The sequence below is a fragment of the Armigeres subalbatus genome, chromosome 3, assembly GCF_024139115.2.
Source record: "Armigeres subalbatus isolate Guangzhou_Male chromosome 3, GZ_Asu_2, whole genome shotgun sequence".
Taxonomy (NCBI): domain Eukaryota; kingdom Metazoa; phylum Arthropoda; class Insecta; order Diptera; family Culicidae; genus Armigeres; species Armigeres subalbatus.
In genome coordinates, this window is record NC_085141.1 from 346,193,494 (window position 1) to 346,254,624 (window position 61,131).

At 39.6% G+C, this 61,131-nt stretch overlaps 3 protein-coding genes across 4 annotated transcripts; all 3 read left to right on the forward strand.

The window, feature by feature from the left end:
- Positions 1-4,605: 4,605 nt before the first annotated feature.
- On the forward strand, positions 4,606-17,383 carry LOC134222643 (putative eggshell protein). Of its 2 annotated transcripts, none has more exons than XM_062701800.1 (2): positions 4,606-4,881; positions 16,517-17,383. In XM_062701800.1, exon 2 carries the CDS (start codon positions 16,518-16,520, stop codon positions 17,217-17,219), a length of 702 nt encoding a protein of 233 aa, XP_062557784.1. In that variant the 5' UTR covers positions 4,606-4,881; position 16,517; the 3' UTR covers positions 17,220-17,383. The 2 variants fall into 2 exon arrangements, with proteins under 2 accessions (XP_062557784.1, XP_062557785.1); XM_062701801.1 differs by lacking the exon at positions 4,606-4,881 and adding an exon at positions 5,399-5,495.
- A 12,414-nt stretch (positions 17,384-29,797) lies between these two features.
- Positions 29,798-30,772, forward strand: LOC134222791 (uncharacterized protein K02A2.6-like). Its single transcript, XM_062701945.1, has one exon. It carries the CDS (start codon positions 29,798-29,800, stop codon positions 30,770-30,772), a length of 975 nt encoding a protein of 324 aa, XP_062557929.1.
- A 2,956-nt stretch (positions 30,773-33,728) lies between these two features.
- Positions 33,729-56,572, forward strand: LOC134222648 (3-hydroxykynurenine transaminase). The gene is made up of 4 exons (XM_062701807.1): positions 33,729-34,035; positions 55,006-55,680; positions 55,746-56,090; positions 56,155-56,572. The coding sequence occupies exons 2-4, from the start codon at positions 55,013-55,015 to the stop codon at positions 56,342-56,344; spliced, it is 1,203 nt and encodes a 400-aa protein (XP_062557791.1). The 5' UTR covers positions 33,729-34,035; positions 55,006-55,012; the 3' UTR covers positions 56,345-56,572.
- Positions 56,573-61,131: the final 4,559 nt, after the last annotated feature.

The following is a 61,131-nucleotide window of genomic DNA, read 5'->3' on the forward strand; positions in this document are numbered from 1 at the left end:
TTGAAAAATGTGTCATCATGGCTTGTTATGATCTGCAAACCCTGTCGGTTAGTCATCCAGAAAAATCTTTCAGGCATACCTTCGAAAGTTCCTCCAGGCGTTCCATCGTGAATTGCTAATGCATCGGAATTTCCTCCAGTGATTCATTACTAAATTCCTCAAGAAATTTCTTCAAAAATCCTCCGCGAAAAAATCCAGAAATTTCTTTAGGATTTCATTCAAAAATGTCTATCCAGCTTTCCACGCTCACCATAATGGCGGATGCTATAATTTTTTTGACATTAACTGCTTCCCGACACTGAACTGGAATTTTGGTCTAAGTAAACATTGATGTTTGCCGTTACCATTAGAAGCCAATGCGTTGTTTGTTTACCGTCAACAAGGAAAATTTGGCGATGAATGTTATTCGACAAATACTATTTATATTACTAACTTTTGTTTCGTTCTAGTTATTGAGATACCCTACTAATGAGGCCAACACATTTATAGAATGGACATCCAAATAGTTCCCGCTAGCTCGTATTTTTGGACATGATATTTACCTCCAGGACAGTACCACATAACATATAGGCATCTTCGCCATGGAATGTGGTCCTTCCATGATTTTGAAACGCTAGCGAACCTAGCGGTGGAAGTCAAACTTTACTGAACAACGTGCATAAGACAGAGCAGCATCGCATGCTTCGATGTCTCTTTCTTTCACCTTGGATGTACGGGAGTGCCGTTCGTCGATTGTTGATACGCAAAGAGCCTACTTTGAAAATTGCAGTTTATTCTATCATGCCTATCTGTTTTGTGACAGTACTCTATTAATAGAGATTACAAATAGTTAATAATAAAAAACAACAACACATTAATAAAAAACAACATGCCGGTCATGCAGGAATTGGAGAGATTCTTTGATGTCAATGTTACTTCAAAATTACGCTGAACAGAATTAAAATGGACCTCAAAAAGACCCAGATTTTGGAGTATTGAACCACTGCACATCATAATTTTATTTGGCCTACATCGGATGTCTTTCGCTCTTCGTGGCTTAGGATACAGCTGGGACCGAGGTTGGGACTTAGTAGCTCTCATAACTTCATCAACACAGCTAAATATTTTATAAATTTATATTCTATGTGTGCATTCAAATTGTTCAGCGTTGAAAAGAACGACACCAGTTCTCCCTTTTATTTTCTTTATTTGAAAACTGAGTCCTTCCGATACATAATAGGTTTTGCCTCTCACGAGTGGTGTATATGATTAAGGTATCAAAGATATGCTCAAAACCAGATTTATTCTTTAGCAATGAAATGTTTCAACAATCCAGGCCAGGTATTTCTACTCAGACAGCGAAACAGTTTTGTAAAATTAGGTAAAATATTTTATTGTTTTAAAAATGGTTAGAGCTTTATCTACGGAACTCCGGTTATTGCCCAAGTCACGAAGAGTAAATGATTTTCGACGTGGGTCAAATAAATTTATGATGAGCGTGAGAGGCTCCGAAAAATGGGTCTTTTGGAGACTCACTGTAAATTGCTCGTGTCTTGCTTCATATTAAAAGGTACAATCTTCATCAAAATTCTACGGAAGTGGTTGTATTTATCTTTTTGGAATTTGAATAGCGTCCACTTTATACTGGAAATGTACTGATTTATCAATTGCCGTTCCTGAGGGTATGCTATTTCGTTCAAGCAATAAATGTGTAGGCCTCATAATATAGCGTTAATAGGTTATCTATATATCTAGAATAAAAGAAAAAATAACGTTAGTAGTATTAGAAATAAAAAGAGTATTTTTCGAAAGATATTGATCACCAAATTTTTCCTTGTTGACGGTAAACAAACAACGCATTGGTTGTTAGTGGTAACGGCAAACATCAATGTTTGCTTAGATTAAAATTTCAGTTCAGTGTCGGGAAGCAGTTAATGTCAAAAATTTTATAGCATCCGCCATTATGGCGAACGTGGAAAGCTGGATAGAACATTGTCTAAAAATTCTTTTAGAAACTCCTCCTGGATTTCCTTCATGAATTTCTTTAGGAAATTTTCATAAATTCAAAAATTCTTCCAGGTGTTCCATTTCCTCGGCTCCCGTAATTCCGCCGGAATTCCTTTCAGGTAAATTCTTGATTTTTTCTGTACATTTATTTAAGAGTTCCTTCGGACCCCAGATCGGCGTTAACTGAACATCTTCGGGTCCGAGGAAAGCAGCCAAAGCCTATTAGGGAAGTGTTGGCGGGCCTTGATCTCGAATACATGTCCCTTGTCCACCAATTCTTGAAAGTTGCTGATGTTAGATTATAATCGTCGTCCATCCATCTCTTTTGCTGTCGCAATCCCTTATAGATGTCTTCCTCCTGTTGTCTACCGTTAAACCCCATTCGTATGTCTTCCTCTCGCTGTTTTCAACTGTGTGAACATCAGCATTGTAGTTAATTAAGCACCCTAAATTCCCTTCCTTTCCTATTGTATAATTGTATTCCCTAACCTCGACCAAACCGCGAGCCTTTCGGATCCCCAAAACTAAGTGTATAAGAATCATGAAAAACTGTATTTAAAAACATGATTCCGGCTCCGTAGTGCTCTACGGCAAATGAGCCTTCCAAATAAATGACAGTAAAAAAAAAGTTCCTTCGGAGTTTCCTCCAGGAAGCCGTCCGATAAATTCTCAGGAAATTACTTAGAAGATAGATCCAGAAATTCTTTTGGAAATGCATCAGGATATTCCTTCAAAAATTCCTTTAGGAAAACCTTTAAAAAATCCTTAAGGAATACTTGCGTCTTGACAACTTCTTCGAAATTCTCTTTACGAATTATTTAAAGAATTTTTTTGTCGGAATTCCTTCGGGAAATTGTTCGGCAATACCTACGAAAAAGTCAGCAGGGATACCCTTAGCAGAAATCCTTCATAATTTTGCTCTAGAAATTCCTGCGCAAAGTGGCTCAGTAATTCTTTCGATTTTTTTCAAGAATTGCCTTCAGCATTTATTTCAGCAATTTCTCAAAGCATTTCTTCCAATAATTTCTTAAAAAATCCTTTCGGAATTTTTTTAGAGCATCATCCAGGATTTTTAAAGATTTTTTTAGGAACTCCTTCGGACATTCCTCCGGAAATTTAATTAGTCTCAAACCTTCAGAAATCCCTTTAATTAATTTTCGGAAATCACTTTAGAAATTCATTACAAAATTCTTTTAAGAATCATTCGGAAGCTACTATAAGAGTTCGTATGGGAATTTCATCTCGAAACTCGATAGATAGCGTGTTCGATTCTCGGTCCGGTCTAGGATGTTTTCGGGTGGGAAACATTTTCGACTCCCTGGACATAGTCCATCCATTGTACTTGCCCCACAAGATTTTATACTCATGCAATGACGGACATAGAAAAGCTTCCAATTGAAAGCTGAAAAGCGAGACCTAGTTCCAGTTGGAATGTAGAGTCATTGAAGAAGAAGAAGACTTAATCCTAGTTTTCCGTGTACCAATTCTTCTTCTTGCAACAACACAACGAATTTGATCACGCTTCCTGTAACTCCTTCAATATCTGACTGAATACCGAACTCTGGTAAATTAGCTCAGATTCTATCGTTTCCTTTTCTCTTAATTGAGACAAAATACTACTAATAATGTATCGTTTCCTCCAATCTTATTAGTGAAGAACTCATTTGATTCTAGGTCTCAAGCAAATCTTATGGCGGAACACTAGTGTCAATAATGCTCAAGAAATTAGTTGAGTAGGGCATTCGCATCGCCTTCATCTTTATCAAAAAATTCCACATGACAAGCAACTAGCATTCCCCGAATTCTTCATATCTGGTCCGAATATTTTGGTCTGAGTTCAACTCTTCAAAAAGTTTTTAGTTTACCTTTTCGAAGGTGGCCGGCTACAAATACAGAAATTCGACGATGGTGTGTGGGTGGGTAGCCGCAGATGAATCGGAATGCAAAGAATGCAGTAATTTATATTATTCGTCGCCTGGAGTCCATAATAAATCATACCAGCCTGGACGAAACAGATTTTATTATTTCCGTTATTTCCAGTAACGGATACTACGACACGACCTCAATACAAATTTTGTCGCCTGCATTTTTTTCTTGTCACTCACTTACAACCTTTAATTAAGTGGAATCTCAATAAGGGGAAAAGGTACTCTAGAAACCTTTGAAAGCTAACGAGTGTTAATTACGCATACCAAAATAACCCTCGAGAGATGAGATTGAGAATAGATTAACCTAAACCACAAATTAAAATAAAATTAGAGTTTAATAGTCGAACGTATCAAAAACAACCTCCCTTCACCAAAGACGTCTCATTCATTATGGAAATCAATCCGTTCGATTGCCCCGACGATAGGTCAGTAAAAATCAGACACTGAAAACCCAAATTCGCCGCGGCACAGATGTAGGCAGCACTTTCCAGAAAGGCGGCGTCAGGGCGTTAACCAAGCAATCATCCGTATCAAATACCAGCTGCTGAGTTGTCCGAACTGACGACGACGATGACGACAACGAAGGAAATGCATGGAGGGGCAAAGGGCGGTGTCCGCACCACTTGCGAGTGACAAAATAAGTTTTATCTCGTACAATTGTGAGCCAAAGTCATTGTTTCAATGTATAAATACAAAGCCGCACGGCTCCGGTTGGATCATAAACAGTTTGGGTTTTGTGACCGTACCAAGTGTTGGCGCGCCTCCAGTGGCCCCGTGCGGAGAAAAGTTTTGCCTGGATCTTGTATCCCTCGCCCCTCGCTCGAGTGCTCTTACATCAAAAACGGATAAGAGGATCCAGGAAAAAGCTAAATTCCGGCGCAATTGAGAGCAGAACTTGCCGAAGGAAGGGCACTGGATAGATAATTAGTGTTGCCCATCCCGGAAGCACAAAAGAAGAAGCGACAGTGTAAGTGTTTCTAATTGTTTGTCCTCCGGGGTGGAATGTAAAGTGCGTCTGAACGAACTCGGAAGCTAAGAGAAACTTTTATGAGGGGGTGTTGTAGCAGGATCGAACTGATGTGATGCAAAGCGGTTACAATAGTTGGATGGGCTTCGTTGGGTCTGCCGGCGGGAAAGTTTGTCTACTGCAGCGGGTGGAATAAGTGAATGTGTAATGAATAATTGAAATACCTCGTGGTGTTACTAAACTGTTCTTGTGCTAACAATGTATCACATTTGATGGATTGTGAAGCCCACGTTATGCTAGCTGGCAGCTTCTTGTCATAATCGAAGTGAGAAATTTGCAAACTCTACTTTTAGTGTTTTAGATGCACTTCTACGGCTGTTAAATGAGAGCTTGCAGTTGCGATGCCAACCATATGTAATAATGTATGATATTATGATTGTGTTTATTGTGTGGCATAAACAATAATACTCTGTGCCTAGAAAAGTCAAAAAAAATTCAAAATCAAATGAAAATTATAGATCATTAGTTAAACGTTGAGTGAAGAACTAGTCTGCGAAACAAAAAATCACCGAAAAGGAAAAGTTCAGCGGCTTTCAACATTTTTACCCTTTCAGGTATTGGCATTGCATGTGTAGTATCCCATAGGTTTTTTTTTGTTGAGAATTTAGAATATGCTTCTATTTCAACCTATTTGATACGTGAAAATCCTCCAGTTTGCAGGTGACGAATGGCTATTGGATATTCATTTGGCTTCTATCCATAAAGATATCTGAAATGCTCGTTGTTCAGAAGAATTTCTCAACATTTGTTCTTTTAATAAATCGTGGGTTTTCTTTCGAGTATAACCATTTCTATATTTTGACTAAGAATTTGAAACATAGATGTCGTTCTTCAAAAAAAAAAAATATTGCATTAGGACAAAATAGCAGAAGATTCAATAATTTGGATAACCCTTTGGATAAACCTTTTTGATTTCCGATGGGTTGTTGTGGGATTCCAACTATTAGAATTCTGAGAGAATTTCAAAGTCCCAAAGTTTTAGAAAACACTTTGAAAAAATATTGATTGATATTTTTATGACACTTAAAGACATTTCACCAAAAAACTAAATACGTTCTGATTGATATTTTGAATGAATTAGATAGACATCTTCTAAATTTCCACTTTTACGATATCTTGGGATCTATTATCTAGATATTCTAGATATCTAAATCATCAAGTATCTGTCGGCAATACTAAAATTAGTATAGTTTTTTTTAACTTTATTAATGTGTTTTTATAACGTTACATTAAGCTCAACACGGGAATTGAAGAAATTAGTATAGTGTAGGTAATCCTTTGTTCTATAGGATTCCATGAAGTCTATTCATCGTACGAGTTTTCAGTGTAAGCATGGATGATCCCATTCGATAAATAGGACATTAGGTTGGACCACATTTACATGAAAAAATCGAATTTTTTTTTTCGAGGTGCATACTGCCCAAGATCGCATGTTTGTTCCATATGAATAGGAAAACCAGCAAAGATTGGACTGATATGCGATCGTACGCAGTATATCCCCTGAAAATAAAGTTTTATTTTCAGTCTCGAAGTCTTGATTTTTTTCATATTTATGGAGAATCCTTGTTCAATATTACGTGCTTCCTGGTATTGTCACCTAACTCAGGCCACAGATTCCCGATCGTATTGAATTTGAGTGATCGAACAGATGTTCTTTTGCTTTTCTTCCAATGGTGTATAGCCGTTACGGCATCTACCCTTGTCAGTATTGTGATATTTTTCTTGAATTTAGTGTTTCTTAGCCTAGCGGTAAGATGTGCGGCTACTAACAAGACCAAGCTGCGAGGCGGCAATATCCCAGTGAGGGATGTAATGCCAATGAAGAAGAAGAAGCATCACCGTTAACTCTCATGCTGAAAATTTTAGATCTCAAAAATATAATACTGTCAAATAACGGTTTCTCAAGCTAAATGCCTACATTCCTAAATCTTTACTTCTACCGGGTCAGTCAACAACGACGCCGGCCACGTACTTACTGTCATCGGAAAAGGGATGGAGTTTTAATGTAACATTCGTAGTTTTAGAGACCGACCAACCATCTGCATTTCTACGAATGCTACGAGAAGAAGTATTGTTAGTAGAGAAGGCAAATATTATAGCTCTAAAAAGGATTCACCATGATAACAGACCGATGTATTCAAATGTTATTAGATTGATCGAGGTTCCGCAAAATTGCACCATATATTTTATTGCATGAACAGTGACACCCTTTTTGTAAAAAGGAAGTTCATTCATAACTATTTCCACTTACATTTCCCATTAACTAGGGTTTACTGGTTTAAGCGTTCGTAAAATCATTCACATATCTCAATCACCATGGAATGAGTTTTTTATACTCAATCGCATCGTTTCACTCTTTTGCCAAAAGGAATCAAATCGCTTCAAAAAGCGTTTCAAATCTATTTGGAGGCAATTTATTGTTCGTTCATACACGCAAGTATATACATTGTTCTAAACAACGAACGCCAATTCACAGTTTTTATAAAAAGATAACAAAAGAACCTAAGAATATTTAAATGGATGCATCAACTCAGCCATGAATTTTTCAGTGCTGAGTTGGGTGTTGGATTTGAATTGTTCATGAGTTTTGAGATATTTTGTGTTTTCCCACACTGACTGGGTTAAACCATCTTTGGTACTCTTCCAACTATGTCCTTAAGATTGGATTAGTGGATTTCAAAACGGCATTCGACAAACATCAATAACAAGAGAAGTATTTTCATAGAAGTTTATATCAGAAGATTACTCCTCATGTACATAACAAAGTGGAAATTCCCGAAAATATAAAGATAGCCAAGGGTCCTTTTTATTTTTGGATGAAATTTAAAGCGAAGCTGGTTATTTACCCCAAGTGTTATATAGCCTCTTCGTTTGGGCACAGTTCAGGAATTAATGTGATTGTTCAATCTTCCATAAGTATGATGGGCAGTTGTAAACCGTCTGTTATTCACTTCAGCAAAACAAAACAACCGTACACCCAATCAGAGGAGGCTATTTTTTTCCCAATAGAACCTACATATATTGATATTGAAGGGACCATCGAGATATGTAGAGATCGAGGAATGGAAGGAAAATGGGTACTAGGGTAACAAATGTCATTTCTTGTTGTTGATGTGTTTGATATTGTCCAAAGATGGTCCAGTTGCCTAAAAAGTTGAACACATCGACATAAGGATAGTGAATCCAGAACAAAACATGATCAGGACACATCAAGATAGAGAGATATCGAGATAGGGAGGATATCGAGATGTAGAAAGCAAAAATGTATGTAGATTGAAAGAACCAAGCAAACCATTGAGATAGGGAAAGATATCGAGATATAGAACATCGAGATGTAGAGAGTCGACTGTACTTCATTTCATCGAAATTTACCGAAATCTCAGCTGCAGAATTGTTCGGTAAATACCTATTTCACGGATTTTCTGTGATGTTTTCCTTTGTTCAACTGTCTAAAACCAGTAAAATTATTTACTGAACAGTTCTGCTGTTGAGATTTCGTTGAAATTTCACAGAAATCTTATTTCACAGATTTATTTGAAGTATGTATATATAATACCATGTGTGAGAGGGTGCTTTATAACCCCGTCGTACATACGTAATGCATAGTATTTATGCATTCCTCGATACATCCCTGATCTACGCGTATCAAAGCAGGCGTTGCTTTGAACGATAAAGAGTCATCCTCTTTAGTGCTTGAACTGACGGGTGAGCAGGTTGTGTGCTGGGCAACAGTTCGTACTCAATACGGATTTCACAAATAGCGATCCTGCCATGAGCCACCTTTTCTAGGTGGCATTTTTTTCCTCCTTCCGTTTCAATTAATATTGCTGTTACTGTCGTCCAGCCCACACTTAAGTGCTGTGGCAGTTAAATTAGTTACTGGACAAAGAAAAACTACAGGTAGGTTTGCGTTTTCGAAAACTGATTTGCAATGATACGGAGCCACTGGTGCTGGTTTCTTACAGTTGGAGAAAACCCGAGCGACCCAGGGCTACTGTTTTTGATTTGCACGGGGGAGTTTTCCGGGAGCAAGTTTGCTCACTGGTTCGATCCGGCAAAATGGTACGGAGCCACTTGTGCTGCTTTCCTACGGTTGTTATTGGTAGTGTATAGGGTAAAGTGCCCAATAGTGGACCCTCAAGTAATGTTTGCATTATTACAGAACAATGTTAACATTTTGCTTTAAATTTCTTCGGAAGAACTTTATAGTCCTATGATTTGATTACATGCATTGGAAATGCTATGGAAAGTAAAATTAGATGATATTTTACAATTCCATAAAAAATAAACACGTACCTCGTTGTGTGATAATAATCTTATTCCCTTGGTTGATCCATATTTTTTGTTTCAAAATTTAGATTTTTATTGTTGAAAACCCGGATAATTCCACTAGCGATGGTGATGCTTTTCTCAAAACAATAGATGCACATCGCCTCTGTGAAAAGGATTCCAGCTATAATTGCTTGCCTACCTCAAGGCGTTTACAGACGCTTGCTGTATAGATAAATGATCGAAACGCCTGCTTTATAGATAAATGATCAAAACGTTTGATGATTGAAGTTACATCAAAGGGAAAAATTAAAAGAAAAACTCGCAAAAAAGATTTCTAATACAAGCTTAAAACACCTGCTCCATGCTCATCTCCCATCTACAGCAAAGTGTCGCACACTACCGCCTTGGAATGCAATCTTCCTTAATCTTCTCGTTCCTCCTAATCAGGCTTGTAAAATGTCATCTGCATGTCATTTGACTAATTTGTTCATAACTTTCTTTAGAAGCCAAATTTATTCCATAATTTTAGATGTACTCATAACGCTTGAGTAGGGCTATATTTTTGTCCAAGGGTACATTGCTCTAAATATAACATCTGAGGCTGGAGAGTGAAAACTCTCCAAAATGTCACGTGTCATTTGACATAATGTCATTTGAATGACATTTTGCCTCCCACGCCCCAGATTACATATTTACAGCAATGTCTCGTTAGACAAAGTTGTAGGCACATTTAAGCGCTATAAGTTCGTCATACATCATGAATTGATAGCTACCTTCTGGAAAAAGTTCTGGGAAAATTATACAAACAAATGCAAATGACATTTTACAACACTGCTCCTAATACTGAGCCATTCGTCCTGAGCTCCTCGTCCCCAAAACAACTCCTGTTCCAATATATTACCCGTACAAATTACCTTCTATTTGACGTTTGTAGAACAAACGTTTCTACACATGCGCCTGTACATTGGCCCGAAGCTCCTCCTGTACTTCTGCTGACTACCCCTTGAATGTTCTGGGTGCAAAGCTCCTCTTGAACTACTGCCAACCAGCTAGCAACCTACCGAACTTTCTAACTTTCCCATAGATTCCGAACTTTTGCCGCCAATAGATGATCTCATCGCGCCACGTGACATCGACACTATGTTGTAGATGCTGAACTGTTTTCGGGTCCATAACCTGTTGAAGATAAGATGGAGCTGCCATGAAGTGAGTGGGTTTCCTTATCTTCAACAGGTTATGGGCCCAGTACGCTTCCACTGCGCATTTTCCGTTTACAGCGAGGTGCTGCCCACTACCTGATATTCCAACATAAAATACGTTGCTTCGAAAGCGCATTGAATGCTAATCATCAACTGTCTAAATCCACTACATACTTATTCATAACAATGTAAACAATCATGCTGACTACGACTGACTCAGCCAGTGGCGCCGGGAGTGGATATTACAAGTAGGGCATGTAGTACGCATGAATGTTTCTGGGTAAAACATTCAAGGCATTGTCCTACCCAAAATTATTGTAAGAACATATCTAGATAATTAGTACAGTTGCAATACTGTTTGATAAGTCTGCAAAAATATCATCAAAAGTTTGACGTATGTAGTTTTGTATAAAGTCATTGTCTGGCTAGATCTGTGAGATACCAAAAGGGATATCGAAGTTAATCGGTGTTCAAATGTAATCATAGAGGTTTCTTGGATCCTAAAAACATCCTGGTGACTGCTCTCAAAGACTCCAGGAAGTAATTTGCTATCCCAAAAGTGCTCAAAGATGTAATAAGGTTTTCTAGAGGTAAAAAAGAAGTTGTAGGAATTTGAAATTGCATTTATTATAAAATTTACAAAGTTTAGTCATCATAATTATATCGAGTAGAATTGAATTATTAGAATCCCATAGGAAAAAGTTTAGAAGGATGAATAATTCGAATGAACAAAATTTAAAGACATTTAACATGATGACTAACACATATCTTCAGTAATAATATTTGAAATTCTAGCTTCTAGCAAAATCTAGCCAATAATATTATATTCTCAATAATATTATATTCTCAATAATAGTATATTCTCAAAGATGTTGTATTCTTTATTAATTTTATGGTCAGCTTTTTAGCTAATTTACAGTGAGTATGCAGCAGCTGCCGGTCGAGCAATTTGTTGGTTTTTTCTCAAGTCGCGAAACAGTAAAGTTGAATAATTAGTGTTTGATGATTCGTGCACTTTTAGTACACGATGATTCGTGCACTTTTAGTACACGTCGTTTCTGTTGAAATAAGCGTGGCTCTTTACAAACCACTGGGGTACGTGATTGAATGTGCAATCGCTTATCAGGCGAAACACATTACGTGCGCGCGTTACTTATTTAGCTCCGTCCAATGGAATATTTATTAGCTTTCCACGCCTTTCTCTCTCCATCTCCATCCCAGCTAAACTACTACTCTTTTTCAACGACAACCAATTAGATATTGATCGGTCTTTGGAGATATTGATCGGTCATTGATTATGATCAGTGTATTTTTAACGAAACATGCAAGTAGAAAATGAACATTCATTCTAGATGAAAATGCAATATATAAAAAATCAAAAAAAAATGTAAAAATTCTGGCCGGAAAGTCTTTTGAAGTACACATTTTTGGTATTTAGGATTTAATACAGTATTGGCCCGCTTTTGTCACTCCCCGATTTTATCACGTTTTAGACCCGATTTTGTCACTCCATTTTTTTTTGAAAATGTTAGTGGTTCTTTTAATTTTTGTAAATAATATAGTAAACAATAATGATTTTCATGAAATAACTTTCACCGCCTGTGGTTTATTATGAATCATTTCTGAGTAACTGTCAAGAATTTGTTAGCCTTTTCAACAAAAAAATATGAGTTTCGTTCACGTATTGTGTCTTTCCAAGGTATAAACTGATTCATATTTGTGAAACAAGTTAAAAAATTGAAAATAAATGAACCATTGGTTTGAGAAACTGCATATGTAACATTTTTGGCCAAAATGAGATTTTTATATATTCTGAATCCTCGTTCAAAAATACGTATTGTGACAAAAAATACGAAAAAAAAAATTTTTGTTCAGGAATGTATGAAATTTTTTTCGTTTGTTTGAGAAATTACATATGTCCACGTACTTTGAGGAGCAAATGTGGAGTACTACTTAGATTTTTTGCACTAAAAATGCCCCAGGGTGTTGAGTTTTGCCAAAAACTATTGATCTGTATTGAAGAAATCGAAAGATTCGGTGCAAATTTGTTAAAAAACTGTTTATTGTTGTTTTCTCAAAATAGTGTAAAATTGACTTATGCAGTTTCTCAAACAAATGATTCAAATAAATCCCAATTTTGTCACATTTTTGTTCTATTTTATCACCCCAAAATTACCCGGGGTGTGATAAAATCGGGATATTACTGTATATGCAAAATGTGAACGGATTTCTTGACATCTGCATTCTTATCCAAATTGGCGTATCCCCTATTTGTCCTACCCACGTTTTGGAACGTGGATGCGCCTCTGGACTCAGCCAATGCGTCTTTTCGGACTCGGCAAGTAGCTTCCTTGTGCTCTTCAAATGAAAACGATCTTGTGAACTAGTGGCTTAAAGAGCTCATCGACTTTTGTACTTCGGCACCTTTATTGAGAGTGATTGCAGGGTGCTTATGGTTGATATATTTGAGAGCTTTCGTGCAAGTACTAACTTGTAAGGTGAAAGCTCATTTTTATTGTGTGACAAGCAAATGAAGTGGAAAAAAGCCCAATATGCTGAGCACCACTGCCCTATAGGGCGTTTTGCCTCGCCGAAATGTTAAATGTTTCATCAAAATGTGGAAAATTTGGATTTTCCTAACTTCCTATCTATTATTTTGCCACTTTTTTCACCAAACTTACATAGTTTTTGGTCTAGTTTCGTTACGGTTACGTTACATCAAACACGGTAAATACGAGGAAATATTTAAAAGGCGTTTTGCCTTGAGGAGGGGCGTTTTGGGGCCTCTTCCCCTAGAGTATATTTGCTGCTAGCGAGATTCGATTGTTGTTTTTTATCTGGAACCTCATGGCGGCAAAATCAAAATCAAAAAGCTTCGACTTCGTGTGTAATTTCTCGTTTCTTATGCTAGAATAACAAGCCTCAGTGCTGGAATGGATGACAAATTGCGTTTTCTTCCAATCATCTGAAAAACAGCCGTACATAGTCCATCCAAAATGTGTTTTGACGGCGATTGATTAATTCAGATTTGTCTCTTGACTAGTCCTCTAGTCCTATCGTCGGTGGCGAAGTTTCTCGTAATTCTACTCTGAGACTTAGGCGTTTTCGGGGACACAGCGAATGCAATTTAAATGGGAAATATTGTGAATTTGAACAGATTTTTTTTAAATATCTTCAGGAAATGAATCTCCTATTAGCTTTGCAAGGCAAAGGATGGCAATCTGTATTGTGTAGAAAACATATTCGACTCCTAGGCATATGGTACCTTTGAGAGGGCTTCAAGTTTCAGCTCTAACGCTCCCTTATGATTAAACGTCGACATTTACTATTTTGATATCCATCCTAAATTTTGACATGTAGTTTTAATTTTGTATGAAAACGTTTTTGTGGAATTTTGATCGTTGGCAAGATAGAAAAACTAGCTGGGGAACAGTTCGTCCTTGGTGCGTTATGATTTGAAAAAAGCAAGAAAAGTTATTAAGGAAATACTAGGGGGAACCCATAAAAAATCCACGTTCGTTCAATAATAGGCGATGAAATTAGCTGTTCAACATTTGGCGAATTACCTTAAATCAAGCAGATTTAAATTTACACGTAAAAGAATAGCTTCCACATCAATAATGGGCATTTTTTTTAATTTGTTTATACCTTTGCTACAAAAAATCAAATCACTTCGCAAAAACCATTTTTCAGCTTAGGAAATATTTAAATAGTTTATGGGGTACCTCACGGAACGGTCTTTCACATTTAGTAATTTACACAGTAATTTCCATACCAACTTCAAATATCGCGTGCGCAATCAATCAAATAAACTAGAAATTTGAGAAGACTAAAAAAAATTAAATGCAACTGCAACATAGGGGAGCGAAAAAATCAAAATTTGAATCACTCTGGTATCCATTGCGTTTGCCACACAAAATACGTATTCATGTAATTGGCATACAGAAGATTTCATTTGTTAGTTTCTGTGAACTACAAAGAGAAGACATTCTGAACATGCTCGGCAATTTATTCTTGATTTCTCTATGAAGTTGCTCTGAATATCGTTGATATCAATCTATTCCACTGATTATTTTTTCAGGAAAATCACTCTCACTTTTTTGTTCCTGTGTTCTGATAATAGGGCAAATCACTACTTGAGCCTATGGACCCGATTCTCGGCTCACTGCACAGAAAACTAACGATCTGTACTGTTTGGAGGCCGTTTATGATTGATATTTTTTAGAAGTCTCTCATTTATTTCGCACAATGTGTACTCTATATTTTTCAACCGTTTGTTTTACTTCTAATTGATCCAATTGTAGAAAATAAAAATGTAGATTCCAAAACTTCGCTCTCCGTTGCCACACCACTGAGCCGGAGTGATTCTTTCCACTTTTACAAAACGGTATCATCAAAAAACACCTACCTGAAAATCGTCACAGGGCTCGATACAACCATTTCTTTAAGTTGTTAATCACCACACCATAATTCTAAACACACGCACTTCAATTCTTCTTATTAGTTCGTTTCACTAGAACTTATTTAAACATATTAGAATACATTTTAAAATGTATTCTCAAACCGAACAAAAAATCACCTCGGCCCAAGAACTTCTAGCCGCACCGTGCTGCCAAAAGGCAAGGAGTATGAAAATGATCCTTCATCGTTAATAGGAAAACTGTCTAATACGTTGACGGTATCATGTTGTTTATAATTCTCTCGATTTCAAAAGGTGAAAAAAATATTGTTTTAAGTGTTTGGAAGAAATTTGGATGAGCAAATATATCTTCTCAACCAATTAAAAATGATTCTGAATAATACCATCTGGCATCTTGTTGTCGTGGAACGTGCATATTTTTGTTTACTAAGTCTTCTCATTTTCTACCGCCCCGAGAGAGAATGAGAGTAAAATGTTGAGAGATCGAGTAAAATTTGGTTAGGCCGGGAACTGGTTTTACGTGTGCCGGAATGGCAAATCGCTATGACTGAAATGAGTGCTGCACCTTGTTATTTTAAATCAAATAAAAGCTTTTTTGAACGATATTTAGCACGAATAGCTATTTTTTAAGCAGAAGTGAACCCCATTGCAGTATTATACAGCCCACAAAATTCAGGAAAAGTTCCTCCCTTTTAGTTGCCTTGGAAGTGTACTAGCGTATGGATATTTTGATCGCATTGAGATGGGTGGATTTTTTTTATAGATAGGTACTCTCAGTCGAGGGGTACTTTTTAATAGTAGATACAATTTGGAAATGAATCAGTTGGCCCACTGAGGGTCGTGGGTCCTCCAATACATTTTTCAAATCATAATCTTCCACATAATGTACATATTCACATATGAGTTTTCAGAACACTGTAAATTTGAATTGTATATTTGTTTTATAAATGGTGTGTCAAATTAGGTAATAAGTTCAAATATGCGACGGCTTTTGCACGGTTACAGTATGGAGGACCAGGGCGTTCAGATCCTACTGAAGGCCTTGGCTATGTCTAGAGAGAACAAGTCAACATGCTTGCCAATTATTCTTTCAAGCTTTCTGTATACTGAGCTTTTACGACTAATGTTCACAAATTTTCAGCGATTTCATTCAAATTTATTTGATAAATTCTTCCGAATTTCCCTAAAAAATTGTCTAATCATCTAACTGTTTTCAAAATGTTCCTCAAAAATCATTTTATATTTTCGCCGGAAAATAATTTAAATATTCTATTGAGTTCTTTGGTCCGGAGAAAACTTCTAAATTTTCCCTGGGAAGATTTATTTGGAAAAAAAATTATAATTTACTCGGAAATTCAACTGATTTTTCCCGGGAAATTCTTCTAAACTACCTCGGAAGATTTTTCTGAAATTACAAGACAAATTCCTTTAAATTTAAATCATTCTAAGCTTTCACGGTAATCTTTTAAATTTTCATTTCCATCTGGCAAAACCAGCTTTATCCTAATACTAATACTTATCCCGAAACTGACTTTACTGATAGAACCTTGATTGAAGAGAACTGAAGTGTTAGAAAAATAAATCTGAAACGACCCGCATGAAATACGAAACTTTTCAAGAATTTTTGATTACTCCCCTCACCAAACCGATAAATAATAAGAATAACAAATTTCCCTATTCACAGCATGAAACACTTTTGGATGCTGGGCCTGCTGGCCCTGATGCTTCTGGTGTCCTTCAGTTCGGCCGACAAAAAGGAAGAATCCTTCGAGGAAGGCGGAGGCAGCGAGCACGGCGAAGATCATCACGGCAAGAAGGGCGATAAAGAGGACAAGGGCTACAAATCAAAACACGGCGTAGAGAAGAAGGAAAAGGGTGACCACGCCAAGGAGGAGCACGCATCACACTACGGCGAAGAGGGCGGTCACAAAAAGGAAAGCCACGAGGAAGGTGACGAGTACAAGAAACATCACGAGGAGAAAAAGGGTTCCAAACATGGCAAGCACGGTCACAAAAAGGGACACAAGAAGGGCTCGAAGACCACCGGGTACCACAAGAAATCGCACAAGGATGACTACCATAAGGAGCACAAGTTCTACGACGATCACCACAAGGAAGGCAAGCACAAGAAGTACGGCGACTTCAACGAGCATCACTCGAAGCACGCCGACGAGCACAAGAAGGGAGACCACCACGAGTCCGCCCACAAGGAGGATCACTACGCCAAGAAGGGCCACTCGGACAAGGGCCACCACGATGAGGACCACAAGGGCTGGAAGAAGAAGCACGGCCATGAGTCACACTTCGCCCATAAGGACGATTATGGTAAGAAGGGTGGCAAGAGCGGTGGCAGTGAGCATGGATTCAAGAAGGGCGGCGGCCACTAGCGGAGGCCGGGCGACGATGGTGATCGTGTTCGATGGCTGTTTTGTGAAATGCATTGAAATGAATGTTTGTGCTTTTTAGAGGTTAGTTCATAAGTAGTTTACCTGCCCGTCAATTATTTTTCTATACGATTTTTATAAAATATAATCGTGATATTTACATAAAACTTCACATAAAAGTTAATATTGAGTTGTTGAAAGAAATAATCCATTGTCATCACTCGCCGATTTTTTTTCGCAAATTGGAAGAAAATTTTGTTTTGTTTGGAGTGAGCTTCCATCCGGTGGGTGCTTGCATATGATTTTTCCGATTAAATAGTACATTCGCACTATCTTGGTTATGATTGAATGAATCACATACAGTGGTTGGTTTCCTACCCGCCGCTGCCGTATCCATGCGCTGTCGTATATGTGAAAATAGCCAGCATGAGTTAACCACCTGAAGTTTGTATGGCGAAAGACATCTAACGCGGGTTTTCTCAACAGTAGGAACTTTTCACGAAAAACTATTTGATACCAGTCATGTAGGAAGGTGTCCGCTACTACTTACTTACTTACTTATGAATCATGTACACCTCCGGTGGTGCAAAGAGCCGTTTTGAAAGATCTCCATCCTGAACGTTGCCCAGCTATCGCTTTAACCTGTTGTCAGGTTAGATTTCGGTCAACTTCTTTTATTTCTTTATTGAGGCTTCGCCGCCATGAGCTCTGGGTCTGCCTCTGCTGCAATGTCCCGCTGGGTTAGAGACTAATGCTTGTTTACCGTGTTCCATGGTTATAGGCTGCCATAACAGCCCGCGGTTTGGTTCACGGTCAATCGCATCTACCAGAATCTCGTCGATTACGATGAGGAACAGTAACGGTGATAGAATACATCCTTTCCTTACACCAGCTACGACCCGGATAGGGTCGGACAGGACCCCATTGTGCAGCACTCTACCCGAAAAGGCCTCGTACTGTGCTTCGATGAGGCCGAAGATTTTCTCAGGAACCCCCTTGCGTCTCAGGGCGCCCCACATATTTTCGTGATTGAGACGGTCGAAAGCTTTTTTCGTAGAAAATGAATATCAAGTACAGGGACTCTTGGAATTCGTTGAGCTGCTCCAGAATGATGCGGAGCGTGACAATATGGTGCACATAGGATCTTCCGGCACAGAATCCGGCCTGCTGCCGCCGGAGAGTCGCATCGATCTTCTCCTGAATCCGGGCTAGGATAATTTTGTATAGAACTTTGAGTACGGTACACAGCAACATAATGCCTCGCCAGTTATCGCACACAGTCAGGCCACCCTTTTTGGGCACCTTCACTAAGATACCTTGCATCCAGTCGACGGGAAACTTGCGGTGTCCCAGATATTGCGAAATAAACGATGCAGTAGTTGAGCGGATGTCATGGGGTCAGCTTTGAACATCTCGGCTGATATGCGATCGACCCCTGGGGCTTTAATCGATTTCATGCTTTGGATGGCTGTTTGAATCTCTAGCAGTGATGGAGCTTCGGTATTGACACGTGTTATACGTCGGATCCTAGGCAGATCATGCCGAGGTGGTGATGGCCTGGTTGGCACTTGAAAAAGTTGTTCGAAGTGCTCGAACCAGCGTTTCAGCTGGTCAGTTGGGTCGGTCAATAACTGATCATTCGCGTCTTTCACAGGCATCGTTTCATTCATCTTCGCCCCGCTTAAGCGTCGTGAGATATCGTAGAGGAGGCGAATGTCCCCGGTTGCGGTGGCTCTCTCTCCTTCGTCGGCCAGAGAGTCTGCCCACGCTCACTTGTCCCGTCGACATGAGCGTTTTACTTCCTTCTCAAGAGCCGAGTATCGTTGACGGGCTAATACTTTGGCTCCTCTGGTTTTTGATCGCTCTATCGCGGCTTTGGCTTCACTTCGCTCCTCTATCTTCCTCCAGGTCTCATCGGTGATCCTTTGTTTTCTCTGAGTGCGCAGTTCGCCCAGATTGTTCTCGCTGGTGGCGATGAAGGCATTCTTGATGGCGGTCCATTGGTCTTCCACGCTGCCACCTTCCGGAATATCTGCATCACGCGTCTCCAGTTCTTCAACGAAGGACCGTTTCAACCGTTGAATCGTCGTCCAACTTTCTCCTCCTGCCGACGAATCCACGCAATGCGCAGGCGTATTTCGCCGATGAGGAGGTGATGATCAGACGCGATATCAGCAGTACGTTTATTCCCTAGAAGGCTCCGTTTCCATTTTCAGCTGATGCAGATGAGGTCGATTTGATTTACTGTAAAGCCGTCACGGAAGACCAACGTGACCTTGTGAATCGGTCAATGAGGGAAGAGCGATCCCCCGATCACCATGTCGTTATTACCACAAAATTCTGCGAACAGCTCTCCGTTTTCGCTCATTTCTCCGAGACCATGGCGTCCCATAATGCGCTCATGGTTCGAGTTGTCGGATCCGATCTTCGCATTGAAGTCGCCCAAACAGATCTTGATATCACCCTTCGGAATTCTATCTACGACGGCATTGAGTTGACTGTAGAAGTTCTCTTTGTCTTGCAGATCGGCAGCATCGGTTGGCGCATAACATTGGACTATAGTAAGGTTTCGGACCCGTGTTCTAAATCTGGCAACGATTATCCTTTCACTTATAGGTTCCCACTTCATAAGCGCAGAGTGTGCCTGAGCGCTTAGTAGGAAGCCAACTCCGCGATGCCGGGGAGCGTGTTCACCTCGTAAACCAGAGTATAGCAGAACTTGTCCCGACGGCGTTCTGTGTTCTCCAAAGTTTGGCCAACGGACTTCACTCAGTCCCAGGATCTCAAGCTGCATGCGGCGTGCCTCATTGGCAAGTTGTGCCAATTTACCCTGCTGGGTTAAAACGTTCCATGTTCCTATTCGTGTCCGTTGTTTCGCGCTAAGGATCGTCGCCGTAAAATCAGTCCGTATTCTTTCATTATCGGATTCTCGAACAAATTAATGTTACGGGAACAGTAGGTTGTTGGCCCAAGGTTCCCTATCCACCGGGATGGGGCTGCCATATTAGGTATAGCTACCGGGGAATATTATACTCAGTCGCTGGATGCCAGAACAGACGCTGTTGAAGCATCACCTCCTTGATGAACAGACGCTCGATCAGTCGGGTCAAATTTGTTTAAAGTCCCACTTAACACCAGGTCTAGGCTAGTGCGCTTTGAGCGGCACACGGTCGCTTTGATAGGGCCTGCTTGGGGGCACATGCAGCTTTTTATAGAAGTTCAGCAGAGCCCACTGTCGTACCCCACATCCATCCTTGGCATACCCCACATGACGCACCCTCTCACTCTAGCTGATGTCAGAAGGACAACAGTGCCCAGGCTACACTACCAGCTAAGTACGCAACCCTTAGCTGGCGGTCAATTGTCATCGGAAGACCCGTGGAAGCGTGAGTATTGGAACTTGTGAGGACCAGAGCTATGTTAAGCTCCCCTTCCCGGATGTCAACTCACTATTTCGCAGCCCAATCGTGGATGTAATCCCTTCTTTAAAAGTAAGTACTTGCCCGAGGATGGAAATGGTGGAATGATTCCTTCTTTTACAGAAAAGGCTTTTGACCGTATTCTAACAAAGGCGGATGCGATTCCTTCTTAAAATATAAGCGTCTCCCCACATTATGGCAATGGTTGATGTAATTCCTTATTTAAACGTGGACGCTTTCTCGGTGTAAGGCAATGGCAATGGTGAATGTAATTGCTTCTTTGAAAGTAGGCGTTTGCCTGGATTAACCTTTCCGCCCCCAACGTCTGTTTTTAAGGGCTTTCAAAAATCTAAACTGCTGTAAAAAAAGCATTTCTTGTCCGACTCTTTCGCAACAAGTTGTATTCCAACCGGATGGATTCCAATTTTCCGAGAGGTTTCCAGAGTACGGTTCCAGAATTATTCCAGATTTCGTTGGGGTCAGTTGTCCCCGGAATAAGTGGCCACTGGCCATTTACGATTTTAAGTCAAAACAGGTCGTGCGACACCTCAAACTTCATGATTTCACAAAGCAATGATGGGAATGATATTTTTGGGGTTCCTAGCCCACTCGGGCTCAATCCGGCCACATCGGTCACAATCCGGGAACCAACGGAATGGACATTTTCTAAATTTATTCAAAATAGGTAGTGCGACACCTCAAACTTCATGATTTTACAAAGTAATGATGGGAATTATATGTTTGGGGTTCCTGGCCCACTCGGATTCAATCCGGCTACATGGGTCACAATCCAGGGACCCAGGAATTCCACCGAAAATTCATACAGAAATTATACCGTAAATGAAATCAACAATGGAATTTTCGGAGGAATTCCTAGATTATTTCCTAAGGAATCCTGAAATAATTCCGGTGGAAACTTCAAGATTTCTACTGATAGATCCTCCAGGAGTTTTTCCGAAAATTCCTCCTGGAGTTCTTCCGGGAGTTCCACCGGCAGTTCCTCAAAGAGTTCCTGCAGGATTTTCTCCGAGAATTATTCCGGTTGTTCTATCGACAGATCCTACGGGGGTTCCTCTGAAAATTCTTCCGGGAATTTCTCCAGAATTTCCTCCGGGAATTCATTCAAGCTTTATTTCTGGAATTCATTTAGGCTTCTTCAGGAATTTATATAGAAATTCCACCAGAAGCTCCACCGAAAATTTCTCTGGGAGCTTCTCAAGGAATTCTCCAGGAGGTCCTCTGATGGTGATGATGATCCAGATACATACCCCTAGAAAGGTTTCAGCTAGACGAGATTTGTCTAAAAGATGAATTTCCCAAGAATTTTTCCAAGAATTCTTCTGGTAGTTTCACCGGCAGTTCCTTCGGGGGTTCATTTGAAAATTCTCCCGGAATTTTTTTTTTCAGAAATTACTCCGGAAGTTATTTCAAAAATTCCTCCGAGAGTTCCTCCGGGAATTCCACAGGCAATTCATCCGGGTGTTTATCCGGGAATTCCTCCGGGAGTTCCACCAGCAGCTCTGCCAGGAAATCATGCAGGCTTTTTTCAGGAAATCATTTAGGCCTTCTTCAGAAATTTAGCTGGAAATTCCTTTCAAAGTTCTTCTAATAGTTTCTGAAATTCCTCCGGAAGTTCTTACGGGAGCTCTTCCAGCAGTTCCTACGGGAATTCCTCCGGGAGATCCGCTAGCAGTTTCTATGAGCATTCCTCAGGAAGTTTCTACGGCAGTTCCTCTGAGTGTTCCTCTAAGAAGGAACTCCTGGAGTAATTTCCGGAGGATATCCCGGAGGAATTTCTGGAGGAATTTCCTGAGAAATTATCAGAGGAATTCTTGGAGGAACTTCCGGTGGAACTTCTGGAGGAATTTCCTCAAGAACTACAGGAAGAATTTCTAGAGTAACTCTCGTAAGAACTCCTGGATGAACTTCCAAATGAACTGTAATAATTGGGTAAGTATGGCCTGAGCTATGCTGAGACTCCCTGAACCAATGGCCTTAGGGTCGGCACGCTCACCTCAAGCTACTCGCGGGCAGGGAACTCTCGCAATCAAAATGTAGGGAAAACCACAGAGCTTCATAATGCGACACTTTATTTCCTCCACTCTTTCACTTTCTTAAGTCTAGCTAACCTGTCTTCCTCGGGGCCCCTCTTCCTGGCAGCACTCCACCACTTCACTTCTTCCTTCTTCAACTCCTGTCCTTCCTCGTCCTCTGCCTAGCTCTCCTTCCGTCCTTCCTTGTCTTTAATCTTCGATGCAAGGGCATTCACGCCGGCGACGGCGGCTTTCTTCCTCTTCGGTACTTCCTTCGCCCTTCAACGGCCTACGTAGCGTCGGTGGCTGACACCTTCCTCCTTCTGTTGCCGACGACTCGGCTCGCTGCGGCTTACCGGTGGTAACGCCGGGGTGGCTTGGGGATCTCCCTCGCTCCTTGCCGCGGTCCAAAACGACCAATAAGATGGCCGAACGGCTATCGGCGGAACAATGTCGAATCAGGCCGACAATGGAACCTGGGTACGATGGCGGTTCTCGATGGGGTTTAACCAAGGATTAAACCATAAAACGGCGGGGTTCTGACGTCCTCTACGCCTGGTCTTCTTCCACAAACTCTCTCACTTCTTCTAATTTGGTGCTTTCGCTAGCTTCAAAACTTTATTCCGTTCACTTCGAATTGCGTTGGATAAGTGACGGTTTCAGGCTTGTTTCCTGCATTCTAGGGTCATGACCTCCTTTTTCAGGTCAGTCACCTCGCATCATTCCATCAACCCAATTACGCCACCCCTTCATGGCTGCTCGACGATGGTGCTTCTGGCCCTCTGGTGTTGGGTTGGAGGACTATGGTGAGTGGTTGGCTGCGGACTTCTAGGGTGGTGGAGGCTAATCACGCCCTGCTCTACTGCAGTCGCTACTGTACATGGAAAACCTACACATAAAGACGAGTTTTACCTGCCATTCACAAACAATTCACGCATAACACTAAAATTCCACGAATTTCTCGGCAACACTCATCACATAACATAACCAACACTTACAGAACTTCCGTAAATTTTCCAGGAGGAACTCCTGGAATAATTCTCCATGGATCACCCGGAGGAACTCCCAGAGAAATTCTCCGAGGAACTTCTGGAGGATTTAGTAGATAAATTCTCAAAAAAACTGAATGAATTTCCGGAGTAGCTACTGCTGAAACTCCCTGAGGAATTTTCATAGGAACAGCCGTTGGAATACCCGGAGTTGAATTTTTAGAGGAGCTTCCGAAATCCCATTTCCCGTGAAATTCCTGGCATGTATCCTCCAGGAATTCCCTGTGAAGTTCCTGGGAGGATTCCCGGAGGAACTCTTGGAACTCCTGGAGGAGCTCCCGTGGGAACTCCCACAAGCACTTCCGGAAAAATTCTCACAAGAAAGTCCTGAACTAATTCTTGGAGAAGTTCATAAATAAATTTCTGGATAAATATCCGAAGGAATTCCCGGAAAAATGCCAGGAGGAATTATTGCAAAAATTCCAAGATGAAATGTTGAAGAAATTACCGGATGAATTCCCGGAGGTTAGTTCTGAAGAAATTCCTGAAAGAACTCTTTGAAGATATCATGAAGGAACTCTCAAATTATTATCCGAATGAAATTCTGGAGTAAATTTCTAGTGAAGTGCGGAAAGCATTCTAGGACAATCCCGCGGAAAAATTTCGGGAGAAATTCCTGAAGGAATTCCTGGAGAAGTACCTGAAGCAATGCCCAGGAAAATACCTGGAAGAATTTCCGAGGAAATACATGGACGAATTTCTGGAGAATTTTCTAAAGAAATTTTTAGATGAATTCTTGAAGAATATTCTGAGGTAATAGCAGAATGAATTCCAGAATGAAATCCTAGAGGATTTCGCTATTAAATTTATGGAGGAATTCCCGGAAAATCTCCTGAAAGTTATCCTGGAAATATTAAAGGAAGAGTCCCTGTAGTAATTCCCGGAGAAGTTCCTAGAAGAATTTCTTATAGATTTACAAGTGAAATTATGGAGCAAAATCGGAGAATTTCCGTCATAAATTTCTGAAGAAACTTCTAGCGCAATTTTGGGAGGAAATTCCGTTTGTATTCTTGAAGGAACCCTCGAATGTATTCCTGAAGGAAATGCCGGAGATTTTTCTGGAAGAATAGCCAAAGAAATGTCTAGAAGGAAAAATTGGAGAAGAAAAGAAATCTTCAAGGAATTTCTTCATGAATTTCCTAAAAAACAAATTTAGTGAGGGGTTTCTAGATAAGGAGAAATTACAATTACATGAGAAAGATTTTCGAACGATTTTCAGAGGAATTTGTGGATAACTTTCCGGAGGAATTTAGAAGTTCCTAGAAAGATTTCAAGGAGAATTCTTGAGCACGAAATTTTTCGAGTTGTTTTGCCCCCTTTGGCTACGCCCTTGTATTATTCCCATCATTGGTCTGTAAAATCATGAAATTTGAGGTGTCGCGCGACCTGTTTTGAATCAATTTAGAAAATGACCATTCCGTTGGTCCCCGGATTGTGACCGATGTGGCCGGATTGAATTCGAGTGGGCCAGGAACCCTAAAAATATCATTCCCATCATTACTTTGTGAAATCATGAAGTTTGAGGTGTCGCGTGACCTGTTTTGACTTAAAATTGTAAATGGTTACTTATTCCGGGGACAACTGACCCCTACGGAATCTGGAATAATTCTGGAACCGTACTCTGGATAGCCTCGAAACTAGTATAAATGGAAATTGGGATCCATCCGGATGGAATGCAACTTGTTGCGAAAGATTCGGTCAGGAAATGCAGTTTCTACAGCAGTTTAGAATTTTGAAAGCCCTTAAAAACAGACGTTGAGGACGGAAAGGTTAAGGCAATGTTGGTTTTGATACCTTCTTCAAAAGTTGGTGTGTGTCCGCCATCAAACAACGAGAAATGGGATTTCTTTTTTTGGAAGTAGTCGTTTGTCTGGATTAATGAATGTGATCTTTTCCTCGGGAGTAATTCTGCTGTTTCATTTGTCCGTCCTTTCGTCAAATGTCTGCCATCAGTCTAAATTTATCAGAACATATCCTCGTTCTACTTCATCTACGAGAAAAAATATATCGAATAACCCTTTCTCCTTTAAAGTTCCAAATTATGTCAAATGACCCACTCTTTTATTGCAGTGCGTTATGCCAAATGACACAGACCCACCTCGACATCTATCAGAGGTCAATTGATTCATCGGATGCTGCCTCGACAATATATCCGCTTTATGAACTGTTCAGTAATCCTGATACTCTGCCTTAACTATAAGAGATCAATTATAGATGCTGAATACTGCCTCGTCCACAGTACAGCTATTTTATACATTTCGAGTTCTTCTGATACCTACCGATTGTGAGCTATAGTTCTGGTACCGTCCGCACCATTGCAATGCCGTGATTTTTAGTTCTTGATTCACCAAATGCTTCAAAGGGGTTCCCAATCCAAACGACGAGTCCATCATATTAGAAGAGGTTTGGAGTCTCTTGATAAATCTTGCCCCTCTTCCAATTTTGGATTCTTGAGAATCTGTTCTTGATCTTCTCCTTTACTTCCAATTTGATGCGTTCGCCATGCCATCCGTTGCGTTGTAAAAATGACCTCTTGCCCCGTTGACATCCACCTTCTATACAGTTTGGCGTTGGCAACGGTGATATGTTGTTTGTTATACTTAACCATGCCTACCATGATGCAGTCAGTCAAATGTCTGGAAATTGTGATGCAAACACCGAAAATATCATAGAGTGGCGGATTTACATATTTTTATTGTTGAACGAAATGATGTTCTTATTCTCTACAATTATATCAAAATATGCATCTCTTCATGGCACACAATATTTGTTTAGACTGTGTTGTATCTAGATAATTCTATTGGACTAGACATGTAGAGTTGCTCTAAGATACGACAGTTGAATAAAGAACATGGAACGATAAACACGTGTTAATGTTTCATTCCATAACATTTGGCGACGAGTTTGGTGTTTTCGCGACGAACTCTTGAAAATACGAAAGTACCGTTATCGCGATAATCCGTACGAACGGTAGTAATTCCGGTAAGCGGGTGACGGGAAAATAAAAACGCGTACGTGGAGTAAAAACACAAGGCGAAGGTGGACTCTAACCAAAAAAAAATGAGTAACAACAACGTTGCCCCTTTCACAATTGGGGATTCTTCCTCTGTGGGGAGAAGGTGGACTGCTTGGAAGCGGTCGTTTGAGCTATATATGTTATGTAACCCGACGGCGGATACGAACAAGAAGAAGGCACTACTTTTGCACAACGCTGGGCTGGAGGTACAGGAAGTCTACTTTGATGATCCGAATCGCGAGGCAGCAGTACCGGCGACGTCGGATGCATACAAGGAAACAATAAAACTACTCGACAAGCATTTTAAACCGATTGTATCGATTCCGCACGAACGGGCTCTGTTCAGGAAAATGGCCCAGAAAGATGGAGAAAGCATCATTAAATTTAGCAGACGACTTCGACATCACGGCGGAGTGTGCGATTATGGAAATGCCCTTGAACTGCGAATTACGGAACAGATCTATGATGGAACTTCTTCGAACGCCTTGCGAGAAGCGATTCTTAAGAAAAGATTGGTAGAGTTGAACGATATCTTGGAAGAAGGCAGAGTTTTGGAAACCATCGATCATAGTCATCCTGGTTTAGCTGCAATGGAAGAGCAAGTCAATGTAAATCGCGTTAGAAGTGGACAAAATCAGTGCTTCCGGTGTGGATCGTTTAGTCACTATGCAAATGACAAAAAGTGTCCAGCACGAAAGAAAACTTGCGACAAGTGCGGTATAATCGGACATTATAAGAAGTTTTGCAAAACAAAAAGTACTGCATCCAAGAAGAAGAAGGTTCGACAAGTGGACGACACAGATGACAGCGACGATGTTGCCGAACCAGAGGTGGATAGTGACGACAGCACGGACAGCGATATCCAGCACATTTTCTCTGCCACACTGGTACACTCGTCAGGAAGCGACAGTGTTCATCCGGTTTTCACATTTGGCGATAAGTATAATACAAAAATACCGTGCATAGTGGGCGGAGGAAAATCCAGTGGATTATCGATTCTGGCGCCTCTGTCAATGTTATCGGTGAAAAACCTGGAAGAAGCTCAAGAAACAAAACTGCAAAGTAAGCTACGAAAGCGACGAACCTAGGAAAAAGCTACTGGCATATGGAAACCACCGGCTTCTAGTGAAAGGAGTGTTTAAAACCGACATCAATCATGGTTCGTCTACAGTTCATCGAGAAATCTATGTGGTGGAAGGCAATGGAGCTAATCTACTGGGAAAGACAACATCAATTGATCTTGGAGTGCTACAAATCAAGCAAGAGGTGATGCAAATTAGCGACAAAATTCCCCAGATACACACGGCAACAATCGGCAAAGCGAAGGATGTTCTCGTAACCATTAACGTTGATCGGAGCGTTCACCCAATTCAACAAGCCTGTCGCAGATTACCGATTCCATTACAACAAACAGTTGAAGAAGAACTGAAGAAGTTATTAGACCAAGATATTATTGAACCGGCATCTAACAAAATCACGTGGGCTTCGCCTCTGGTGGTGACACCAAAGGATGGAGGGAGGCGAGTGAGACTATGCGTCGATATGCGGAAAGCGAATAGTGCGATTATTCCTCAACGGCACCCATTGCCTACGTTTGATGAGATAATGCCCCATCTCGATGGCTGCAAAGTGTTTTCGAAGGTGGACCTAAATCAAGCCTTTCATCAACTAGAGTTACATCCTGATTCTCGCGATATAACAACATTTGTTACACCGAAAGCCTATTACCGGTTCAAACGTTTAATGTTTGGCATGAACTGTTCTGCCGAAATATTTCAACGCGAGTTGGAACGCATACTGAAAGGCTTGGATGGAATAAGGCATTTCATCGATGATGTGCTGGTATTTGGACGAAATAAAGCAGAACACGATAGGCGGTTGAGCGCACTACTGAAGCGACTCGAGGAATACGGTCTCACAATAAACATGTCAAAATGTCAGTTTGGACGATCATCAGTAACTTTTATGGGACACGAGCTGCAAGAAAATGGTATACTACCCGCACACGGAAAAGTAGCTACTATTAAATCGTTCCGACGCCCGGAGTCAGCCGAAGAAGTTAGGAGTTTTCTGGGACTGGCGAATTACGTGGGTAAGTTTATACCTAAACTAGCGAGCATCAGTACCCCACTGCGAGAGATGATCCAGGATGGTGCTCGGTTTCGCTGGACGGATGACACTCAAAAAGCATTCGACGCGATTAAGGCAGCTCTCTCAAACCCCCAACATTTGGGATATTACAACCCTGAAAGTGACACAACGCTAATCGTAGATGCTAGTGCCACTGGACTCGGAGCGGTACTCCTACAAACGGATCGAGACAGGTCCAGAATTATAAGCTACGCCAGCAAAAGCCTATCTAAAACAGAACGAAAATATTCAGCATTAGATAAGGAAGCCATGGCAATATATTGGGGAGTTGGACGTTTTGACATGTATTTGCGTGGAAAATTTTTCACCATTTTGACAGACCACAAGCCGTTGCTAAAAATTTTCGACAAGGATTCTTCGCCAAACGCTCGTCAGCAGCGATGGGTATTGCAGCTACAAGGATATCGATTCAAACTGCTACACGTGCCAGGGAAGAAGAATATAGCCGATCCACTTTCAAGGTTGGCTCAAACGGTAGTAGTTAGCAGCTGCGACAAGGACTGTGAAAAAGATCTGTGTGCAATCATCGAAAGCACCTTACCACAAGCTGTAACCATGTCGGAACTAATCCGGCAATCTGAAGCGGACGAAGAAATACAAAGGATTCACAGTGCAATTAGGACCAGCGAGTGGACTTCAGAGCTCAAACGATATCAACCATTCCAGAGCGCTCTTTGTTCGGTGGGTCAAGTGGTATTGCGGAATAACAAAATCGTAGTTCCGTTTGAGTTACGTAAGCAGGTTTTGGATTTAGCGCACACCGGACACCAAAAGCAGCAAAATGAAGCGGAGATTACGCGCCGCTCTCTGGTGGCCAGGTATTGATGCCGAGGTAGAGCAGAAGTGTAAAAACTGTTTGGAATGTCAGGCTGTTGGGAAACAAATCAATCCAGAACCGTTGAGAATTCGTGAAATGCCAACCAAAGCGTGGAGTCATCTTTGTGCCGATTTCCTCGGTCCACTACCCAATGGAAAGTTTATATTCGTAATGGTGGATTTTTATAGTAGATATGTGGTTGTCGAAATAATGACGAAAATCACGTCTGCTGCTGTTATCCAGCGTCTAGAGCAAATATTCACTCGATTGGGTCTACCAGATGTTCTAAAAACAGATAACGCGGCAAACTTCTGCAGTCAAGAGTTCAGAGACTACTGTACAGACAACGGCATAAAACTTACTCATACGACCCCGTATTGGCCGGCTGCAAACGGAGAAGTCGAGAGGCAGAACCGGTCACTACTAAAGATTCTCAAGATTTCACAACTGACCGGAGCTGATATGAACAAAGATTTGCAAGATTACATCTATATGTACACGGTGACGCCGCACACGGTGACCGGTGTCTCTCCTGCTGAGCTCATGTTTGGGAGAAGATTCCGCGATAAATTCCCTCATATTGGCGAAGAAGAGCTGGTAGAGGACGAAGTGAAGGACAGGGATTGGATTAATAAATACAACAGCAAACTATACCGGGACGTCAAGGTACGTGCCAGAGAATCCGATATTCAAATCGGTGATGATGTTATTCTGAAAAATCAGCACCGTGATAACAAGCTGGCGCCGAATTTCATTCCACGTCCGGCAGTGGTTTTGGGGAAAAAAGGAAACAGCTACGTAGTACAAACGGAAGCTGGAACTATTCTTCGACGAAACTATTCACACCTTAAGCCTATTCAACGTAATATTGCGACTACAAGTCATCAACCAGGAAATGATACTATCGATGATTCAGCGGTCAGCGAACCAGTACACGATCGGGACCAACGACAACATTCTCCATCACCGGGTCCCAGCACGGAGGTAACAGAAGAACCACCGACAACGCGCCCTAAACGAAATATTATACTTCCTAAGAAATACCACGATTATCAGGTTGATTTGAATTGAAAATAATTTAAAGGTTTCATTGTTACTTTTGATTTTATGTTTGTAATCAGTTAAATGAATTCAGAGAAAGGGAGGAGATGTTGTATCTAGATAATTTTATTGGACTAGACATGTGGAGTTGCTCTAAGATACGACAGTTGAATAAAGAACATGGAACGATAAACACGTGTTAATGTTTCATTCCATAACAGACTGTACAAATACAGACTGTAAAAATTTGAGATAGTGATTGCGTTTGAGCTTGATTTATCGTCAATAAAGATGCTCCTTGTACATCAGCTGAACTACAGGATGAAAACTTCAGCGTTAGTAAGAGTCTCCCGTTGGCCTTTCAATTAGTTATACAATTTTGAATTGATCTGATCCGACGCTGCTGATAAATTGCTATTTTATTATGATGTGTTTTTGTTTTAGACGAATTGTTTAAATGACATTTTTTTCATCCCTGGGTATGTGTTCATACCAAACAGCAAGATGGTACCCTTGATGATGAACTGGTTAGGATCTTCGACGACGATTGGTATCCTCCCATCTCGGTACCTGAGAGAGAGAAGACAGCTCACTTTATTTACGTTCATCCTAATGTCACCGCGATCCAGTCATTGCGAACCGAAAAAGTAAACACTGCGATGCAACTTCAAATGGTCGTAACCAAAATTATTTATTTGGCGATTTATGTTCGCAACTTTTCTTATATCTGCTACAGTGAATTAAACCCGCAATTATCCATGTGAATGATCCCGTATTATGAGAAATCGGTTTTGTTCCACGTTAGGAAGTTCATAACCATTAAAATCAGCTAATTTGAACAAGTCTCGAGCAACATATGATTACGGCCGAAAAACCAACAATGCTGAACCGAGAAAAATGAGGTTCAAGTTTTCTATGACTAATTTAATTCATTTATTGTATTTGAAACTCATTTCATGACCAAAACCATGTCAATACAATACGTAAATGGTTATATTATAACAGCAGATTAAAATTAATTGAAAACCATTCGAAATCTACAAAATTTCAGCTAAAACAAAAATTGCGCCGTTTACTCGCATTACCGGCAACACGTCTGGTTTTTAAGCCGTTTGCTCAAAGCTAGTAACATCATCGGATTTGTTTAGATTTGTTAGCCAGAGTAGTTCTGCTATGCGATATATCAAAAACCTAGTAAGAATATACATTTTGAAATAACTTGAAGCTAGTTTTTCTAAATAAACAATATAAAGTGAACGGCCTAAAAACCAAAGCAAACATTCCACATGGTAGTTAAGGGCGCCAACAAAGGACTTAAAAACCAAATGCAAATGGTTCATGAGACGTTCACTCAAAATAGCAATAAATGTGTTTCTTAAGAGATATTAAGTACGGAGTTTTACCTACGATAAAGAATAATTTACAAAGCAATCGTTTATGCTAGAAAATGAAAAATCATGGTTTTGGTTTATAAGCCGTAATCATATGTTACGCGAGAAGTTTTTATTAGAGTGAAAAATGTTGCTTCCGACGTTATGAAATGTTACTTTGATTTGTTGAGTTTCCACGGTTTCCACACAAATAAAGAAGAAGAAGACATAGTAAATAAACGATCTGTCAGTGAGCTGGCTTCTCTCTCTCAGCTCGGTACCTTCGACCAACAATTCCACTCGAAGAACCTTCTCAATCTTGGTACTTTTTTTCTGCACCTCACATACTCATACATATTCCATCATTGATTCGTTCGTTGAACTAATCCTAGTGATTTCATTGATTGAAAAATGTCTCACTTTGCTTATCATTCTCCCATGTCTGGACTATCTGGTCATACCCCCCAAACACGCCACATTTTTGTCTGTTTTCAGGTCAGCAACGGTTATCATTGCGAAATAAATTTGCATTGCTCTCAAACCAACTTGCTTAATTGCTTGCTGATTATCCTTGAATTTCACTTGACGATAAGTGGGTATAATGCTACCCAAAATATTGATGTTTACAAACGGCTATCTTATCTGCACTGTTCGTGAAAAAACACAATACCAATATTTGAATAACCGTCAAAATAAGCTTAGTATCTATTTCGCTTGAATAAGTTACCTGATACATCAGGGTACATGATTATTGTATAGAATAGGTTAGTATAGAATATAGTAGAATATGTCCAAGGAGTATTGGACATAGGAATAGAAAAGGAATATTCGAATAGGACGTTAAATAATTAAATTCAATACCGTCACAATGAGTGAACATTCAATGCCTTCGGATTTACAGATATATTTAGGCTCAAAGCTTCAACGAAGTAAATCAAAGCTGGAGTTTGAACGACCACGCATCACTCAAGAATGGATAGAGATTACATTTTTTCGTTAATGCAATTTTTTAATTAGTTAAACGTTTTTCGTTATGAAATCTACTAGTTCCTTCTTCAGACCTCAAATATTTAGCACATGTCCTTTTCAAACACGAATCTGATTTGCATTTCTTTGGTAGATGATAAATGATTTTACAAAAGTTTTCTTTTGAATTTATTATTTCACAACAGTATTAACAGCAGTTGAGACAAACACCCTAATAATCTAATAGTCATCGTCACATTTCCGCTACTATCGCTTTCTACAGATACCCACTTGTTGTCTATTTCAAATCCTTCAAATCCCAAAATGAATAAACGTCCATACGTGTATGTATTTTTATTGGAGCGATAAAATACAAACGCACTTTTATAATTGTGACTTTCATACAAAAGAACTCCCCAGCAATGCACTTGAGCTACTTTTAGGGTGATCCCACATACGTAGATATGTTTCAATAAAATATGTGAAAGTGTATAAAATGCATCCTTCCTGAAAACCCAACCCCCATTGTCAGACATCAGAAATCGAGCACGTGCCCTGCGGACATGGGAATCAACCGCCTTGAACCAACTGAAACAGCCACAAAATTTTAGACATGAGGTTACCCACCCTGTTCTATCACAAAATACGTAACGAAAATACTTGATGTTCGCCGCTGAAAAATAGAAGCAATCTAACGTTACAATCAGCATGTGACTATAAGCCATCAATTCAGCCCGAGGGCCAGCTCAGTTTGCGGCGCGTTCTCCTAGTGGAAAGATCGAGTTTCGGGTGAAGATCCTCGCTACTGCCGCCGTTAGGAACCGAAGCGATTCAGTGAAGACAGCTTTTTCGGTGGATTGTGGAAGCCCCTGTAGTTCGTCATCCCGAGTGCGATTTGGACTCCTGCTGGATCGGGCATAGCCTCGGACTCGTTTGTATTGTTTGATTTTTGAAACGGTGAGTTAGTTTAAGAGTAGAATGTTACTATTATGAGGGATGGTATTAGAAGAATGTCCCACAAGAGTGTTAGTTGCTGCATTCCTGAATCATGTGGTGCAATTGATAGATATTTTGTTGATAGAGTACTTATGACAAGCCTTAGTTACAATGGATTTATTGGAATCATACGTTTGGTTACCCTTCATCAGGCAAATAATTGAATCGAATCTGTTTTGAAAGTTTTGGCAATAGTGTATTCAGATTGATATCGGCAGTGGTAACGACAATGTCCACTAAAATAGTAAATTAATTGACCATGCTGATAAAAATAATGATCAGTGATTCACAGTTGTTAAAAAGTGACATTCAATTGCACTATAATATACCGTAAGTGACTTAAATGTTTGTATAGACGTGACAATAATCGTGTACCTTTTTTTGGATAAAGGTAAATGGAAATCTGAAACGAGACACATGAGAAGATAATTTAGTTAGTATAAGGTTTTGGAAGTCCTATTTGTTCATACAGACCCACTAAAACAAAAACCACTACACTATCCTGATCCTCCTGGCCGACAGTCATGCACTTATGGATCCACTTATGCTATCGCACAAGTCATTAGCATTGAGCAATTCGCACAAATTCGTAGGTGGTACAAGTATAAAGTATTGTACGAGAGTAGCATTATTTTCATCCGTTACCACAGGTATTGATTTGGGACTACTCACTATCTCTTTAATAATCACCTTCTACGGTGCGGTATGCAATCATAGAATGTTGGCCGGATTGGCCAACTAGAGGATGTAAAGGGATGATCCAGGATCTCCCACCAACGGAAACAGGGAAATTGGCCGGTAGATAAAAGATTCAATGATGGATACGAAACGTGGTAAAGTTTGGGGAGGAAAAGTCAACCAAGTCAACCACAGATCGTATATAAAAAAGAAATTTTATCGCATATGATGTTGTTTAATATCACAATCGTATATAAGTACTAATAAAGATGGTCAAAATATAATTTCTGTCGTATATAATACTTTAGAATGAAATATTTATGATTGTTTTTGCTAAAATCATAAATCAATATTAACAATATCAGTTTAATCGGATTAGATCCCAAATATCGTTTATATGGAAGCGCTGTTGATTTCCAAATCGCATATTGATGAGCGTTGTACATATATGCTTCTGTACGTATATTACTTCTGCGCAATTATCGAAGTTTATTGAACCATAGGGGGAGATCCTCCAGCGCCAAGCACCTCCCAATACCGGACACTTTTCAAAATGACACTTACAGAGGGCGTTCCACCATCTTATGTAGTACAAAAGGAAGCTATTGAAAAGTCCTTTATTTGCAGGGAATATCAGATCCTCATGTTGCAAACTTTGTGTAAAATTTGAAAATAGAACAAAAATGCCAAAAAAGAAAAGTTTCGGCTTGGGTTAGATCGTTTAATTCAACAATCTTAAAATCAATTGAATGAATTAACTGTGTAACTGTGGTCAATTTTTGTATCCGGTAGCTGTCCCCCGGGTCCGGACAGTGAGATTTTTTATGTTACCAAATAGCCATTCTCTACACCTGTTTTGTAAAACTTACTTCAATTCAACTGTTTCTTCTTGCTAAGGCATCGCGAATCCACAGAAATAAACAGGAATAAAAACTCAAGATCCCTAGTAACATTTTGGTTTTATGCTGGTTTTATAACACTCCTGAAGAGTCAATTATGGTCTTCAAGAGCATTATAAAACTTGAAATGTTACTTGGAATGTAATTGAAAAGTTCCCTCCATTTTAGGATGAGTATTAAAAGTAGGATGAAAGAAATTTAGCTAATAAATCAAATAAGTTCTACTAACAGATTTTAATATTTGCAACTTAAATCAAATTAAAAAAAAACCACCTGTCATAAGACGAGTTTAAACAATCCCATTGAATTCCACCACTTAATTGTATCTTGACAGATACGTATTTCGACCTCAACAGTAAGGCCGTCTTCAGTGTCTCGTACTTGACTCGAAGTCGAGTCAAGTACGAGACACTGAAGACGGCCTTACTGTTGAGGTCGAAATACGTATCTGTCAAGATACAATTAAGTGGTGGAATTCAATGGGATTGTTTAAACTCGTCTTATGACAGGTGAAAACATTCCACTAAAAAGCTCAAAATAATTTTCTTATTAAAAAAAAAGACAGAATCACCGTCTTCGACCAGAGGTCGCACAGACTGAACACTTAACATCTAGCATGAGACAACGGACAAGACATTTACACAACACCCAGTGGACCAGTGGAGAGCTTTTCGCTTTACGAAAAGATTTCTCCTTACCGGGACGGGAATCGAACCCACACTCCGCATCACATGCGTCTACACGAATATCGTCGCTAACCGCACGGCCACGAAGCCCACAAAATATATTACTGTTTTTATGTCTTCACTTATGTAACAAGAAGTTGGTCATATTTGAACATGACGCAATAGTGTCCGGCACTTGCCATTCATTATCAAAATACAACGTGTTAAAATGATCAAATATTGTTTGCGTGTATCATCAGTGATCATATTTTGTCTATATGATATACAAGTAAACATAATCCGAATAATTAGAGTTTTTTTTGTTAAATGGTCTATGTATCCGACACTGGGGAATCTCCTCCTACTGATATAAATTATTTTCATTTACTTCATTCCTTCGACTTGCATAAATGCCGATTATTGCTGATGCAATATTGCGCTGCCTATTAAAACTTTGTATCAATTCCAATATTATTAATACAGTCAAACCTCCATGAGTCGATGTTCCATGACTCGATATCGACACATGGAAGCAAGTTATGCCATATTAAAAAATATTTTCTGGGTTACTCTGATGGTCCCTTCAAACAGCTTCCCAAGGATTTCCTATTCCACATCTCGATATTCCCATGAGTCGATGGTCCCTTCAATATCGACTCATGGAGGTTTGACTGTAACAATCAAAATTCAACTGAATAAAAATTATTAGTGACAAATGGTCGAACGAAAAGAAAAAAAAGGCGAAAGAGACATAAATTAAAAACCACGATATTTTAGTTAGAAGGTAAAGATTAACGCTATCGTTGCCATCCAGAACATCTTTTGCTGGCTGGGATAGGGAGGATGAAAAATACGATTTGATAGTTCTGTACCCGACATGTTTCGTACAGAAGTAAGAAGGGAACCGAAGCGACAATCTTTATCTAGTAACAAAAATATCTTTTGTCGAAAATTACTTCTTTCTTCCTTCTCTCTTCCTTCTCTCTTCTTTCTTTCTTCTTTTTCTATCATACTTCTTCCCTCTTCTTCCTTCATCCTCTTTCCTTTTTCCTTATTCTTCATTTTACTTCTTCCTGCTTCCATCTTCCTCTTTTATTCTTTCTTCTTACTTAATCCTACATTCTACATTTTTCTTCCCTCTTCCTTCACCGTTCTACCTTCTTCTATCTTCCTTCTTCTTTATTTCTTCTTCTTTCTCTTTTCTTCCTTCTTTCTTCTACCTTCTTTCTTCCTCCTTTCTTCTTCCTTCTTTTTTCCTTCTTTCTTCTTCCTTCTTCATCCTTCCTACTTCGTTCTTCACTCTTCATTCTTTTTTCTTCCTTCTTTCTTTTTACTTCTTTCTTCTTTATTTTTACTTCTTCCTTTTCCTTCTTGTTTCTTCCTTTTTGTTTCTTTCTTCTTCCTTCTTCCTTTTTCATTCATCCTCCTTCTTTCTTCCTTTTCCATTCCCCCTTCTCACATTTTTCTTCTCTCATTTTCTTCTTTGCTTCTTACTTCTTCCTTCGTGCTTCTTCTTTTACCTTTTTTTAAATCGTTTATTTAGTAGGCTCAGTTGTTTTATAAAAAAAACTCTACGGAGCCGAAAGCAATTGATTTAAATTATATTAATCTGAAGATGTTTCAGACGTGCGGTGTGAAACATCCTTACGAGAGGTCTTTTTCGGAGGCGACTGGTCTATGGCTGTTACCTCAGCTGCTTGATCCCTCCGTTGACTCGTTGATGACTTTTGTTGCTTCTTCTCCTCCGTCTTCAGCGAATTTACGTAATCCGTGTATCCCAATATCGCCTTTTTCACGAACCATATCCGATCGGTTTTGTTCTTGAAACTCATGGTCTCCGCCATCTTCTCCCTCTCTACCATTGAGTATGGAATAGAAATTTCCGCCTGGTGGGGCATCGTTTTTGCTGGGCTAGACTCCAACTCAACCACTCCCTCCGCTACTACTTCTATCACGTCGTTCTCCGAAACTTCAACGTTTGGTTGTTCAGCTAATCTTCCTTCAAATCCAATCACAACATCCGAATAGGTTTTCTTCCCGCCTTCTCTTAATTGCGTGTTATCCTTCTTTTCTTTTTGGATCCTGTTCCTCAATTTTGGACACGAATCTTTTCGGTGCCCTTCTGCTTGAAGCACTTATTCCGTTAATTCGGATAATATATCCGTGCCGTCCAATTGTTTAGTTGGAGTGAAGGGGGAACTTCTTTATTCATATCAATGAACACTCCTCTAATTCCGGTGAACATGTGGTCCAACCCCAAATCCTGTGGGAATTTCTCTCGGATAATATTTTCCACTTTCCCGTATTCACTAAGGCGTTTTTCTAAATCGTTGTCCGGTAGTTCAGGTGGCAAATCAAACACCCGAATGTATTGGATTTTACTACCTGCTGCGACCATATGAACTTCCACGGAATTTCCATTCGAATAAGCAAACTTTCGGGGCTCCTTGTTCCTGATCAACGCATTTCGCAAAACATTTTCCGAAACGAATTTCATAAACAGCGATCTATCCATTGCTGTTCTATACACTGTTTCCATATGTGATACATCCGTACCAAGTTGTCGAACAAAGGCTGCTATCTCAACCCATGTCGGACGGGGGGCTGAAGGTGGGAACCGAAACTGCACCGTATTCACTATCATTTCGCACATAGCATACGAACGAGAGAAATCTAGAAATCAAACCGAAAACAATAGCTACCGCTTTATGGTGCTGTTCGAAAAAAGCCTGCTGCTATACGTCTGCCAGTGACGGTAGCAAATGAGCAACTGTGGACTCTTTTACCTTTTATTATTAGTCCTTTTCGACATTTTGTCCCTTTCGACATTTTGTGCCATTCGTCATTTTGTCCTTTTCGACCTTTTGTCCCTTTTGACTTTTCGTACCTTTCGACCTTTTGTCTTTTCGACCTTTTGTTTTTCGACCTTCTATCCCTTCGACATTTTGTTTTTACGACCATTGTCGAACTTTTTAGCCTTTCAACCTTTTGTCTTTCGACCTTTTGTCCTTTCTACCTTTTGACGTAGATTCGCAGAATCATTTGGAATGCTGCGTAATCGTTGTCATTATCGGAATAATCATATGCAATTCACATATAAGATTCATTCTACGCTCTTGTCAATACTAACCTCCATTTAGATTATAATTGTCTGACAATTGTGCAGCTTTTCAAGGGTTGCTGAGTACCACCAAGGATAGAGTATCGACTTTTAGTTCCAGAGGTCAGATGTTCGAGACATGGTTGGTTATTTTTATTTTTTCATCTTCTTAGTTCACTGGATCTTATTAAGAAACCTCCAGAAAATCGTTGTGCAGTACGGCCACCCTTTTAGTAGGTATATGATGATTCTGTGCATTATATACAAGTTATCTTGTTGGCATATAATCTATATAATAAAAATGAAATGGTCTGTGTTCGTATCCGCATAACTCGAAAACGGTTGAATGGATTTTCTTCATCCCTTCAGCAAATATGTTCGTTATCGTTTCCGACAGGTTTATATGCACTCCAAATAATCTAAACGTTGTTTCCACCTGAATTTTCAGGTACATTTTACGTGCACACGTAGCTGCAAATGCTTCAGAAAATTCAGGTGAAACTTACGTGTCCGGTGAATTCTATCCAAAACTCTGGTAGAACTTACCTGATTTTCACGTAGAATGAAATTTCTATCGGAAAATCAGGTAAAAGTTACGTGAATTTCAGGTGGAAAAAATCTACGTATTTTTTCAGGTGGAAAGAACGTGCAGATTTTTTTTGGGTGTGATATTTCCTCATGCTAAAATCACAAATAAGGTTGATCAAATCGTGAAAAACTAAAATAAAGAACCGTGTGGAAATTTCGCATGGGTAGTTCACAACGCGCATTTCCGCCTACTATGCAGGACAACGTCTGCCGGGTCGACTAGTAACCTATATCTCGCGCTTAGTTTCATAGGGGCGTAACTGTATTGATCGATTTTTCTTCGTCGATGTTTTCTTTTTATTATTGTACCGAATTGCGCTAGTTTGTCGCTGATTTAATTGTTTGGTGTGATAAAGGATGATTGTATCTTGCACCCGAATCAATAATCACGGTTGAAGCTTTTTAAAAATTTGGGTTTTTAACAACATATAAAATCGATTAAGAGAAATCGATCAATACAGTTACGCCCCAATGAAACTAAGCGCGAGATATAAATTGCAATATGTACTTATCAAAACGTTAACTGGGAAGTATGCCCAGCACCTGTTGGTCTTTAAGGTAAGGCAAATCGGTCGAAGCCTCGATGGAACCAAGAAACTTATCAGAAAACCAAATTAATCCATGTCTTTGTGCCCATCATCGGGATAGTTGTCGTGAAGCGTTGACCTTGGTAGCCGACACCCGCAAGGATGTCGGCGGTGGTGCTGCCGGGAACTTCGTTAAGTCATGGAAACCAGGAAAATGTCGTGTATTAACGGTTGGCGAGAATGTTCTGGATCCAGGGGCCCTGAGTCGCCGCAGCTGCCTCGGCAGAGTACATATTTCTAATGCTGACCGAGATGGTTATATCGGTATCGGTTACCCAGATTCTAACTCCACGGCTTGAAAACGACCTATCAGTAAACCGGTGTTCATTTTTTTTTTTTTTTTTTTATCTAATTTTATTTGCTAATTATCTAATACATGCATTCATCTCTTAGACTAGGTGTTCCGTGTTTTCTTAACACTATCATCCTTATTTGCTATGTTACGCTTTTAGTTATTATTAATACATTTCAATTGCCTCTGGCAGTTAGAATTTTTTCCTCTGGTTGAATTGAACCATGTAGGAATTACAATGTTTTCAACTTAAACTAAACTTAACCTATTTTATACTAAGGGTACAAGCAGTTAATCGTTGCAATAGAAGATTGCAACGATTTTTGTCTAAAATTGGAAATTATTTTGTTGGACATTTGTTGCAATGTCTCAATATTAGAAATTCTATGAAGTTCATTGGTGCTATACCACGGAGGCAACTTCAGAATCATTTTCAAAATTTTATTTTGAATCCTCTGGAGTGCCTTCTTTCTGGTATTGCAGCAACTAGCCCATATTGGCACAGCATACAACATGGCAGGTCTAAAAATTTGTTTGTAAATCAAAAGTTTGTTCTTAAGACAAAGTTTTGATTTTCTGTTGATAAGTGGATATAGGCACTTAATATATTTGTTACATTTGGCTTGAAGGCCTTCAATGTGATTTTTAGAACTTATTTTTGATCTAGCGGAAGTCCTTAATATTTAGCTTCACAGACCAATTAATTGGAACCCCATTCATAGTGACAATATGTCTGCTAGAAGGTTTCAAATAAGAAGCTCTCGGCTTATGTGGGAAAATTATAAGCTGAGTTTTGGAAGCATTCGGGGAAATTTTCCATTTTTGCAAGTAAGTGGAGAAAATATCCAAACTTTTTTGCAATCTACTACAAATGACACGAAGGCTACGCCCTTTGGCTGAGAGTCCTGTGTCATCTGCAAACAAAGATTTTTGACACCCTGGTGGTAAAGCAGGTAAGTCAGAAGTAAAAATGTTATACAATATGGGCCCCAGTATGCTGCCTTGGGGGACACCAGCCCTTACAGGTAATCTACCAGATTTAGTATTCTGATAGTTTACCTGCAGCGAGCGATCTGATAAATAATTTTGGATCAGTTTAATGATGTACAAAGGAAAATTAAAATTCATCAATTTTACAATCAAACCTTCATGCCAAACACTGTCAAATGCTTTCTCTATATCAAGAAGAGCAACTCCAGTCGAATATTCTTCAGATTTGTTGAGCCGAATTAAGTTCGTAACTCTTAATAACTGATGAGTGGTTGAATGCCCATGGCGAAAACCAAATTGCTCATCAGCAAAAATAGAATTGTCATTAATATGAACCATCATTCTATTTAAAATAATCTTTTCAAACAGTTTGCTTATTGAAGAAAGCAAACTGATTGGGCGATAACTAGAAGCCTCAGCTGGATTTTTGTCCGGCTTCAAAATTGGAACAACTTTGGCGTTTTTCCATTTATCTGGAAAGTATGCCAATTGAAAACATTTGTTAAATAAATTAACCAAAAAGGATAAAGAGCTCTCAGGAAGTTTTTTGATAAGTATGTAGAAAATACCATCTTTCATATTTTTAAGTTTTCTAGTAATAGATCTCACTTCATCCAAATTAGTTCCTAACGAGAGTTAAAAACATTATCTTGATTGAGAATGTCTTCGAAGCTCCATGTAACCTGATCCTCAATTGAACTAGTTAGAGCTAGACTAAAATTATGGGCACTCTCGAACTGCCGAGCATGTTTTTGAGCCTTTTCGCCATTTGTTAATACAATTTTATTTCCCTCTTTAAGCGCTGGAATTGGCTTTTGAGGTTTTTAAGAATTTTCGTTAATTTCCAAAAGGGTTTCGAACTGGGATCCAACTTCGAGACATTATTCTCAAAGTTGGTATTTCTCAGAATAGCGAAACGTTTTTTAATTTCATTTTGCAAATCTCGCCAAATAACTTTCAACGCGGGATCGCGAGTTCTTTGGTATTGCCTTCTTCTCACATTTTTAAGACGGATCAGTAGCTGAAGATCGTCGTCAATAATAATGGAGTTGAATTTAACTTCACATTTCGAATTGCAATGCCTCTGGCTTCGACAATTAAATTTGTCAAAGATACGAGAGCATTATCAATATCACTTTTGGTATCGAGAGGAATATCAACATCAAAATTCCTATCGATATACGTTTTGAGAGAATCCCAATCAGCTCTATGATAATTAAAAGTAGAGCTGATTGGATTATAAATGGCTTCTTGTGAGATTTCAAATGTCACAGGAAGGTGATCAGAGTCAAAGTCAGCATGAGTTACCAATTGGCCACACAGCTGACTTAAATCCGTTAAAACTAAATCAATTGTAGAAGGATTTCGACTGGAAGAAAAACAAGTTGGTCCATTGGGATATTGAATAGTATAATATCCCGCAGAACAATCTTCAAATAAAATTTTACCATTGGAATTGCTTTGAGCATTATTCCATGAACGGTGTTTGGCATTGAAGTCACCAATTACGAAGAATTTTGATTTGTTGCGAGTCAGAATTTGAAGATCAGCTTTCAACAAATTCTTTTGCTGCCCATTGCATTGAAAAGGCAAGTAGGCTGCAATGAAGGAAAATTGTCCAAAATTTGTTTCAACAGAAACTCCCAAGGTTTCAAAAACTTTGGTTTCAAACGAAGAAAATAATTTATGTTTGATACGTCTATTAATGACAATGGCGACGCGACCCCACCACAGGCGCTGTCAAGACGATCATTTCTGTAGATAAAATAGTTTGGATCTCTTTTAATGGAGAGTCCTGGTTTTAAATACGTTTCAGTTATAATGGCAATATGCACATTATGAACTGAAAGGAAGTTGAATAATTCATCTTCCTTACCCTTTAGAGAGCGGGCATTCCAATTTAGAACTTTCACACAATTATTTGGATCCATTGAAACGGAGTCCGATAACAATTTTTTGTGTGTACTTAATACCAACCTGAACAGCTTCAGGAATGGTATTTGCTTTGAACATTGCATCAATCATGTGATGCAATTGTTCAGTTAAAAAATCAAAATCGGAAGCAGCCATGCTACCTGAATCGGCAACATGACCGTTGTTTTCCGTTGGGTCATGGGTATAAACCTCATTTTGAGAAGATAAATTTGGTCTACCAGCAGCGATGTTTGCATACGTAAGTACATTGGAAAAATTGGAATTTACTGAAGTGCTTGGGGGCCGTCCAGAAACCACGTGGTCATATATGGGGGGTTTGAAAATGACCACGATAAGCCACATGGGGGGAGGGGGGGTGTTGCTCTCGAACCACGTGGTTTTTTTTTACACGAAAAACTTTTGGTGAATAACAATAGCGGTGTAAAAAATACAAATCATCAAAATTTAATGATTTAATCATTAAACGCAAAGCGCATCTTAGGGCCGATGCCCACGTAGCGTCTTTTCAACTCAGTGTTAAAAAGAATTTAGCATTAAGCATCGAGAAAACCCGGTAACGCAGCGTTGGTCGCAACGACAATGCATATCTGAGTTATTTGACCAACTTAGCCTTAGATCCTATTTCCATAAAAAAATAAACGAAAAAACATGATGCGTTTCAGTCTCAATTTCCACAAAAAAAAATTTGGGAAAGAAAAATGAAAAAATATTTATTTAAAATTCCGCCGCAGATGGTTTTTGGCATCACGCCGCCGACACTTTTGCACAGCTACAACTTTGAAAACTGTTCATGTTTTTACAATAATCAAAGAAAAATCTTCAAAAGAATTTATTGTGGATATTCAGGAAAAATCCAGTAAAGAAATTTCCTGTAAAAACTTTGACCTTACTTCATACAATCCTGATAAAGTGCTAGCATTCAGAATGTTTTTTGAACAATTCTCTCTGGAAAATTTTGCTTGTAAATTGCAAACAATCTAGGGTAATAAATAGTGTTATAATAACGATTGACATTGAATTCCAAAACAAATCTCAACCCTTTCAGGACGGATGGGTCATATATGCCCAGCGTTTTAGATTGTCTATTAAATCACAAAAGAGAGCTAGGCCTTCATTTTCTTCAGTAAAATTGTTCATCTAGATATTGGCTTTACAGAAAAAAATATGGGAGCTCAAATTTGACTGACCTTGAAAACTCAGTTATCCGAAACCTTGTGAAGATTTCGATTCTAAGAGCATGCAAATGAAGTTGAAATGTTTGAATCATTCTGAACACTCAGATAAGATGGGTCATCCTGAACGTTAAGCCAGTGATTAGTATTCAGGAATACGTACTCCAAAATGCTCTCAAGTTCAGCCCACGACATTTGTAATGTCCTCATCATCGGTATGTACCCAATCCGATGAAATAAGCATATGATCCTAATTTCCATTAACATGAGATCCAAGAGACAAGGTACCCAAAATTATCTTGAGTCAACATCAAGTTGCACAATGACTATGACTTTTTTTGTAGGGCCTTAAAAGCACTGAAAGTTTTGTTTAATCTAAGTCGAGTCAAGTACGAAACACAGAAGACGACCTTACTATTGAGGTCGAAATACGTATCTGTCAAGGTACAATCAAGTGGTGGAATTGAATGGGAAGGTACAAACTCGTCTTATGACAAGTAAAGACATTCCATTAAAAAGCTCAAAATAATTTTCTTAACTAAAATGTCTGTAGTAGCTTGTACAAATAACAATTGTCATATCAACCCAATGGACCTAATGGGATATTATATCATACATCATTCATAATTTGGTTAATTGGATAAATCGAATGATCCGAACTCCAAAATGATAATTGATCTATAATACATTCATTCCTCTATGAGTCGCTTATGAAAGGACCATTGACTGAAGCATATTCGAGATGTGGAATAGAAGTTCCTTGGGAAATTATTCGAAAGACATCAGAGTGACCGAGAAAATATTTTTAGTATGGCATCATTGGATTCCACGAGTCAATATCATAATAAAATTTCAATGAAGAATTAGAAATTTTGAGAGATGAGCCAGCTCTAGATTGAAAATCTATTTATTAGAGAAAAAATAGAAATTTTCCATAATAGAATAGGAAATTGCCAATAAAGAAATCAGGGTATGAGAATTAAATAAATATAGAATTACTGCAAATAATGCAAAATTTCCATAAACAGTTGAAAAATTTCCACAAAACAATAATAAATTAGCACTTGTAAAAGCAAAAATTGCAATTATGTATTTAAAACAATCATCAATAAAGAAATTAAAAAATATAGGGATATTTTGGAAAATTTCTAAACCATTACAAATTTTTCTCGAAATTTTTATAACATATTCGCGAGTCCGCATTTTTTTGTATCCTCCTGATGCATCGAAGGTATGCGAGTTCTAGATAACCTAATACCTGATACACATTACAACATGATAACATCATCAAAATTTTCGAAAGAATGAAAATTTATAATTTAGTTTGTTTGTTTTGTTTTAGTTTGATTTTGAATCAGTTGAAATTGTCCTTCTTCAAAATTTATCGGATTACCCATATGGTTTAGTTACATAGGTTTTTTTTTTAAATTTTTGTACTTGAAAAAAAAACCACGTGGTCAAAGGGGGGGGGGGTCTGCCAAATGACCACGATAGACCACATGGGGGGAGGGGGGGGGGGAAAATCTTCAAAAATATGACCACGTGGTTTCTGGATGGCCCCTTGCTACCCGTTGACGAGCGGCAAAATTTGTTTGTGAATTGTGGTGGGTATGAATTGCTCGACCGGTAACCGGTTTCGAAATTTGAGCGTTTGAAAATTTCTACCCGTCGAATCTGGGATCCGATTGGAATTTCCGTCATCAATTTTGCACGGGAATTCAAAACTTTTTGCGTGAAGGGCATTCCCAGAAATTGGATTTATGATTGCCCCCACAGTTTGCGCACTTAAATTTGTTGGAATCTTCTCTCACAAGTCACAGCACATGCGTCCTTGGCGTGAGAGGTTCCACCACAAAGCATGCATTTAGCATCCATGTGACAATGTTTGGTTCCATGACCCCACTTTTGGCACTTACGGCACTGCGTAGGGTTTTGAAATTTCCCCAGGCCTGCGGAAATGTTCCCATGTAACACGGACATGAGACATAATACAGGCCTTTTCCAAACTTTTCATATTATTTAGTTCACTTTTGTTAAAATGAACTAAATAAAATTCTTGAGAAATGCCCTCTGGGAAGTACCAGAGTAGGATTTCTTTTTCATCTTAATTACTTGGACTGGTGAAAATCCAAGTAATTGAGAAATTTCAATTTTAATCTCATCCAGTGATTTATCATCACTGGGGAGACCTTTCAAGACGACTTTGAACAATCGCTCAGTTTTGTCGTCGTATGTGAAGAATTTATGGCGCTTCTCAGATAAATACTGAAGAAGACGTTTGCGATCGTCAAAGGATCCCGGCAAAACGCGGCAGTCACCCTTCCTAGCAATCTGAAATGAAACCTTGATCCCCTGAAGGTTACTCAAAATCTCATTCCGGAAGCCAGAAAACTCGGCAACAGATACCACAATTGGCGGAATCCTTTGCTTTTTCGCATGAATCGAATCACCTTGGCTAGAGGTAGATTCGATTTGCTCAATTTCATCATTAATCAAATCGAACTGATTGCTCAGTTCGATTGGAGAAGAATTATTTCCGATATTAGAGTTAGAAGGAATATCTGAATTCTCCAGCTTCCTTCTATTTTTCCGCGCTTGGGTAGGACGGTCTTGAAACCGTGATTCTTTGAATGAAGTTGATAATTCAGAGACTCCCCCTTCCTCTTATTTTTGTTAATACTCATTGCTGAGCGTGGAGACGTGACCTTCTAAGAGGTTTTTTCCCAGAACGGTGTCCCTGCAGGATTACCACCGCTTGTCGGAATTTTACTTCCGCAAACGGGTCCAACGTAAAACGAAGGCACGGGTCCTTGCACAGATCGTAACGGGATCAGTGGGTACAAATAGCGCTAAGAAGCACCGTTGAAATTAAAATAGCTTCGGGTAGTATTAAAAACTTCCTTCCGCAAAGAGAGAAAGAACCGCACAGCACGAAAGCACGATGCGGTCTGATTGGAAGAATCATTTAACCTTGATTGTACAGCATGGCCATCAATCACTCGTCTGTTTTTTGGATAGCATGCGACATATCAAACTTCATGATTCACCATGAAAAAAATGTAGGATAACATTTTTTAGATCTTGATTCTACTTCTGGCCACTTCCGGAAAAATCCGGAAATCGAAGAAAGCGGTTTTGAAGTTTGTTTCATAAGTTGAAGTTCGTTACCAAAGCTGTTAGTTGTGCACACATTTCGACTTTTCAAAACCAGATCAAGAAAAAAACAATCATAGGTTTGCCTCTAATATAATTTTGAATCTAATTGGTCATGTTTCAGGCACCCGGAACCGGTTCCGGGATAGACCTGTGCGCCGATTGCAATTTAATTGGCGGCGGCGTGATGAATAATTTTGAGTAAGCGGTGGCGGCGTGCCGACGTCCCACCATTAGTGATCGGAGGAAGCGGTGCGGAATTTACTGCATCATTTCGTTCGGAAGTTCCTTCAAGAATTCCACCCGAAGTTCTTTTAGGAAGTTCTTTCAGAAATTCCTCCGAAAGTTCTTTCAGGAATATCTTCTTGAGGTCCTTCAGCAATTTTTCCGTAAGATCCTTCAGCAATTCCTCTGTAAGTTACTTGAGCATTACCGAGAGAAGTTCCTTAAGCAACTACTGGGGAAGTTCCTCCGGAAAATCAGCCAGTAATTCCTCTGGAATCTCCTTCAGGAATTCCTCCACAAGTTTCTCCAGGAATTCGTCCAGAAGCTCCTTCATGAACTCCTTCGGAACTTCCTTCAGGAATACCTCCAAAAATTCCTCCAACAATTGCTTCAAAAACATCTTTAACAACTCCTCCGAAAGTTCCTTCAGTATTTCTTTCGAAAGTTTTCACTTCCGACAGTTCCATCTAAATACCACCGAAAATTCCACCAGCAGTTCCTTCAGCTACTTACCCGGAAGTTCCTACTGCAATTCTTCGGAGAGTTCCTTCAACAATTCCTCCGAAAGTTCATTCAAGGATATCGCCGGAAGTTCCTTCAAGAATACCTCCGGACGTTCCTTCAAAAATACTTCCGGAATTTCCTTCAGGAATTCCTCCGAAAGTCCCTTCAGGAATTCCTCCATAAGTTCCTTCAGGAATTCCTCTGAAAGTTCCTTCAAGAACTTCTCCCGGACGTTACTTCAGAAATTTCTCTGAAAGTTCCTTCAGCAAATCATCCGAAAGTTCATGTAGCAAGTCCTCCGAAAGTTCCTTAAGCAATTTTTACGGAAGTTCCTACATCAGTTACTCCGGTAGTTCCTCTAGAGGTTTCTTCAGGGATTCCTGAAGAAACTTCAGGAGCAATTTCTTGAAGGAATTTCCGGAGGAATTCCTAAAGGAACTGCCAGAAGAACTCCTGAAGGAACTTCCGGAGAAATTCTGGAAAGAACCTCCGGGAAAATTCTTGAAGGAACTTCCAAAGAAATTGCCGAAGGAACTTCAGGAGGAATTGCTCGGGGATTTTCCGGAGGAATTCCTGAAGAAACTTCTGGAGGTATTCATGAAAGAATTCTGGAGGAATTCCTGAAGGAACTTCTGGGAGAGTTTCAGAAGGATCTTCTGAAGGAAATCTTGAAGGATATTCCGAAAGAATTCTTGAAAGAAGAAAGAAACTTCCTAAGGAATTCCTGAATAAACTTTCTAAGGAATTCCTTGAGGAACTCTTATAGGATCTTCCAGAGGAATTGCTGAAGGAACTTCCAAAGGAATTCTTGAAGGAACTTCCGAAGAAATTTCTGAAGTAACTTCCAGAGAAATTTTTTAAAGAACATCCGGGAGAATTCCTGCAAGATCTTTTGGAGGAATTGCTAAAGGAACTTTCGGAGGAATTCCTGAAGGAACTTCCGGAGGAATTCCTGGAGGAATTCTTGGAAGAACTTCCGGAGGAATTCCCGGAGGAACTTCCGGATATATTCCTGGAGCAACTGTCGCATCAATTCCTGGAGCAACTGTCGCATCAATTCCTGGAGGAACTTTCTGAAGGAATTCCTAGAGAAACTTCCGGAGGAATTCCTGGAGGAACTTCCAGAGGAACCTCCAAAGGAATATCTGGAGGAGCTTTCGTAGGAATTCCTGGAGGAACTTCGGAGGAATTCCTCGAGGAACTTCCGGAGGAATTCCTGGAGGTACTTCCGGAGGAATTCCTGGAGGAACTTCCGGAGGAATTCCTGGAGGAACTTCCGGAGGAATTCCTGGAGGAACTTCCGGAGGAATTCCTGGAGGAACTTCGAGGAATTCCTGGAGGAACTTCGGGAGGAATTCCCGAATGAACTTCAGGAGGAATTCCTGGGGAAACTTTCGCAGGAATTCCTGGAGGAAATTTCAGAGGAACTTCCGGAGGAATTCCTGGAGAAACTTTCAGAAGAATTCCTGGAGAAACTTTCGAAAAAGTTCCTGGAGGAACTTCCGGAGGAACTTCCAGAGGAATTCCTGGAGGAATTCGTGGAAGAAATTTCGGAGGAATTCGTGGAGGAATTTCCGGAGGAATTCGTGGAGGAACTTCCGGAGGAATTCGTGGAGGAACTTCCGGAGGAATTCCTGGAGGAACTTCCGGAGGAATTCCTGGAGGAACTTCCGGAGGAATTCCTGGAGGAACTTCCGGAGGAATTCCTGGAGGAACTTCCGGAGGAATTCCTGGAGGAACTTCCGGAGGAATTCCTGGAGGAACTTCCGGAGGAATTCCTGGAGGAACTTCCGGAGGAATTCCTGGAGGAACTTCCGGAGGAATTCCTGGAGGAACTTCCGGAGGAATTCCTGGAGGAACTTCCGGAGGAATTCCTGGAGGAACTTCCGGAGGAATTCATGGGTTCCGGAGGTATTCCTGAAGGAACTTCCGGAGGAATTTCTTAGGCAACTTCCGGAGAATGTTCCTTCGACAATTCCTTCAAAATATCATTCAGGAATACCTCTGGAAGTTCAGGAATTCTTCCAGAAGTTCCTTCCGTAATTCTTCCGGACGTTACTCCAGGAATTCCTCCGGAAGTTATTTTAGGAATTTCTTCGGAAGTTTCTTCAAGAATTCCTTCGGAAGTTCCTTCAGAAATTCCTCCGGAAGTTCCTTCAGGAATTCCTCCGAAAGTTCCTTCAGCAATTCCTCCAAAAGCTCTTGCAGGAATTCCCCCGGATGTTCTTTAAAAAATGTCTCTGGAAGTTACTTCAGAAATTTCTTCGGAAGTTAAATCAAGAATTCCTTTGGAAGTTCCTTCAGCAATTCCTCTGAAAATTCCTCTAGGAGTTCCTCATGGAATTCCTTAGGAAGTTTATTCAGGAATTCCTTAGGAAGTTTCTTCAAGAATTCCTTAGAAAGTTTCTACAGGAATTCTTTCGAAACTTCTTTCAAGAATTCTTTCGGAATATCCTTCAAGATTTCCTTCGGAAGATCCTTCTGAAACTCTCCCAGAAGTTCCTTCAGGAGTTCCTCCAAAAGTTCCTTCAGGAATTCCGTCAAAAGTTCCTTCAGGAATTCCTCCGGAAAATCCACGACCAATTCCTCCTGAAGTCTCTTCAGCCATTTCTTCGGAAGTTCCTTCAAGAACTTATCCGGAGGTTATTTCCAGAATTTCTCAGGAAGTTTCTTCAGGAGTTCTTTCGGCAGTTCCTTCAGCAAATCTTCCGGAAATTCCTTTCAAGAAATTGCTCCTGAAGTTTCTTCAGGAATCCCTGATGATTTTCTGAAGGAACTTTCAGAGGAATTCCTGAGGGAACATCCGGAGGAATTCCTAAATTAGCTTCTAGAGGAATTTCTGAAGGAAGTTCCCGAAGAATTCCTGATAGAACATCTGGAGGAATTCCTGAAGGGACTTCCGGAGGAATTCTTGAAGGAAATTCCGGAAGTATTCTTGAAGGAACTTCCGGAGATATTCTTGAATGAACTTACGGAGGAATTGTTGAAGGAACTCTCCGAAGAATTGCAGTAGGAACTTCCGGGTAAGTAGTTGAAGGAACTGCTGGTGGAATTTTCGGATGAATTCCTGGAGGAATTTTCGGTGGTATTTAGATGGAACTGTCGGAAGTATTCCTGAAAACTTTCGAAAGAAATACTGAAGGAACTTTCGGAGGAGTTGTTGAAGGTATTTTTGAAGCAATTGTTGGATGAATTTTTGGAAGCATTCTTGAAGGAAGTTCCGAAGGAGTTCATGAAGGAGCTTCTGGATAAATTCCTGGAGAAACTTCTGGAGGAATTCCTGAAGGAGATTTCAAAGCAATTACTGACGGATTTTCCGGAGAAACTTCCGCAGTATTTGCTGAAGGAACTACTGGAGGAAATGGTAAAGGAATTACTGGAGGAAATGCTGAAGGAACTTGCAGAGGAATTGCTGAAGGATCTTCCGGAGGAATTCCTGAAGGACCTTCAGGAGGAATTTCTGAAGGAACTTCCGAAGATATTCCTGAAAGAACTTTCGGAGGAATTTCTGAAAGAACTTCCTAAAAGAACTTCTGGTGGAATTCTTGAAGGAACTTCCGAACGAAATAAGGCAGTAAATTCCGCACCGCTTCCTCCGATCACCAATGGTGGGACGTCGGCACGCCGCCACCGCTTACTCAAAATTATTCATCACGCCGCCGCCAATTAAATTGCAATCGGCGCACAAGTCTATCCCGGAACCGGTTCCGGGTGCCTGAAACATGACCAATAAGGTTCAAAATTATATTAGAGGCAATCCTATGATTGTTTTTTCTTGATCTGATTTTGAAAAGTCGAAATGTGTGCACAACTAACAGCTTTGGTAACGAACTTCAACTTATGAAACAAACTTCAAAACCGCTTTCTTCGATTTCCGGATTTTTCCGGAAGTGGCCAGAAGTAGAATCAAGATCTAAAAAATGTTATCCTACATTTTTTTCATGGTGAATCATGAAGTTTGATATGTCGCATGCTATGTTTTCAAGTCTTCCACAGGGTCCCCGGAATTGGTTCCAGGTGTTCCGGGATGGTTGGCTCAACTGGATCGAAAGGATCAAAATTAATAGTAGAAATCTAAAATTAGTTCCAAGATATCTTTCGCCAAAAAATACCGATGATTGATATGCCTCATGATACATTTCGAAGTATTCTAATATATGTCCCCAGTTAGAGCCCCGGAACCGGTTCCAGTGTGGCCATCATGCATCCAAATTTGTTCAGAAGCATCGCAAATAAGTTTTCTTCATTATACGGGTATAAAAAGATGATATTGGTACGAATAACAAACATAAAAGTCAAAAATGTCCTAAATGGCCACCCGACAGACCCCACTGAGATTCCGTATAAATCCGGATCCGGGGAGCCGACATTTCCAATCAATCGATCCTCTGAATTTATGATAATTTCTGGTTCATGTCTGAAAATTTCAAACAAATCGGTCAAAAATTGAATGAATTAGAGCAAAACATCACCAAAATTTTGATGCACAAAAGTGGTTGGGAAGGCAAAGGTTAATAGAGAAAACGACCATATATGACCTCGCTCGAGGGTAATAGATTTTCGGATGTTGATGATCCAAACACAATTTTAGGTGTCTCATACAAAATCATGACAGGAAGATGAACAATTGGGTAATATTTATGTTGGATGATTCATAAAATAGGTTACAGTGGCATATAATCACAAGTAATATAATTTTCTACATATTTTATAAGGGTGTCCATACTGCCCCATGGGGGTGTCCATACTGCCCCATGGGGGTGTCCAATCTACCCCGCTACCTTCCCGAGAGTAGTGAAAAATTAACTATTACAAAATCGTCCTATTTGATTGAAATTGCCTTATTTTCAATACGATTCAAAACAGAACTGGTAGTTAACGAGTAATAGTATATAATAGTAATAGCTAGAAATACGAATTATATGCAATTTAAATCACCTAAAATTGATTAAAACATAAGGGTGTCCATATTGCCCCTTGTCCCCCTACTCGTAGAAAATCTTGAGACGAATTTGCATTTTTACTAATCCATTTCTCAGAATTCCGATTCTTTTTGATATCTTCAGCACATGTATACTGTTACTCACAGATTTATTTTTCAAAATTTATACTGAATTTGTTCTAAAATATGAATGAAAATATTTCTGATTGGAAAGCAAAAAAAACTAGCGTGTGAGAAAACGTGTGCAACGTTTTATTTGCGAATGGATCTCTGTTGTAGTGTTGTTTATAAACTTTAAACTAATAAATAATAATATTGAACAATAATTTCTTCAAAAAGGTTATTCATGTTACCTGTTTTCCCAAAATGTCAAATGAGGAGACCATTTTAGCGCAAAAGGAGGACATCTGAATTTTTATGAAAAAGGAGATCATGCCCTCCTTTGGATACCATATGGTCACTCTAATCAGAAGAGGAAAAAGCACTTTTGGAGTCACAGTGGTAAATAATTCTCGGAAGTGTTAAAAAGGGTTGACGGAAGTGTTTGGTCTGGACACTTGGTCTGCTGAGACTTAATACCCGGGTTGGTGTCCTCGAGATGGGGCTAATGAAATTTAATTTTACTCACAGCGTACGAAAATTTTAACTTTTGCATTCCTCGTCGTCCGTAGGGACAGAAGTAAGCGTGTAAAAACTCTTACCAATCAAGAATGAGGCGGATTTAAATTTGGCGATAATTCTTTTGATTTTGCTCTGTGAAATCCCAAACTGTAGTGAGATAAGATCTCTCAATAGAAACGAATTTAGTTCTCACAAAAAGAAGCAAAATTTGTTTGAACTTTAATGCCGTTGCGTAGATGAAATCAGTATTTTTTACGAATCCGGTCTGAGAACGGGGCGCTTGTTTGTGAGCCAGTGTAAACATTTTTTGGAGGGTAGTGAAACCGGTACACATGTTGCCCTGTAATATAGGTTTATTTATTTGAATACTGCTTTCACAGCATAATCAATTTTTGATAAGCACAAATTGGTACTTCAGTATCATTCACGCATAGCAAAACTGGTTGACTTTGAAATAAAACAACTGATAACGAGAATAATTGCGCATGCCTTCTAATTACGATGAAAATTCGATCGAATATAGAACATTTATAATCCCAAATCTATTTATATAATTAAAAAAAAATTAACCCTATTTCAGCACCACAATGAAATTCGCACCACCACCCGCTTCTCTACGACAGCCACTGATCATCCCGGACAAGATCATGATGGGACCGGGTCCTTCCAACTGCTCCAAACGTGTCATGGCGGCTTTGAACAACACCTGCTTGAGCAACTTCCACGACGAGCTGTTCCAGGTCATCGATGAAGTCAAAGACGGTCTGCGCTACCTATTTCAGACCGTAAACCGAACCACCATGTGCATTAGCGGTTCGGCGCACACCGGCATGGAAGCCCTGTTGTGCAACCTGCTGGAAGAAGGGGACATTGTACTGATTGCGAAAAATGGGGTCTGGGCCGAACGGGCGATCAACATGGCCACCCGATACGGAGCCGATGTGAGGGTACTGGCCGGACCAGCGGACAAACCATTCTCGCTGATCGACTTCAAGAAGGCGATCGAACAGCACAGGCCAAAATGTTTGTTCGTGGTGCATGGAGATTCGTCCTCGGGACTGCTACAACCGTTGGAAGGATTGGGAAAAATCTGCCACGACTATGACTGTCTCCTGCTGGTGGATGCCGTGGCCAGTTTGTGCGGCGTTCCGTTCTACATGGACAAATGGGAGATTGATGGGGTCTATACCGGATCACAGAAGGTGTTGGGTGCCCCTCCCGGGATCACACCTATTTCGATCAGTCCTAAAGCATTGTAAGCGTCAGATGGTGTATTTTTATGAAACATAATCTAATATCTTTTTTGTCTTTTTGCTACAGAGAAGTCATTCGATCCAGGAAGACACCATCCAAAGTATTCTATTGGGACCTGTTAGTTCTGGGCAACTATTGGGGATGCTACGATGAGCAGAAGAGGTACCATCATACCGTGTCCTCCAACTTGATATTCGCCCTGCGAGAAGCCATAGCCCAGGTGGCTGACGAGGGTCTCGAGGTGGTCATTCAACGGAGACAGGAATGTGCCGAGCAGATGTACCGCGGCCTGAACGCGATGGGTTTGGAAGTGTTCGTAAAAGATCCCAAACACCGGCTACCAACCGTCACTTGTATTATGATCCCGAAGGATGTCAACTGGTTCAAGGTCGCCGAGTATGCCATGGAGAAGTAAGTTTCGTTGTCTATATGTTGTATGAATCCAAAATAATAACAATGAATGTTTCAATTTCAGCTATTCGCTGGAAATTCAAGGTGGATTCGGGCCCACAATGGGAATAGCGTGGCGAGCCGGAATCATGGGCGAGAGTTCAACAGTGCAACGAGTTAACTTCTATCTGTATGCGTTCAAAGAATCTCTCAAGGCTACGCATCCGGATTGCGTAATTGAAGAGAGGAATGGCCACACAAACGGAACAAAATGATAGTTGTTCATAAAATTCATGGAATTTACAAACGATAAATTTCAACACAAATAAAGTTTGTGACTAAATTAATAAGAATACTGTACAATGAATGTGAAAAATCTTAGGCAAACTTATTTACTTATGAACACACTTAAAATCAAAGACAAGGAATAGGTACTTAGGATTAATTGATATCGAATAAAATTATAAATCTGAATATCGACAAAATTCACAAATTAAGAAAAACGATCATACTGATCAAACTTTTTTATGATTGTACGCATATGCGACTTCAAAGTCGAGTCTAATTAGGGACACTGACCACCTGTTATCCGACTATCTGAGTGTCTTTCTTTTGTCAGTCATCTGAATAACATGTTATTCAGGCCGTAGTTCGAACATGGTATAAACGCGTTACACACTCACTCATAGATCCCAAGCCCCTGGGTCTGGTTCTGCTGCGATTTCCTACCGGATTCCGTCTTCGCAGCGTCCCAGATATTGCAGACAAGTTAATGCAACATCTGCGCGGTTTGCACAGTTCCAGCTTTGAGCATCTCTGCTAAAATGCGATGTACCCCAGGATCTCATGCTTCGGAAAGCAGCTTGAAGGTTATCCACTGCAGGAGTTAACGTGGGTAATGTGTCGCACTTGAAGCGCTTGAACACCGTGGCTCATGCCGAGATGTTGATGATTGGTAAGAAGTCGAAGTTCAATCAAAGTTTGCCTATATTCCGGGGATTAAACCACCCGACTTGGACATTAATTTACAATGTTCTGAAAACTCATATGTGAATATGTACATTATGTGGAAGATATTGATTTGAAAAATGTATTGGAGGTAACCACTTTCCCTTCGATGGGACTCGAACCCACGACCCTCAGAAAGTCCACCAATCACGTAAGGTAAAATTTGGCTATTTCATCTCCCCTCCCCCCCTATCTTACACTATTTGTATGAATCCTCTAAAAATTATATGTATCGTCACACATCTCGCAACCCCTCCCAGCTAAACGTTGCGTAATTTATGAATGCTTCTTTTGATTAAATGAAATTATGTATCATTTAGATGAAATTGTGTTTTCGTACTATGTTTAGGTGTACAACAAGTCCTAATACAATTTCATTATTTCGCTTCAGTGCTTTGTTCGCCAAGTCCTTTCTAACACCGAATTACTTCAACTTATCCTAAAAACTTGTGATAATTTCAAATTCTGTCCCTTTTTTCTTAATTGTGGATCTTTACGCTTTGGAAGAAGTCTTATTTCGGCCAGAGATACGGGTTTGACATCATAACTTGAAGATTCATATGCGTACTCTTGTCCCACCAGTTCCTACGTACTTTTACCCCACAGTCCCAAAAAATATTCAAGTAATGGTTTTGACTTCTACACACAAAAAACAAATATTGTTTCAATAAAAACTTTGCACTTTTATTTTGAAAAGTGCTCAATTTTCTCAAAAGTAAAAGTTAAACTAATTCTTATGAAAGTATTATTTTCATTTGAAAGTTCTTTTTCTCTTGTTCTCAATATGAAATTAAAAGTTCTTCCACTTAGCCCAAAAATTGTAGAACTGTCAAATCGAACGATGTACACCGACGAATCAAAACAGCAAAACGGAGAAAATAAAACAAATCGTTTTATCAGGGGCACTATGGTATTTCATGCATTGAAGTGGTGAAAAAACAAAAATTACATACTTTTTTCACTTATCTTCTGCGATTTGCTTAACTTTTTATATTTCTTACTTTAAAATTGAAGGCCGCACGCAATATAGCGGAACGGCAACGGAAACGGCAGATTTTAAAGTTAGCCCATATATTTTCTGTCAAATTTTTCGTGTCCGTCACCGTTCCGCCAAATCGCGTTTAGGGCTTAACACATATAGAATACTGTAAATAAGCAACACATATTTCATTTCACATGCACTCATGGATGTTTTTCATGTTAATAATATAAATTTTTGACCATTATTTTATTAAGTCTAACTCAAAGTGGCTCCACGAAAACTTTTGCTCTCACCCCTCTCTCTTCCTCCTAGTGTCACAATAATAACAAAGCAGTTTGTTTTTTGATCTGGTGGTGCATCTTAAATTAAGTGCGCTTAAATCACAGAATCAGTGCTGGAATTTAATATTAATTGAAGTTAATTCAGTTTCCGGATAATCGCATCATGATGCCTCGTATGCGACAACAGGAGAAAATTCATTCAGTTGCAGAAATCCCAAGCAACGCTCATATTTTTCTCCAAGTCCTATTGTTGCGGTCTTGTTTTCAGAGCAGTTCGGTGTCGGAATTCGGAGAAAATTACCGAGAAACCGGGAGGTAAGTCACATTTATTATTCAAGAATATATTTAAACAGGTGTATACTTATTCGAGTCATCAAAAGCAGTGCCCGAGAATTCAATGGTGAGAACGAAGTTAGGCGCGGCTTTTGCTGGTCGAAGACTGAGCGTAATTTTCACTTATGTAAGTTTTCTTACAGATAAATAGCACACATATTTCAACATCAGTAACCGGAGGAAACGGCCATATCAGCATGCTAAGATACGCGGTCCGACAAGTGGCCCGGAAGAGGCCACCTTTACAATATTATTTCGAGAGTTACGTTAAGCTCCAAACAATGAAATAAAACTAAAAAAAAATAAGCCGATTAGTATTCTATTAAATTTAAAAAGAAAATATGGAAAACGGTAATAGTTTGGGAGGTTCTTTTTGGGGCAAAATAAAATATCATTTCCTGAATGAAAAAATCCCACTCTTTTTACCCCAGTGTGACCATTTGGATTTGACAGTTGTAAAATTTTATTTTGAAAGTTCACACTTTTTAATTTTAGAGTGGCATGTCACTTTTGAAACATCGTTGGCGCAAAAGTTAGTGCACTTTTATTTTAAACATACGCAACTCTCTACGAAAAAGAACCAACGCAACTTTTTATTTTAACCAATGGATTTTTTAATTTCATTAATGATTTTTCTTTCTGTGTAGGAAAACCAACCGGATTGGTGTTCTGTACCAGGCTATAGACATCCCTATCTAACTCCCTTAGCCTAAAAATATTGCGAGAAGATTGAAAAATTCGAACCGGGGTCCGACGGTCGACTGTCGGAAAGCTGTTCCGCAAACGTCAAATCACTTGTTGCACGGTAAAAATTTTTGGTTTATTTTTTCGGTGTGAATGTTGATTATTAAAATCAACGGGAATATGCAACTTTAAACGAGTGTTACATGCCGCTATATTTTTTAAACAAGTTTTATGATAGTTTGAAGGCATTTTGTCATATATTTATGTGATTTAGAAACATTTTAGATTTCTCGAATATTCTTAATATCAAGAAATATCAACACTTTTCGTACAGTGCATGCCATTTTGAAGTTTCCGACACTCAGTCTGCTTCTTCTTCTTCTTTGCTCCGCAAAATTAGAATTTTTCTCTTTTCTCGCAATAGCCACCATGTCCCGGGCACAGTGTGCAGATAGACCGCTGTCAGTTGCATGAGATGTCAACAATCGTCAACAACACCAATGATTGTAGCTTGATAATTAAAAATATCCAAAACAATAAAGGAGCAGGGTTTATTTTTAAATTCTGCTCAAGCTTTTCACGGTGAAATAAAAGACAAATTGTTGATCTCCATGTAAGTAAAATCAAAATTGATCATGTAGAATAAGTTTTGAATAAATTAAACTCATTAGTCATATTTAATGAAATTCCCGATTAAAGTTGCATATTGAAGAAAGCTGAATTTGGATGTTTTATGATGTTAGGCTTTTTTAGATTTGACGTACGTTGCTCGGCGTTGGTGTTGGTGTTGGCTACGCTAAACATGGGCTCTTAGCATAGGCCTGTTCTGTACCATAAAGTACTCTACACTGATAGGGGAAACTGGGGTAATATGCACCCCCGGGGCAAAACGACCCTTTGGCATTTTTGAGTACATTTTCGGCAGTTTTTCGAGAGTATTTACTACAGCGCATGTAGTTCGGATCTCGAACTACCAGTCTAGTAGTAAAGATTTTTGGAAATACCTCTGGAACACCGCTAAAAATACCAAAAGGTCGTTTTGCCCCGGGGGTGCATATTACCCCAGTTTACCCTAATAATTGTGCAGTAAAATCGTCAACACATACATGTTTGTTATTACTATGTATCAAATTAGTTGATTTAACCATGATGCTTATCAAAACAGCCACAATATAGTTGTCATAACTATTTGTTGTTTGTTATTTGACAATTGTGCATAGTTAATTCAACTGTGCAGCGTATTTACGAAAAAACTTCTCCCCTCACTGCCATATTGGAAATTTCGCCGTAAAAACAAGTTCAAACTGAGTTGATCCGGGGATTTTATTAGTGATTATCTGATCCCGAATATAATCTATCTGCTCTCGAAGGAGTAAATGAAATAAGAAAATGATCTATATTGGTAAGTTCTCAAAATAAACGCCAGAGGAATGAAATTATCATTGTTGCCCCGGTTTTTTGCAGGAAACTTTGTGATGATGTTGCGGCAGTTCGCAACGTTAACGAAGAGTATAGGTTCCCCCAAACACACGCGGTGCGACAGTCGCGACGCGATTCTATCGCTTGGCGACAACGATTCTGTCGTCGTTGGTATGGAAGCGTAAATAGAACATTGCCTGCAGCGACTCACCGATAGAATCGCGGCGACTAGTTGTCGCCGTCGCGGCGATGAAATCGCTTAGGTCTGGGGGAGCCTTATATTTGAGCTATCGAATTACATCGGATCGTTGTATTTGCAAAATCAAAACTCAACCGAATACAACATGCCGCCAGA

Coding starts and splice junctions, on each gene's coding strand:
- LOC134222643 (XM_062701800.1), top strand. CDS start 16,518: ATGAAACACTTTTGGATGCTGGGCCTGCTGGCCCTGATGCTTCTGGTG.
- LOC134222648 (XM_062701807.1), top strand. CDS start 55,013: ATGAAATTCGCACCACCACCCGCTTCTCTACGACAGCCACTGATCATC. Junction 55,681..55,745: donor TCGATCAGTCCTAAAGCATT/GTAAGCGTCAGA, acceptor TTTTTGCTACAG/AGAAGTCATTCGATCCAGGA. Junction 56,091..56,154: donor GCCGAGTATGCCATGGAGAA/GTAAGTTTCGTT, acceptor TTTCAATTTCAG/CTATTCGCTGGAAATTCAAG.
- LOC134222791 (XM_062701945.1), top strand. CDS start 29,798: ATGCCAACCAAAGCGTGGAGTCATCTTTGTGCCGATTTCCTCGGTCCA.